We start from the raw sequence: 68882 nt of genomic DNA on the forward strand, positions 1-68882 counted from the left end.
ATGGAAACCCACACCGTGAACCAGTTTCTGTGTTGATGTTAACGTCAGAGGTTTGAAACTCAGCAGTTATTGAATCAGCAGAAAGGTGCGTCTCAGTGACCTTGTGCTATAACTTAACATGGTCTGCCACTTCCTGCCCGAGCTGCTGTGGTTCCTGAGCGTATTCACTTCGCAATAATACAACTTACCGTTGATTGTGGAATAGCTAGGAGGAATAAGTTCCCACGCTCGACCTCAGGGGGGCATTTAGAATGACCTATGCTTTTACAGATGTTTCTAAAAACAGGCTGCATGGCTGCACCTGTGGGAATAGGATTGAAAACACCTGAATCCAAAAATTAAGAGGTTAAACACCTCGGTATGAACACAGCAAACATCTCTCTGTAGTTATTTTGTCATTTTTAATACTAAGAAAACATCTCTGCCTCAGTATTAACATCAATATCAAACTTTCAAATAGAACATATATCGCTGTAGCTAAAGATAAAGTGGTCTGTATATCCAATAAAAGCACATTTGAACTTGATAGCTGAAGGTGTTTCATTTTCTCTCCCGCAGAGGAGCATTCACAGCAAATCCAGACCCGGCTTCCTCTGCTGGTGGGCTCAGTCATGGGTGGGGCCGCGTTTCTCCTTGTCGTGGCAGCCATTGTGGTTGTGGTGGTGTTTCGCAGGTTGGTTGTGGTATAAATGCCGTAACAGATGAATGCATGTATGTTTTAATCTGGTATTACAGTTTTTGACTGCTTTTACATGGCAGTAAGAGGAGGGAGAGTCCATACAGTGACCGACTCCAGAGGTACATCAGTAACAGAGGTGAGTGACATATAATAAAATGAATTATTTATTTTGGGATTCATTGTTTTTTTATAGGAAAAAAATAAAGATGCTCTATGTGTTTATTATTAAATGAATAATACAAAGAAATGCTATCTGTGTGTAAAGTAAAGCTCATCAGCTTTGCATTATAAAAGATCATTTTTACCTTGTTTTTGGGATTACATGTCTAAAGTAAAGGACTAAAAGTTCTGAATCAGTTTTTCAAAAGTAGATTTCTTGTTCCCAGGTGGAGTTAAGTATTACGTTGACCCATCCACTTATGAGGACCCTAGCGAGGCCGTCAAAGAATTTGCCCGTGAGATCGACCCAACTCACCTCAAGATCGAGGAGGTGATTGGTGCAGGTACGTTTCATGGTCTCCTTTCTTTTAAGTCTTGCTGTTGTTACGTGCTGGCAGCAGCACAGTGTAATCTCCTCCGTGTTTATTCCATTACAGCCCAATTTGGCGAGGTTTCTCGTGGTCGTTACCATCCGCTGGGTCGCAGGGAAGTGCTGGTAGCAGTGAAGACTCTGCGCTGGGGGGCATCAGACAGAGAGAAGGGGATGTTCCTCAGTGAAGCAGGAGTCCTGGGACAGTTTGACCACCCCAATGTCCTGAAACTAGAGGGTGTTATCACCCATACCCCTCCAGAGAGGATCATCACTGAGTTCATGGAGAACGGGCCCCTGGATGCCTTCCTCAGGGTGAGAAAAACAACGCACTGTCAGGAATTCCTGCACATGCTACACCACACTGGAGACTTTTTTTTCTCCATCATGTCTCTTAATTTCTTCAGGAGAACGAAGGTCAGTTCAGTGTCCTCCAGCTTGTCGGGATGCTCAGGGGAGTTGGAGCAGGGATGCGTTACCTCTCTGAGAGAAACTTTGTTCACCGAGACCTGGCGGCCAGGAACGTGTTGGTCAACTCCAACCTGGTCTGTAAAGTATCTGATTTTGGCCTCTCCAGGCTTATGAGGGGCTTGGACCACAACATACCAACTTACACTGCCTCACTGGTAGGTTAGAAGGGAAGGAGCGCCTTTTAGCTTGGTTTCCATCATCACTGAGTGGCTGTATATGTTTTTGCTCTGTTTTCATCTATCAGGGCAGTAAGATTCCTGTGAGATGGACGGCACCTGAAGCATTTCAGCATCGCAAGTTCAGCTCAGCTAGTGATGTCTGGAGCTTTGGAATACTGATGTGGGAAGTTATGTCCTATGGAGAGCGTCCGTACTGGGACATGAGCAATCAAGAGGTGAGTATGAAGAAAAATGTTTCCTGAATTGTTAAAGAAGCAAATGTGCAAAACCCTTGCTATAGTGCACTTATCTTTATTATGGTGTAACAATATACAGTTAACTAGAATTACTGCTTTGCTGTTGTGTTCTTCCACTAATTTGTCAGGTGGCAATTTACATCTGAGTTTTTTCAAAGTCTTATAATACATAATTTAATAAAGTGTTCAAGAAATTACATATCAACAAAAGCAATTCAGTATTGGACTAAAGGGTGCCCTCTGCTCATGTTTTAAATATTAGACAGAAAAGTGTATTTAACATTATGATGTCAAAGTGAAGCTGACCTTTAACCTTTGGGATTTTTTTTCATATTTTGCATATAAGTTCTTAAGATACATCAGAAAACGTGACATCAAAGTGATCTTGAACTTCATCTTCGAGTACAAACGGATATTTGCACCATAAATATTTCTTCCAGCTGTTCCTGAGCTACAGCATTCATATCATTCATAAGAATGAGGTGCTCATGAAGTCAATAAATGGGATCACAGTGATCTAATGAAGTCCTTCTTTAGCCCAAATTAACGTTTCGCCAAGCTCATGGATTAGGCATTATTATCTGCCTTTCTCAGCCAATGTGAAGTTTTTAACAAAAAATCTCCTAAATTTTGCATTCAGTGCATCATGTAGCAATAAAGTACCAATAAAATCAAATCACTACCGACGCTGACAGATGCAGAAAATACTGTATCTGCAAAATAAAGATGAATTTGTGCTGTGTAAATCATATTTTAAATGCTTAAGCTGTTAAAACAGCCTTCATTATGTACAATATTTCAGTAATCTAGAGGAATAAATGTATTATTACACAAATGTGGCCCTCCAGTACTTAAATGTACTTCCCTCCCCCTCCTCCTGTTACACAACAGGCATATTTAAATGGTGACAAAATGCCAAACTGATGAAATTTGCATAATTTTCTCTTAGTCATTCTTGAAAGCTCTGAGAGATCTGTGACCTTTCATGGAGGCTAATTGCACAAGACTCCATCTGCCCTACTTCTGTCTGATGCCTTCCTCTTTGTGTCTGCAGGTGATGAAGGCAGTAGCAGATCAGTACCGTCTCCCGGCCCCCCACAACTGCCCCCCTGCCCTCCACTCTCTAATGCTTCAGTGCTGGCAGGCTGAGCGGGCAGACCGACCAGGTTTCGACTCAGTCCTGTCTTCTCTGGATCGACTCATCAGGCACCCCGCGTCCCTCAAAGCTGAGCCAACTCGGTGAGACGCCAGCTCCTGGCAAACGCACCTGCAAAGCATATCCGAGGCAGCAGGTGATGCACAATCTGCTGCAGTTATGGATTCTCGTGCTCTCATTTTTGACATTTACAGAAGCTGCTCCCAGCCGCTGCTCAGCCCCACTCCCACAGACTTATCGTCAGTGGTGACAGTCAGTGATTGGCTGAAAGCGCTGAGGATGGAGAGGTATCAGGATGAGTTTGATCGAGCGCACCTGGACACATTAGACAGCGTCAGCAAGCTTACGATGGAGTGAGTATGCATGGATAGTTACAAACGTAAAAATACAGAAAAATATATCAAACATTTTTAAAGCTGGCTTCTTGACTTAAGATTTAATTAGATCAGTCATTAATTTCATTTTAGCTATGTCATGAGTATTATCAAGCACACCAGCCACCTGGTATCCACTGAATCCTCAAGTCGAGTTGTCGCATAGTGGTAAAGAGCCCAGTGGGCCGACGCACTTTTAGACTGTGCCAGAAGCACTGGCAGCCTTTTTGTTCATTTTCATTACTGTATTGCCCTATCAAATCTCTTTATGCAACTGGACCCTCCCCAATCTTTGCTGTGTTCTTACACACCTTATTGAACAGAGTTTAGTGTGAAAGAAGAGCTGAAAAGGTGGCGCTGAAAGCTAAGAGAGACGAAGAAAGAGAAGCTAGAAATAGATACAGGAAATGTCAAATTGAGCAACATGTTAGCTGTCAGGGCAATTGCTGCTGCGCCGTCAACAGTAGTAATGTACCAGCAACAAGCAGTAATGAGCCTTCATAGACACAGGAGGCAGCTGTAGCACTAGCTGTGGAGACGCTGTGCAGGCGGAGGGACACCAGTCCCAAAAACAGAGTGAGAGACAGACAGAGGGAAATGAAATTAGAATAATAAGAAAATAGAAGAAGGGAGAGAGAGAGAGAGACGCGATAGACCGACTGCAACAAAAGTGCCAAGGCCGATTTTTTTTTGTGCATTTCAGTGCACAAAAACATTTCAGTGCAGCCCTGCATACTGGTGCTTGGTCAGGACCTGTAGGTGTCTCATTGCAACTCACTGAGCACTCCTTTAGTGTTATGAAACAGACACCATAAGATAAAGGTGCTCTGATGGTGCAACTGATGAGGGACACATAGCCGAGAGGATTTTGCAGTTTTTGTAGGTATCTGATAACCAAAACAAGTCACCATAAGATAAGGAAAGGAGAAACTTCTGCAACCTGCAGATTTAATTCTTTAAACAATCTTAGAATAGAATAGGGACAGAATGGTGGGCCAGTAGTTAGCACGAGGGTCCAAGAAGGTCCAAGAGGAACGAATGCATGAAGAACCCATGCTTGAGCTCCGATTTCAACCATCATCATAAAACTTTGTAGATTACACCTGTGTGCTTCGCACAGGTTTTTTGTTGATCTCAAAAGTTTTTCTTCCATCCATCCATCCATCCATCCATCTTCATCCGCTTTATCCGAGGCCGGGTCGCAGGGGCAGCAGCCTAAGCAAAAAGGATGGATGGATGGACTTTGGCAACAGTAGGATGGGAAAATCGATGCTGAATCATCCTGGTAAGGAAATTCCAGAAAGTTGTGTTTTCAGTGGGAGAAAATGCAACGTCCAGGTGAACTGACTCAACTTTCTGGGATAATCCAAACTGTTAGAAAATTTCCTTGGTAATTTTATGTTGCTCTTACACATTGATTTTGTCAAGATTTGAATATTGTTGTCTGAACTCTCTTTCAGAGACGTCCAGGATCTCGGCGTGAACCTGCTGGGACACCAGAGGAAGATCGTCAGTGCAGCCCAGCAGCTCAGGGCTCACCTGACACAGGGGCAGGTGGAGGTCTGAAACCTACCAGCAATAAACCCTGTGCTGTGGATTTATGGGCTTCACATTCCTTTGCTTGTTGCGTCCAGTTTCGGCAACATTTTATTTGGATGGTGCACATTTTAACCGTAACAAAAAAGAGAGCGAGATAATCAGCTAACAGTGCCACTCTGTCTATTCTGATATACCTGACACTGCAACCAGAAGCAGTGAGAAAAGACTTTCTCAGCCAGTCATTCGAGACGACTAACAGAAGAGAGATACACTACAGGAGCTGCGGCCCAACTCAAAGTGAGGCTAGAAAGTTGCTGACAAGGAGGACTTTAAAGATTCCTCTATGTTTTTCCACTAGATTTCACTTTATTGTTGTCTGCCTTCTCGTCTCCTCCCCCCTCTGCAGTCCAATCTCTCCCTTCCTCCTCCTCTACTCACCTTGCCTGAAATGCTTCTGTTTCCTCTGTGCTCAATAAAACCGCAAAAGTATTTTTTGTTAAAGTATCCAGGGAGATCTCTCCTCACAAAGAATTGCGTGAAGACAATCAAAGCCTTTTTCTATTTTTTTTTTGAGTTATTTGTAAAGTTGTATCACTTCCTCTCCACTTTAAATGCCAAATGCTAAACAAACAGTGTTACCTAGCAGCTAATGAATCACCTAATGAGGTGTTACCGTTAGCTGTCAGAAAAATGTATAGGTTGTTCAGTGTTACAGCAAATACTATGAACCACCAGTCCAAAGTCGGTACTGCAGATCCTTAAAGTTATATAGCAATCACTGCCATAATATTGGGAAAATCAAACCTAAACACGAAAGGCTTTTAATAAATGTAAGCCATGTTTTGTTTTGTTTTTTTTAATCCGCCTTTAGAAGACATATCCAAGGTCTGAGAGCTGCCCTGTTTGTGCAACTCACTGTAGAGCCTCTCAGTGACAGCAGAGCTCACTTACTCTAAAACACTTAACAAACTTCACCTCAGCTGCAAACACGAGCTTCTGCCTGCGCTGGACACAGAAGCTAACAGCACCCACCTTTACAGTATGTCTGCATTTCACACTTCACCTCTTTTGTTTGATTGCTAGAGTAACGACACTGAGTCATTGGAGCATTGTGAATGTGTGAAATGAGCAAGATGGACAAAATCTGATCTGATTTACACTTGAAGGAAGGAAGCAAAATGCTTTGTAGGTAGCTGCCCGTATGTCTGTGTGCTGTATATGAAACTCTGTTATTGCGTACATGCTGTACATGATGTGTGTGAGTGAGTGTGTCTGTGTGTGCATGTGTGTGTGTGCGCGCGCGTGTGAGACAAGTGTGTCAGGCTACACACATTTATAGGTGTTTACTTGTATGAATGTTCACCACTGTTCCGTAATTGTGCAAATTTGTAAAATAAATATGATTTTATTTAAAGAAGGAGTCTCCTGCATTTTCTTTCTCATCTGTTCTGCTCTTATATAAAATAATAATTATCTGGAAACAGTTGTGATATTAAATATGATTTGCAAAAAGAAAATAATGAATATAGTCATTTTCAGGAGGCAAATGAATGCTTCAGTTCAGAAGACGCAAGCATGACACCACCCACACATGCAAACACCACAAAGCATATGTTTTGAATCCTGAGACTAAACCATTGTTAATATACACTTTGGCAAGTCGTAAGTTTACATATGCTCATCATGGGCATTAATGTCATGTAATTTAGTCATCGTGATCTTTAATAAACCCTGGGTCAAAAGGATACATATAGGTTCAAATATATACATACATTTACTTAAATCTAATACTCATTGGAAGATCCGAGGAACTCTGTGAAGATCTAAGGAGAGCTGTGAAAGTTTAGAGTTATTTCTAAACAACCGCAGATTACAAGATCGTCAAAAACAACCTATACGTTAGTACAAATTATTCAGCTGTGTCAACAATTTGCCAAGGTCTGGAAGGAGACATAAAGTGTCACCCTCAGATGAAAGGAAATTAGTTGGTATGCTCAGGATTAACCCACGAGCCACTGAGCCTCAAGCATGCCATGAACCAGGGACAGCTGGAACACCGGTGTCACAGTGGACAGCGATGCCGTGAACGCAGAGGGTGCCGACTAAGAAAGAAACCTGTTTCTAAAATCAGCACCTTAAAAATTGACTGAAACTTGCAGCTGGAGAAAGGTTTTATGGTCAGACAAGACAAAGATTGAGCTGGCCGCAATGACAAGAGCCATGTTTGGAGAAGAAACAGTGAAGCATCGTGCTCTGGGACTGTTTTGCTTAACAATAGTAATTCTTGTTTAATTTTGACTGATGTGAATTTGACATGATGGCAGTAATAAAGAATGAGCAACACAAATTGCCCATATAACCAAGAAGAAAGAATATATGATAGATTTTTCTTGTTTAACATCATGTTTGGTGCAAAAGATGTGAGACAGAGGAAGAAAATCAGGTTGCAGCCACGGGGAAGGATAATGAAAGAAAGGTGCAAATTACTCATGAGTTCATGGATTGGCACCTTTAAGTTTTTCTTAGATATGTTACATTATGACATTTATTTTCAAACTTTACTTTTTTAAATATAAAACTAATACTGTATTATACATTATGGTTGTGGTAGCTTTATTTACCTTCTCAAAGGAGCCAAACAGTACATACAGCATGACAGCAGTCTGCATGGTTTTTGACCAAGAATAGTTTATAGAAACAAGTTATCTATCTGTCATGGTCAAACAATAGTGTCGGAAGATTGTGTAACAAAAGATAAACACAAGTGGCATGTCACGGTCATGGACAAAGCAACAGAATGACTAACATGGTCACAGATTTACATATTTATGGTCACATTTCGCTTGGAAAAATATGTAAACATTTCCCCTGGTTTGAACAAGGCTCACCTTGTTCCGCTAATATCACCTTCACAGTGTCCAAAAGTGAACTTCTCGAACTCCTCGCACTTCACGTTCCACACATCAGCAGGTTTGTGTGAAATCAGAGTTAGAGATCTGCTGGGATCAGCAGTAATCCAAGAACAGAAACAGGTCTCCCACATGTCCCAGTGGTGCTGATATCAGAGCAGATCTGGACTGATATAAAGACTACACAAACCTCCATTTCATGGCTGCCAGAGTAATCTGGCTGGCGCCTTGCTGTATTTTACTGTATATATATTTTTCATACTGCAGAGCATTGCATCCCAATGTCAAACTGCGGGATAATTATAACAATATTTACACCAACAAAACTTTACTTTAGGAATTATCATCCATAGACAGCTTTAAGATCTTTTCAACTTCATGCATTTTCTATTCTTTTACATTGCAGAGTAAAATTACACATCTATGTGGTAACTATTAACAGCTGTTATTTTGCAGACTAGGATTTTACGTTAAAAATTTTACAATGGTACAAAATTAAGTCTTTACTGAAACTGTTCTTAAATTAAAGCACAAAAGCAACATCCGCGAAAGATACACAACAAAACCATTTACAGACCTTCCAATGAATTCAGATTTTTTTTTCCCTTTTCAATTGCAAATAATTTGAACTATTGACTTTAGGATCTATCACCCTAATGAAACTGCTGTTCTTAGAGTTTCTCGTGGCATTTTAGTGAAGAGAGATGCAGATGAAAACGTTGTTCAGCTACATTTGACACAATTGATCATGGTATTTCGATTGACAGGTTAGCAACATGGCTGGGCATCTCTGGATCAGACTTAAAATGTTTTTAATTCTTATTTCCAGACAGAACTTACTCAGTTGCTGCTGACAGCTTGGCGTCCTCATTTGCAACTTTGTGCTATGGTGTGTCCCAAGGTTCTGTTTTGGGACCTGTTCTGTTTGCACTGTATTTGCTATCTCCAAAAAGTTGATTCTGTTCATCTGGACGTAGCGTTTTGTGGGAGAAACGTTTCGTCACTCATCCAAGTGACTTCTTCAGTCTCAGCTGACTGCAGGTTTCCCCAAATCTTATAAACAGTACATTTGGATAATGACTGAAACCAGCCCACTGAGGAACTATGGGCTGGGAGGTCAGTTCCTTAATCTTAATTATGCAAATTCTCATGACCACTGATCAACAACCACTGACCAAAACCCACTGATCAATGGCCATGAGTACCATTCACAGAGAGTTGGGGAATGGCTGCAATCACAGCATTGTAAGATGGTGACAGATGTACCCTTAGGCCCCCTCCTCAGATGGTCTTTCCCTTTTCAAGTAAATGGTCTCCTTGACTCCGCGCTCAAACCAGCGTTCCTCCCTGTCCAGGATGTGTACATCCTCATCATTGAAAGAGTGTCCACTGGCCTGTAGGTGTAAAAAGACTGCCTATTTATGCTGACGAGGTAGCTCCTCTGTGTTGTGCCATCCGCTTCGCCAGAGGTTGTTTGGTTTCCCCGATGTATAAATCCTGGCAATCCTTCTGGCACTTAACAGCTTACACTATGTTGCTCTGTTTGTGTCGGGGGACCCGATCCTTGGGGTGGACCAATTTTTGGCGCAGCGTGTTTTGGGGTTTAAAAGCCACAGAGACCCAGTGTTTAGAAAAAAGGGGATCACATGGATCACATGGGATCACTACAGGCTTTCGCTTGGGCAGCGGTTGTAACCTGCAGTCAGCTGAGACTGAAGAAGTTACTTGAATGAGTGACGAAACGTTTCTCCCACAAAATGCTACGTCCAGATGAACAGAATCAACTTTTTGGAGATTTACTTTCCTGGGTGATTGAGAATGCATCAATATGTATTTGCTATCACTTCAACACCTTTGAATGTGTCTCATATCATTGTTATGCAGATGATATCCAACTGTACATTTCTTTCACTCCAAAGAATGTTGTAAAAATATCCATCCTTTAAGACTGTATTGATGCCATACAGAACTGGATGGCTGCTAATTATTTTCAGTTAACACAGAGAAAAGTTTTTGTTTGTGCTACTGACAGCTTTGTTTGCACTCTGATTATTAGTCTTGGGTCTTCATCATTGTTTCAATCAAATGTCAAAAATGTATGTGTCAGGTTTGATCAGGCTCTTAGTTTTAATACACATATCAATAGCCTTGTTTGATCCTGCATTTTATCTGTGAAATGCTGCCCGCCTCAGTCGAACGGTGTCCAAGTCAGAATTAGAAATGATAATTCATGCTTTTGTTTCCTCAAAGTTGTAATTCACTGTACGTTGGCCTCAGGAAGTCCTTTTTGGATCACTTACAAATCACTCACTGCAAAGTGCAGCTACTTATTAGGCTCGCTAGTGATCTCACTTGACACCTATTTTGCTGTCTTTGCATTATGTATCTTTGTGATTATTTCCAGAGCTATGCATGGTTGAATGCCTACTTACTTAGTGAACTGCAGTCATATAAAACATGCAGGTCATTGAGATTTTTGGACCAAAACCTGTTGGTGGTTCATCTTTTTGGACTGAACATTAAAAGAGACTGTCTGTTTGAGGTTGTGGCTTCTTAACTATGGTATGCACCACCACTACAGTTCAGATTTCGTTTCTGTGAGCTGCAATGAAACGGTTAAAAAGTAGCTCAAGACTTACTTGTACAGGCTTGCTTTTAAATTATGAATATTATTGTTGTGTTTTAATGTCTATATTTTTATTTGATTATTGTTGTGAATAACTTTGTGATCCTTGTCTACAATGGTTCTACATAAATACATTTTACTTATTTACTTGGTGCTATGTTAAATTTAACTCATATAAACTATCTTCCACTGACATTAAGTTAAACACAAAGGCTCAAATAAACACTGTGCATGTCAGACTGTTGATGAAGATGAAGAATGTTAAAAAGGTGCAATTGGTTTAAGATTTAAATAAAAATATGCTTTAAACAAGAAATTAAATATTAATTCACATATATGAGTTTTATTATTTTTTGCTCACACTTTATGTGTTAACTTTACACATCTGGTTTTTAAGGGGTAAAAAAATCGCATTGACGTCTCAAAACGTGTGTATAAAATATGACACATTTGGCATTACAGGGTCAAAGAAAGATTCAAAATATTTTTTAACACTGAAAAATCTGATGATGAACTACAGAGTATTATGAGAATGACTCATGTGACCTGGAATTTTCCAGATGGCAGAGGGCGATGGTTTTACATAATCCAATTTAATCATGATTTAAAATACATATTACAATACATCTTACTTGCAATATCATTTAATGCAGTCTATTAGGAATAATTAAAGTTTGGATATTAAGAAGCATGTGGGGGGAAGTTTTTTTTTATTTTATTTCATTCTTACAGTTTTTCAAAGAGTTTTTCAAATTACTTTGATTAATGGCCCATGTGTGGAAAGTTGTAGGTTCAAATCTCTGGCCAGTCGGGGGACTTTTGTAGAGTCGCTCTAGAGACGTCCTGTCTGTGACTCTGTGGGTGTCCCTGTGTCCAAAGACATGCATGTCAGGTTATCAGTGAGATTGTTGGCTGACCTGTCTAGGGTGTACCCAGCCACTAGCCTCTAACTCACCTGTGATCCTAAGAGACGGAGTGTGTTTATCCTGCAGGCCGCAGAGGTGTACATTTGTTGTAATATCTCACAAGTGCTTCCTCTACAATTCACTTTGTTAATCATGTTGTTCTTTATGTTGTATCATTTTCTATTTTAATGCTTTGATTAATGCTTTTTAAAAATAAAAATGTTTTGGGGTATGCAAGTTAAATATGTTGGAAGGGTCAAAAAAGGTTTTGCGCTGGTCTATTTTTCTTTTTATCATTCTAGGATTTTTTTATTTTTTTTTTATAGATATACAGGATTATGTAATCCTTACACATTTATAGACTCACAGCTATAAGGAATCAGTCTCAGTTAATTTCTTCCTCTTGATCCTTGTTGTCCTGACAGATTTGACCAAGTTCACAAAAACTACAAAAGATATTTCCTGAAGATTTCTTTCATTTTAATTGCATTTCTATCACTAAACAGTTTGTGGGATTTTAGTTAGTTTAACTTTCGTTTTGGTTTGGCTCTTAAATAACGGTCATCAAGTACTATTAAGTCACTCTGGACTCAGGAGTCAGCTGTCATAAGATTTCTGTAATAATTGTTTTCTGTGGTGTCTCACCTCAAATTAACTCAGTGTTGTTACACATGTCCAGAAACAGTGAACACCAAAGCCACAAAATCATGTTTTTTTTACAGTGTTATTGTTTTCTTATAAAGACCTTAGCAGTTTTGAAACTACTGGTCTTTATGACACTGCTTAAAGATGGTGCTCTCTGTCTGGTAAACAGCTATTATCTCCACAATACTAAATGATGGCCACATCGGCAGCCATTATCAGGGCCTCCTATAGTCTTCCTAAACCCTGTTTATCCAGTGGTTAACCAGCTTTTTAGTCATGACCTAAAAATGGTGCAGAAAAATATGTGTCCACTACAGCCGAGGTGACCAGAAATTTAAATGTTCGCTGATTCAATAGTTTGTAAATAAATCAGATCTGTGTAAATGAAATTTGTGGCTTTTTATCAGCTGAATGTGTCAACTCTGAAACTAATTGCAGTTTCACAAAACAACACGCGCCATTAGCTTTGTTTTCCACATTCAGAGAAAAGTGACATTCTCTCATTGAACATGATGCTGCTGCCAGCCTCTAGATGATCATTATAGTCTTTGTAGTGCAGTAATTACTGCATCTGGGATCATTCCTGTTGACACATGAATGGTGCTCAACATGTTATATCACTGTGAATGAAGCTAGATGTTTAGTGTTTGTGTGTCCAAGAAGCAGCATGGTGGAAAATCCTTTATAATCTCCATATTTTCCAAATAATTCCAGTTTCACTCTGAGGATTTTGCTCATTCATTAAAAAAAAGATCCGAACTAAAACGCAATGCCATAAAGCGAGGTATAGAACAGCATGCTTGCAATTTCCAAACAGGTTTTCTTAACAGTTCACTACAAGTGGTGTGTTGACTGTCATGATCTTGCTGAATTTTCATAGTGGCCATGCAGGTTTCGGTGGTAGTCAGAGGAATGCTGAGAGGCCTGGTGATTGCATAGATATCCGCGAACTGGGGACTGGACCATTGTCACTTTGCTTTTAAGGAGATCAAGCCAATAATTTTAGATCAGCATGACAAAGGAATTCCTTGTCAACAGGGAGTTGAAGCACAGCTTTCTCTGTGGCACTTCTGACCAGTGAAAGTCTCCTTGCTCATTACTGCATCACTGTCTTATTCTTACCTGTCAGCTTTCCACGCATCCTCCTTCTCCACCCATTTGCTCTCATATCTCCTCCCTCTTGGCTGGGACATATATATATATTGGTGATGCCACAGGGATTTCATCTCTCCTCGGGGACATTTTTAAAGGTGGTGTGTCCACTTTTGAGTGTTTCTCTCAGTGTCACCAGAGATTGAGGAGCAGCAGTTTCATTGCTTAAGGGTGAGGTAAGACTGAAAAGATTTACTTTAATTTATTAATAGAAAAAACTACCAAAATCAACAATTTTTTTTTCCACCTGTGGATTTAGACTCCATAGCATTTATTTTTCAACCACTCTACTTTTGTCTTTCTTGAATTTCTTAAAAAACATTCCTAACTTTTCGTTTCACAATTCTAGTCAAACCTCAGGTGCCAATGTCACCGTCTTTAGCCAGATCTGCTCCGAGCGAGCTCAACCATTGGTGGAGCCAGCTGAAGTTTCGCCTTCAGAACAAAAAAGGATGGAATGAAATGCTGGATGAGACATTTCTGCTCTACACAAAAGGGTAAACTCCTGCTGACGCCACTTTCCAGTACATTCAGTTTTGTTTAAAGTTTTACCATAAATCTGATTTCTTGTTTCTGTCCTTCTGTCCCTCAGTGTGAATGACATTCCTCTCTTCTATGCGGCTAAAAACAACAGTGCTGGTTGCATCAAGAAACTGCTAGGTTGTGCATCCACGAATATCTTTGAGAGAGGTACGACTGAACAAGGAGTTTAAACCTTACATTGCTGCCTTTTTGGTGTGTTTTCCGTGATTTTAGAATGTGTATCTTCTTGTTCAGGCTCCCTGGGAGAGACGGCCCTTCACGTTGCTGTTATGAACGATAACCTGGATGCTGCTGTGGCTCTGATGGATGGAGCTCCTGACCTCATTAACGAGCCCATGACCTCTGAACTTTTCCAAGGTTGACATGCAGAAATTCATAACTGCAAAACACCAATGCACATCATGCAGACTGAGTTCTGTGTGTAACTATATAGATGTCAAGTTGGCAGCTTTTTGGTCTGCAATTCAAATAATTCAGCTTATTAGCAAAATCTGTGAGATTTTTGATACAGTGGATACAAGGGCATGTAAAAGCCTAACACAACAATTTAAGCAGGTTTTTAAAAAATCTAAGGACCTTAGAAAGTAAGCGAACTGAAGAAACTTAAAGAAACTTAAAGAAGTCTTAGTCACTTTCTTTCTAAGCTCCCTAATATTTTAAAAAATATTTTAATTAGTCAAATCATATCACTGAGGGTTGTTTTTTTTAACTTCATTATTTTATTCATCTAACAATAAATCAATAAAGGGCAACAAATTCCAATTATGAGGCCTCATCTGCTGCTTTTGGAGAGCAAACCCTGTCAGGGTTACAGTGGTGGATAAAGCAAAAGCATTAAGTGTAGGTTTTACCAAAGCTGGTGAAACGAAAACCAGTGTGTTGGCAGTGAACTGATGTACACTTTCTCTCTGTGCTCCGCCTCAGGGATTACTCCTCTCCACATTGCTGTGGTGAATCAGAACATCGACCTGGTTCGTCATCTGATTAGTCGCGGTGGTGACGTGTCCACACCTAGAGTCACTGGTCTGTATTTCAGGAAGAGGATAGGAGGACTTATGTACTGTGGTAAGCCAGCATGAGTGAACTTACGTAAAGAAATGTTTCAACCATTAATTACAAGGCCAGTGGCAGGACAATAAAACCCCAAACTGGTCCCAACATATGTGATAAAAAACAAGGCAGAGAGAGATTTTGTGCAAAATAACAAAACGCGTGGCTTTTCATCAGGCGAGCACATCCTGTCTTTTGCTGCTTGTGCTGGGAATATGGATATCATCTCCATGGTAATCGATGCAGGCGCCAGCACCAGGATCCAGGATTACAAAGGTATGAGCCCTTGAGTGAGAGAAGATCAAGTATTATTTTACACTGCTAGGAAATTTGACTGTGTGACTGCTTAAGCCACAAAATATTCTGCATCCCATGTGTTATTAGGGTCTTATTTTTAATTTGATTTATCACAGCATTGTCTAAAATTCTCACCACTAAAGGACAAAATCAACCCTGATGGGTTTGCCACTAATTGCAGCTTTCTGGCACTGGTCTTGTAATTTAAACTCAAAGAACCTCAAGAATTACTGTCAGGCTCAAACTAGCAATTTTCTTATCTAACCAACAGCTGAAAATGCAAAAAGAAAAATTGACATCAGCCTGAAAAGGTAAAAGTTTCAGGCTTCTTTTTTGTCAAAGCTAAATTATATTGAGGAGACTGTTCATATCAAAGACACTACTGAGGTATTATACAATACAATACAATACAATAAAACGTTATTTGTATAGCACATTTAAAACCAGAGGTTGCCAAAGTGCTTCACATAATCCAATAAAACAGTAGTAAAGTACAAAGGCGGATAAGCTAGCAGGTGGGCGGCATTGTTTAAACAAGCATACAAGTACACAAGTACGCAGATAAGGAAGCAAGACTTAACGATAAAAACAATAAAACAATGTAAGTAAAAGAGTAAAAGAGAGGAAAGGGGAGGGCAAGAAAGTACAATTAAAAGGCATGCTCTAGGAGGCCGGGAAGGCTAAGCTAAAAAGGTTTGTTTTCAATCTAGACTTGAAGGTCTGGATCGAGTGAGACGTGTGAATAGTATGAGGGAGGTTATTCCAGAAGTTAGGTGCGGTCACCTCTGGTTTGCAGCCGTGACCTAGGTTGCACCAAAAGTAAGACGATCTCAGTGTTCTCCTGGGAGTATTCACGTTAAGGAGATCAATAAGGTAGCTAGGTGCAATATTATTTATGATTTTACAAGTAAGCAGTAGGACTTTGAAATCAATGTGATGTTTAATTGGAAGCCAGTGGAGGCCAGTGAGAATTGGGGTGATAGACTCAAGCCTACGAGTACCAGTTAGAAGGCGAGCCGTGGCGTTATGGACGACTTGCAATCTATGAAGAAGGGCAGAATGAATCCCAGTGTATAGGGAGTCTAACCTGGATGTGACAAAGGCATGGATAAGCTTTTCTAGATCCTCACATGGTAAATATGGCTTGGCCTTAGAAATTAAACGAAGTTGATAGAAACAAGATTTAATAACAGAGGACACATGCTTGTCAAGTTTAAAGGAGCCGTCCTGGTAAACACCCAAATTACTTGCAGAATCGGAAAGATAATCAGCGAAGGGCCTGAGGACACCAGTTAGATGGGCTCTAGGGGTGTGACTGTCAAAGATTACAATTTCTGTTTTCTTGTCATTAAGGATAAGGGAATTGCTCAGCAGCCAGTCTTTACCCACATAGCAAAATTGGTATGACCCGGATCTGGCCCACACAATGTGCTTACACATGGCCCACATACCGCAAAGAACGACGGCCCTTTGGTGGCCCAGATCAGGTTTGCCAGATGTGGCCCACACATGGGCCAGCACAAGGCCAGTTGCAGACACACTGGTGGTCCTGTGCTGGTCCATGTGTGGACTGCGTCTAGCAAGCCTGATCTGGGCCACCGAAGGGCCGTCGTTCTTTGCGGTATGTGAGCCATGTGTAAGTTGTGTGCAACCACGGGCCAGTTGTAGACACAGTGCTGGCCCTGTGCTGCCCCAGAACAGTTTTAGCTCTGGCCCCAGATGTCAGCCTAATGTGTACCTTTATCAAGGCATGTAATAACAACATGTGCCGGAACATAATAGTAAATAACATGAGAAAACTCTGTTCAGACAGTGAATGGACTGATTCTTATATGGCGCTTTTCTAGTCTCCCGGATTACTCAAAGTGCTCTATACAACATGCCACATTCAGGTTAACCCAGCTGTGCATATCTGAATATGAGCGTCTTATTAACAATTAATAGCTTTCTCCTGTTTTCTTGTGCCTCCTGCGTACACACTCTCCACACAGGCAACACAGTGCTTCACATTTTGGTCTTGCAGCCCAACAAGAACATTGCCTGCCAGGTCATTGACTTGATTATGGCACGCGATGCAGAGCTGGACCAGCAAGTGCCCCTTGATATGGTTCCCAACTCCCGAGGCCTTACACCTTTTAAGCTGGCTGCAAAAGAGGGAAACACAGTGGTGAGTAGAACCTTGGAAGATTCACATGGTGACCCAAACATGAAAGGTGGAACAGATTGTTCCTAATCTCATCCTAACCCCCTGTCTCTTAAAGATATTCCAGCACCTAGTTAACAAAAGGCGTGTAGTCCAGTGGAGTCTGGGCCCTTTGACCTCTCACCTGTATGACCTGTCCGAGATCGACTCGTGGGCCGATAGCATGTCAGTGCTGGAGGTCATTGTGGCCAGCCAGCAGAAAGAGGTACAGAAGAATATGTAGGTAGCATTCAGGAGAAAATGCTAATTGTTATCAGGAAGTTAGTTCTGACTCTGAGATTTTTTATATCTCTTCTATTTTTGCTCTCCAGGCAAGGAAGATCCTGGAGGTCACTCCTGTGAGGCAGCTGGTTAGTCTGAAGTGGAACCTGTATGGGAAACATTACTTCAGGTAAGATTTTGTTAGTTTTGTTAAATCTGAACTAAAATACTTGAATTGTACACATGTCTATTGCTGTTTAACACACTGGGTTTCTTCCTCCCTTTTTGTTGTCAGGTTTCTGCTGTTTCTGTATCTCTTGTACATCGGGACTTTCACAATGTGCTGTATGTTTCGCCCCCTAAAGAACGCTCCAGAGAACTACACAACGTCAGATGCAGACAAAACTGTCTGGGTTCAGAAGACGCTCAAGGTGGGCCAGAACTATGAATTATCATAGACATTAGAAAACCTTAAACAGATCTCAACATTTTACTCACTATACTGTTTGAATGAGACACCTAAAGTGAAATTTTTATGTTCAATGTTCTGACTGTTTTTGAACTATCCCAAAAATATAATTAGATTTTTATTACAGCACATTTATTTTAAAGAGTCATATTTCAGATTAACCTTTTGGAAATAAAATATGAACATTTATAAAACTGACTGCCTAGAAGTAACATTAAACCAGCTCTCACGTGTTAGTACTAATTATTATGATCCAAATAGTCGATCGAATCTGCATAATGAGTACTTTGATTTCGTTTTCTACCCTTTTCTCTTTGTTTAATTTTTTCAGTTTGTACTTCTATTACATGAGTTTTATGGAGTTGATGTTTTGGGTGTAGATGTTTAGGTCAGTCCCCACTAAAAATTCAGATTCCTCTAATTGAATCCATTATTACCCCCTAGTTTCCCAGTCCCCACCTGCACTGGGGCCTGCTACACATTTTAGGAAGGCAACACTTTCATAGCGTGTCACTTCTACTTTGGCAGTTAGTACTTCCTGAACTACTGCACCACCAGAGGTTTTTTGCCCCAAATTACTTCAGCCATAACTTACGTAAAAATTCAAATACATAAGATCCACTAAATGCATGTGTAAATGCCAAACTTTACACCTACATAAGTTACACTGTCAGACAATAATGAGATTTTAATATTTATAACAGCATCATTTCCTCTTTGTCCACCTCAGGAGAGTTATACAACACATGGGGATAATGTGCGGCTCGCAGGAGAGATTATCAGCGTCATTGGAGCTTTTGTCATCCTTGTGCTGGAGGTGGACATTTAAAATATGCTTTTTGTTTAAAAATATTCAACAGTACATTACTGTGAACTGTTCTGACCTCATGCATCCCCTGTGCTCCTAACAGATCCCAGATATTCTGAGAGTTGGAGCAAAGCGCTACTTTGGCCAGACGGCACTGGGAGGCCCTTTCCATGTTATCCTGTAAGCAAGCACACACACCCTCTGAGAACCCAAGCAAAGCATAATGTTTGGGAACACTGCCTAACCTTGCTGCCGCTCTTGTTTTTGACCAGTATCAGCTATGCCTGCTTGGTGGTGCTGCTGTGCGTGTTCAGAGCCTGTGAGGTGCAGAGGGAGGCCGAGGTGATGGCGGTGTGTTTGGTCCTCGGCTGGTGTAATGTCATGTTCTTCGCCCGTGGCTTTGAAATGCTTGGCCCTTACGTCATCACGATACAGAAGGTGCGGATGGGTTTCTACACGAGCTCCATGAGTAACAAAAACATGACTTTGCTCTGCTCACACACCTGCTCACACATGTTTTCATTTGTTGTTTTGGTTTTTGAGGTTTTACATTTTCAGACTGAGCTCGCTTGTGTCTCGTTTCCCCCTAGATTATATTTGGAGACCTGACAAAGTTTATGTGGCTGATTTCCATTGTGCTCTTTGCCTTTTCCACCTGTGAGTATATTGTTAGCAATAAAAATAAACACAAATTTTACAAAACATTCTTTAAAGGAGACCTTCCTGCTCTCTTACAAACATTTTTTTCTTCTCAGCCCTCTGGATAGTCTACATGACTCAGGAGGTAGATTCCCTTCCTGCGTATCGCTCATATCCCATCAGCCTCTTCTCCCAATTTGAGCTCAGCGTTGGCCTCATCGATCTGCCTGTGGACCACACCATCCCTATACCTGCGATTGTCCATGTGTTGCACTGCACCTCCTCTCTGGTTTCCCACATCCTTCTGCTAAATCTGCTCACCGCCATGATGAGTGACACACAATGGAGGGTGGGCCAGGAGAGAGATGAGCTCTGGAGGACTCAGGTAACAGGGTTATTACACACACATGTGTAATCACCTCTTCAGCGTGCGTTAAGCATTGCTGTGTCATGTTTACAGCTGTAATGTTGTTATTCAGGTGGTGGCCACGACGCTCATGCTGGAGAGGAGGCTTCCTCGCTGTCTCTGGCCTCGACTTGGGGTCTGTGGGCTGAACTATGGCCTGAAAGAGTGCTGGTATCTCAGGTAAGATGCAACCTTGTGTCAGGAACAGACGAAAACCCACAGAAATCACCTAACACAGCAGAAAGGGATGTTGTCTTTAAAAATAAAGTCAAACAGGAAGTTTGTACAGAAACGACAGCCACAGCTCATGTCACGCTATAAAATGCTCAATTCTTTTTTTTTTATTGTAGTTCTTATATTACTTTCACACCTCCTAAGGCTACACTGCATGTTTTTCTTAGACGATTCTTTTCATTTTTGCGTCCGTCTCATCAAGGTTAAAGAGGAAAAACATTCAGCCTGGCTAACAAAAGCTGCCTTTCAGTACAAATCAATTCAGTCTATTTCTCAACACATCAAATATTCCTTTGGTTGTGTTTTTTCTTATTTTATCTCAACTGGTGAATGCTCATATGAAAGAAAACATGAAACAAAAGCCAAAAGCTTGAACTTCGAAGTGCTGTATCTCAGTTTTATAAGTTCTTTCTACTCTTGACATACAACTTTGAATGCAAGCACTTGTTTGAGCACAAGCTCCTGTTTGTGAGGGCCAACCAATCAGAAGACAGGTAGTTTAAAGTGAATTGGACAAATATGAGTTGCTCCAAGCCAGTATAAGACTAATAAGGATCATTTTGAACTGCAAGTTATGGAAAGCTAGTGTAGACAGGGAAAATGTGCATAATACACCCTTTTAAGTGTAATAGTAGGTTATATATGTATAAGTAGGGGGAAAAATATAGTATTAGTAATACGATAAGAATGGTGCTTCTCACTGCAGGCACAGCATTACTCATGGGTGAAGTCCATCAAAGGCTTTCATTTAGGGTCAGTGGGCAAAACTGTTTTCCTTCTGTACGTGAATAAGCTTTTTGTTTTGTAGGTGGGGCCCAAAAAAAAAACGGAAACTAAAAAGAAGAGTGTAACATAATTAATTTTGAAACATGCGTGACTTTCTTTATTCGTCTTCTTTGCAGGGTTGAGGAAAGAAATGACTCCATGATGCAAAAGATGCGGCGTTACGTAAACGTCTTCTCCAAAGAGGATGAAAAGGAAACGGAGGGAGATGAAAATTCTGACTTCAAGGGAACCTTGAAGCTGAGACTTAAAAACAAAGGAGGATGGTGGGAGCTGGTTCGACACAGCGCTTTAGGTTTGGAGATGGAACAGGATGAGCCAGAGGAGGAACAGAGCATTAAATATGTTTAGAGAGAGACGCCATCTAACCCAGAAGTTCCTTCCTATCATCAACTTTGAGTCATATCCATATTAAATAGATGTAAAGAATTGCTGAATTTCAGTGACCTTGGGGTGAAAGAACCACACTATCTTGACTTTTCAATATAGTAAACAGTGCAATTATTTCCGCAGTATTATACCATAGAACAGACTGTGATTTTTATAGAAATATGAAAGATGTCTAGCAGGAATATATGCTAAAAAACAACAACATAGAGATTCATCTTATCATGTAGGTAATGAGTAATTTTATATGAGAATAAAACTTTCTTAAAACAGTTTCACTGTCACTTCATTTGTAAAGCAGACAGCAGATAATAAAATCATACAAAACAAAGGAGCAAGGCACTTACAAAGCTTTACAATCAAATATTAGAGCAGAAATTATTCCACACTAAGCTGCAAGAAAATCTACTGTAAATAAACTGCTAAGTGTCAGACTTAGCAACTGTTATCTAAAAAGCTTGTTTATATTTCTTTGCTGAATACTGGAAAGAGATGTCTTGGCATGTTATTGTTGAATTTGATGCTTGCTGGCGGAACAGATTTGCTCGCGGTTCTTTTACAAGAGCTGCAGCTGACAGATGAAGTAAGTGGCGACGTTGCAGGGAGCTCTAATCCAGTTTCTGGCAGATGGGCCTGTGCTGTCTATGATCCCACAATTCCCAGTTCTTGGATCTTCTGCCCAATAGCTGCAAAACAAAAGAAAGAGTCATTAACTATTATTCTGCAATCTATATCTGGATTTTTTTTCTTTGTTTGAACAAAGTGTCCACTTTATTAGGTACACTTGTAATTCAATTTGACAGCTGTACAATAAATGTTTTATTTTATAAGCTTATTAACACATGTATATTTACACATAATTTGTTATTATGATGGATCTGTGACCAAAAATTACCAAACACCAATATGCACAGTGCAATAGTGGCAACCCTGATCTAAACCACAAACAACTATGTCTAAACTACCCTATTAGTCAATTGTCTGTTTTAATAACTATTTATAGAATCATTTATAGAATAAAGACCTCTCTTGCAGCTTTGTGCTGTCAACCCAGGTCCATTCAGTGCCTTTTTTAATGGTGCCGATCCAGTATTGGAGATTCCCTTTCTGTGTCAGAAAGTCCTAAAAGAAAAAACACCATTGATGCGTAACTATTAGCAATTATTACCACTTCATAAACTGCTTGCTTGTAATATATAAGCATATAGTTAATAACTCAAGGAAGGAAGAGAGCGGCATAAAAGTTATCAGATTCACCTGAACTTCTTTGCTTGTAATAACAGCCAGAGATCCCCCTCTGGAGGTGCAGTTCTGCTCGCTCTGGTGCCACTTCAGTCTAAAAGTCGACAGGAAAAAGCACGATCGGCCAAAGGTCATCCACCCATCACCACACAGCCGGCAGCCATGATCTGGAAGCAGAGAGAACAGGAAAAGCTTATTTAAAAAACAGGTTAATGAAAAAGTAAAAAGCTGTTAATCAGACCTGAAGCTTCCCACACTCTTTTTTTCCTTTGCATATTCAAGGGTTTTGCTTGTGATTTAATTTTCATCATATTTTCATCTTTATGCATGTATTTTTTCAGTTGCACAGAAATCTAAAAGAGTCTCAATTTTTCCTGTTTTATAAACACAAAAAAAAAGAAGCCAAAGAAGAACACGAACTTGAGTCGAGACTTGTTTAAAAACTAATTTGAATCATTCTGAAAGCAGAACTATAGCTAAAAACAAGGTGATTGAGAAAGAATCCCCCCACTTTTTGTGCCTGCTCACGTTTAATGTGAATAGCTGGGAACTGGGCCTGGCAGTTCTCGAAGGAGCATCCTGGAGCAAACGCAGGTACTGCTTCTTTAGCTGTTGCACTTTCCTCTACCACCGGGCAGACTGTGGGTCCAGTTTGCACTAGAAATCAGAGCACAATGGGAGGAGATTTGAGAGAAGGAATAATGCCCTGAGGCTGCAGCAAAGCAATAAGCAATAGTTTTACTCCTTTGTTATGCACTGTTATGAGAAATAGAATTTTAAAAATCCATAGCTGAAAACAACTGTGCACCATTTTGATCCTGCTCTGCCAGGACCTTCAGTCTTACGTAATCTGCTTTGGTGTTATAAACATGGTGGTGCCAGGAAGGGTTTGTTATCACAGCGCTGACATGAATTCAGATCCATGGCTGCAGCTACTCACGTTTCAGGCTGAGGATAATGACAACCACCAGAAGGACGATGCACATTAAGGTGAGGAATAAGCACACTCCACGGTACAGACGCACATTTCCTCCAGTCGGTTCTTTGCCTGAGGAAGACGACATCAGATAAATGTTAATGAGCACAACAAAGACCGCCATGAAGCCTGCAAAAGCTGCAGCTTCCTACCTTTCTTCCCCTCCAGTTCAACCGATAATTTGGGTTGCAAGTTTTCATCAGCCTCATCTTTCTTATCCTCACCGTAACTGCGGCAGAATTTAATATACATGGAGAAAAACGTCCTGGTATTTGAGAGAAAGCTTGTTTGCCCTGTTGTGCTCCGTCTTCTCTGCTGACTCAAGACTGGCTGCAACACTGCAGTTATAGGACGCCCCCTTTGTCTCATCACCATAGCAACTTGACCTTCATAGATTCCTAAGTTATTCATGGAGCACAGTGCCTGGCTTGTCCTTGAATGACCCAAACTTTAAACTCTCTTCCTGTCTCTCTCATTTTAAACATTAGTCTGTGTGTGTGACAAAGTTCCGAGAAAAACACAGACACAGCAGACTTTCTCCTTCAAAACAGCAGATAACTAATTTCAGATCAGTATTTATGTCTAATGCTTTGGAGATACGGAGGATGCACACGTCACTGATGCAGATGTAAAACATTAGTCTGTAAATATCATGTTATAGTACAAGGTTTTGCAAAGAAAGAGGACGTGGGTGACGACTTAATGAAGCACAAGAGAGCAAGACTTGTTTGTTTGTACCTCAGCAATGTAATAAAAATATCTTCCATTAATCTAATTAACAACATATTCTTGTAAACAAAACCATTATTTGATTTCACCAAATTGCAAAAAAGAACATGACTCATGCTGTGATAGCTTTAATTGGCTTTGTTGCCTTTTTGCGGGTTAGTGATCATAAAAAAGTTAGACACATTGCTGTGCCATGTTGTCATGCCGTCTTATGTACTTATTTATTTATTTATGCAGCTGTTGTTGTTGTCTTAACGACTAAACTGACTCACTACAACAATAAAGAACGATTGAAGTTCAACACAAAGGCCAAACTACAACAGGTTGTGAGTAATGTGGTTAGAGGGAAGTTTAGTTAAAATTGTTCTTTGTAAAGACACACAACAGACAGACTTCCTGTCAGACCGTTTTGCCTTCAGGCTGTGGGCGAATTTTTATTCGCACTGGGTTACATTAACAGCACAGCAACCTCAAACTACATGTGGTCTTATCATAATGGTTGCACGCAAATTGGATTAAAATGATGTAACAGATGAAGGAAAAACTCAAGAACTAAGCTTAATTAACCAACCTAAATTATAGCAGTAGCATTTCATAACAAAGCCCAGATCTTACAGAGTAATTTTACACAATTACGTAAGTAATTCTTCTGGACTTAGGATGTAATTTGATTAACTAAACATACTTACTTTTAGTGATACTTAGCATTTACAGTTGACATACGTGAAATTTCATTACTATAGGTATTCTGGACAGTTTCCAGTATATACCTACAAAGAGAAGAGTAAAGAGAAACTATTATTTTATTTTATTTAATATAATATAGTAATATAATATATATTTATAATGTAGTAAGGGAGGTTCCGACCCTTTACGATACAGCCAGTACCTTTGATACTAACGTGTAGATAGAAGGTAATTATTAGTAAAATATTCTATATCACATTTTACTCTATAAGAGACATGAAAATTAATGCTAAACAAATCATTAATAAAGAAAACATTTTGGTAATTAATTGATTATATGATAACATAAATGATTATACAATTAAAAAACTAAACAAGAAGAGGGCACAATAAGTTTTTCTCTAAAGTATCCCAAAGTACACACTAAAAACATTTTTTTTCACCCTTCTTCTCTCCATTAAAACAGAAAATCCTGAATCCCATGTTCTGCTGAGCCTGCTTAAAAGCATTTTTAGATACTAAAAATTGCACAATTTCCATGTGATTTAGACGAATTAAACCGAAAGCGCATGACAATAACACCATAAGTTGCGAAATCATGAAGCGCCACCAATATATCTAGTTCTATTTTCCTGTATATTACTCTTTAATGGTGAGATTATTGATTATGTTAAGTAACAGTTTTATTAGCAGTGGCAGCTGTATTAATACTGCTTTTAATTATAAGACAGCAATATTTCAGAGTACCTTATATTTCAGGTAAACTTACATTGTTACTCCGCAGTGATTTTCATTTTTCTACTTTTTAACACAAATTCTTTTTTATATATATTGCAATATCTCCAGACATTAGTAAAAACACATTTTCTTGATGCATATCATTAGCATTATAAATGCATGGGAAAAACTGAGGGAGCTTTTTATGCCGAAACAATTTACTTAGGACAAAATGGTCAATAAATTCATTTGTTTTGAAAAGCAACAAATAATGTATCACGTCAAAGATCATTGTCTTAATAAAGACAAGAAATCTGCCTCTACATTGTAAGTTTTAGTGTAAAACAAGAAAACATCAACAATAAATCACTAAAAATAAAAAAGACGGTCACAGCCCTAAATACTGCAAACTGAAACATTTAATACCGTATATCAAATATTCAGTACTATATTTATTTGATAATCCTACAAAAACATTAAAAAATAGTATTATACAGACTACAGTAAATTCTACAAAGATTTAAACATGCGCAATTTCACTGCAATGGTTACTATTATACACATTTTACTGTAACTGGTGATGCGGTTTGAAGATTACCAAAAAAAACCCACTTCTGCTTTTTTTTTTCTTTTCTCTTTGGCTGAATCGTTTTTTGTGAGAAACCAAAATATTTACTGCTTTAATTTATCTCCCAGATGGTAGATTATAAAGACAAAAAACACATTTATTATTATTCTGTATAATAATGATACTAAATCCTGTGTTTTACCTTAAGCACGTACTGAAAAAAGAAAGAACGAGCCCAAACTGGGCAACCAACCAGCTGAAGACACAAATATTTTGTGTAAAACTGTACCCAGTATTTGTTTTCGTGAACCAGCCGCAGAGAAAGCTTCTGAATAGACATCCTCAGATGAAATTTGCAGTTTGGCGTAGTGGTCTTGTTCTGCTTCCTCTAAAGATAAAAATACAGATGGACACATTTTAGCAAGAGAAATGAACCAACTGTGGTCGGCTTTCAAATAATCTGGATTTTCTAAAGTAAACTTTTTTAAAAATCTCAAAACTTTTAGGATTTTCTTTTTATTAAACAAGTTTTGAATCTTTTGCACAGTTTACTTACTTTACATAACATTTGCATGACTTGTATACATAATTTTCATTTAGACTTTGGTACAATGTAAACAGCTTCTTTTTTTTTTTACCTTCTTTTTTCACCTCCAGCATCGGTTCGCTCGGTCCTTCATCCCCTTCTTTGCCTTTTTCTGTCTCTTTGGGGATCTCTTGCATCTCCATGGCTCCCCTCTTCTTGTTTTCTCACAGTTTCGATTTTGCTGGAGCTTTTCAGACCTGCCTAGTCAACTGACAATGAGCTTATGTAACTTGTCATGCAGTTGCACAGACACTAAGTGACTTAGACTTGAACTTGGACTTAGACCTTTTATTGTCATTGTACAGTTGCTTGCACAATGGAATTACGTAACAAGACCACAGGGTTTAAAAGTAAAAGACAATATAGAAGAAGAAAAATATATATAGGAACACTATGTACACTAGAATATAACAAATAATAAAAAAGGGTGGATGGAAACTGCACATCTGCCAAAATATTGCACAAAAAAGACATTTTACATTAAATGGAGAGACATCTAGAGCTGGTAATGGAGTCCAGGATGGAGAGTGGACACCTTCTCTGCCGTTTTGATGACCAATAAGGAGAGAGGGTCTGGATGACCCTCTCTCCTTATTGAGTGCAACCAACGTACCACACAGGGATGGCGTGCACCAGCACACTCTCGATTGTGGCACGATAGAAGGACACTAGGAGGTCAGTCTGCAGCCTGTTGCATCTCAGAACCCTCAATAAATGGAGGAGCTGCTGAGCTTTCTTCATTCAGGCTGATGTATTTGTAGTCCAGGACAGGTCCTCAGAAATGTGGGTACCGAGGAACTTGAAGGAGGACAACCTCTCCATGTAGTCACCTTTTATGGAGAGGGGACAGGTGGTTTTCCTGTGTTTAGGGTAAGGTTATTGTGGTCACACCATTCTGTCAGACCCTGGACCTCTGTCTGTGTTGTCAACGTTGGTGATGATTCTCATCAGGGTGGTGTCATCTGCAAATTTGATCATGATGTTGCGGGGTTGCGGGGGGTGCAGTCACTGGTGTAGATGGTGTATGGGAGAGGACTCAGCACACATCCCTATGGTGAGCCAGTGCTGAGTGACAGGGAGGACGATCTGATGACAGATTGTGATAAAGTTTTTTAACCATGCACATGTAGCGGGGGGAGGAGTCTAAGTTTACCAGCTTGGCTATAAGGATGTCTGGGGATGATGGTATTGAAAGCCGAGCTGAAATCAATGAAGAGACTTCCTTACTGAAGTCCCAAGATTCTAAGCAGAGTTTAGGGCAGTGGAAACAGCATCCTCTGTGGACCTGCGAGGGCCAAAGCTGAGTGGGCGGCAGTCCTTTATGTGCTTTAGGACCAGCTTCTCAAAACACTTTGCAACCACTGGTGTCAGTGTGATGGGTCTGTAGTCATTGAGGCCACTGATGATGGTGGACTTGGGGACTGGTACTATTGTCGCTGATTTCAGGCAGTGAGGGACAGTGGCATGTAACAGGGAGAGGCTGAATAGTCTGGTGAACACAGGAGCCAGCTGGTCAGCGCAGACTTTGAAGACGCTCCCAGGTATTCCGTCAGGGCCAGCGGCTTTTCTCTGATTAACTGCTTTGAACACATTGTAAACCTGGTGTTCTTGGGGAGTAAATGTGTGTGGGCTGTGCTCAAAGGCGGCTATGGGCAGGGTGGTGTGAATGGTAGGGGTGTTTACAGTTCTCTCAAAGCAGGCTAAGAAGTGGTTAAGTTCCTCTGCTAATGAGATGTCTATTTTATCTGTATTTGCCACATTGCCTTTGTAGTTTGTGGTGTGTTTCAGGCACTCCCATATCTTCTTAGAGTTGTTATCTGAGAAGTGATCCAATAGTTTATTTGAATAGTCAAGTTTTGCTGCTCTGATGCCTTTTTTAAGGTCTGCTCTTTCTCTGCTCTACATATCCTGGTCCCCAGATTGGTATGCAGAGTTGCATGCCTTTAATGATGCCTGGACCTTACTTGTCATCCAGGGTTTATGGCTGTGGTCTACCCGTACCCGCTTTTACATGGTGACAGTGTCCATGCAGTGCTTGATGTAACCTAGCACTGCAGCAGTGTGAGTCTCTAGGTCGACATGTTCGAAGACACTCCACTCTGTGAAGGCAAAACAGTCCTGCAGCTGAGCCAGAGCTTCCTAAAAAAGGTGTTGATAGTTTGGTTGGTGCCCTTTGTCCTTTTCCTGAGTGGTGTGTATGCCAGGACAACGAGCAGAGAGAGGTGGTCAGACATGCTCAGGTGGGGGAGGGGAACAGATCGGTAGGCTTGGTTAATAATTGAGTAAACATGGTCCAAAGTTTTGTTCCTCTCGTAGGGCATTTCACATGTTGAACAAATTTAGGCAGCACAGTTCTTAAGCATGCTTGTTGATCCCCTGCAAATGTGTACTCCCTCTGGATCACGTCCGTTGCTGTTCGGAGATTATGTCATGCAGGTGTGCAAGGGCTGAGCTAGCATTAGCGTCTGGTGGTATGTAGACTGCTGTTATTAATGATATATTATATATATATATAATATATATATATATTTATATATAATATACTAATATTAATAATAAATTATCTGATTATAATATATAATAATATTATATAATGATAATAATTTGAATTTAATAATAATATACTTTATTGATCCGCGTGGGGAAATTCCTCTCTGCATTTAACCCATTCACTCAGTGAAGCAGTGGGCCGCCAATGGGCGCCGGGGAGCAAGTGTGTAGGGACGGTACCTTGCTCAGGGGTACTTCACGTTAGCCGTTCAGTGGCAAACAAATAAGAAAAGAACACACACAATGGATGGCTTTTTTTTTTCCACAAAAGTTTATGATAATTTACAAAAACAAAAGTACTATTTGCATTAAATACAGGTAAGTGAGGAAAAAAAGAGCTCTCTCAACATAATTGCAATAAGTTCCACTTCTTACAAAGAATTCGTGCTTTCAAACCTTCCTGTGTTTTTGTTTACTGAGTAAGGAAATCAACATGACTTACCCATCCTTCTCCCCTTAAAATACTGTTGAAAGTTAAAACCATGCCAGCACCACATTGTTTTATACAAAGCTTTTCTTCCACCATGCACGGTAGTTACTTATCAAAGCTACTATTATAGAGAATAAAAGGTGGATGTGAAGCATTTCGAAACAGCCCCAATTCTTTCTTCAGCCCATATCACTCTTCTCATTTGCTCTCTTGCTTGCTTGAGTCTTTCGTTCGTCCTCATGCACCGTACACGCTCTCATTACTGTAGGTCATGTAGAGAAACAGGTCCTCTTCATGGTGCTCCTGAACACATTAAAATAGCAGGGAATAATCCACAAATGAGCATGAAAAGTTTGCGAACTTGGAGACACACAACAACAATGAAAAACAGAAGTTTAATTTGGATGTGAAATAAAACAAGTCAGCAATTTATCTAACTTCCTTCTCTGACGAAGTGTAAAAAGAATGGGAAAAAAATGTGTCTTCATTTACACGTTACCTTTAGAGCTAATCAAACCCTCAACTGTATCAAGATGTTCACTTCTCTTTTCTATATATTCTGATTTTGGCATCACTTTTCGGATGATAAAATATCACTTAGCTCATCCTTACTTCTGTTTACTTTCTGTTAGGCGCGTATTAATAGGATTAGAAAAAGCGAAGTAACACTGCTGCCTAAGCAGATCTGCCAAAAGAGTTTCAGAATGTGAAGACAAATTTAGTACCGGTATGTTATGCCCAGAGCAGCAACTTTTTAAAGCTTTTTCCTACTTTTTAAGCCACTTAACATGGACCTTCAAATTATTCAAGCATTAAAAAGGCACCGAACTCAAGGGATGAACCAGTGTTGTGTCTATACATACCAGACAAATTAGCAGAGAACCAATTTTAATTTCTTTAGTTGGATCTATTAAAAACATTCCGGGTTTGTGCCTGTTTCAATACATTTCTGCACCTATTTTCCATTTTCCTAGAAAAATATAAAGAAATGAGGGGCTACTCAAGACTATTCCACAGTGTTTTTTGCATTTTTTTTGTTTTGGAAAAGGAAAGCAATCTCTAAATGTGGATAACTGTTGTTGTGAGTCTGTGCGTGCGTGCACTGAAATGTTTACCTCATATACTGCAGAAAGAGGGGAGCTGGATGGGGGAAGAGAGTTGTTGACAAAGAAGAAGAGCGCCTCCTCTGGTCTCAAAGACACACGCTGACGGATTAGGAAGCACAACTGGCCGACTAAAAAAAGGGGAAGGAGATAAAGGAGTGGATGGTCAGCGTATAGCAGACACAGGAGTTTCACTTCATGTAAGATGAGAAAGGAGGAAAAAACTGATCATGACAAGTCACAGATCAGTCTGTGACTCAACCAGTTACCGTAAAACAAAACTTCTGTAAAGTTAAGAGAACTACCAATATATTAAAGAGACCAATAAAGGAGAACTGGAGAGCTCTCTGTAATTTTATCGAGTTATTATCAAACAGACCTATGATTCCCAAAGTGTGGCTGGTGCCCCCTGTTTGACAGGGAAGGTACTGCGGGAGGGTTGCAGTAATAGCAGAATTTCGTTTGAAATTATGAGTATGTACAGTTACATATATATGTAAATAGTATTTTTTATTCACTTTTGATTTACATAAAAATGCATTAAAACTGGTAATGGGAGGTGGTTAGTTTTGTTTTAATCAAAGTGAATGGCCTCCTGCTGTGCTGCTCCTCCACTGACACTTGAAAATCTCTAAATATGTTTAAAAAGATGCCCGCAAAAGCTTTTAACTTATTAGGGACATCCTGTCTGGTCCAAAAGCTTTGGAAAGTACATCATAGGAGATACGGTTGGCTTGTGTGGATAGAGCAGATATTTGCTGTTTAGTCCTGTGTTGACTGATCACCAAAACCAGAAGAGCAAAGTTGACACTGGCTTAAAGTAATTTGAAAACAGCTTTGACATTGCATAGTTTGTCAGGCCCTGTTAAAATATAACACGTCCTGCTTACAAATACTCTTCAATCATTCACTTTTTAATTTTTCCTTTGGTTTCAAAATATCTGTAATGTCGTTTCACCTGTTAAATCGGAGGGTACTAAGTATTTCTTCTTGTCCAGTTCAGGAGCTCGTGACCTCGGGGACCTCTCAACAATGATCTGCAAAAACACACCCCGAAACAAAAAGCAATCATTAACAAACAAAGGCACAGAGAACAAGTACCTGAATATAAACAAGAAAAAAATCATTTATCATTTATATATATATATATATATAAAACAGCAGTCTACATACCACCAATTAAAATGAGTCTTAAAGAATAATAATGTTGTTGTCATTTTTTTTTATTACAAACCTATGAAGTAGATCTATTACACTTTTATTTGCTTTCTGTCACATATATACTGTTACAATGGTGGGTGCTCACATTAAACATGGCCAAAGTTCCAAATATTGAGGTCAGCAGATGTCCAAATAATCCCTGAGAGGCAAAAGTGCCACTTTAAAGTGCCAGCCAATCAGATGAAAGTTGTCTTAAAGGGAGAGTAGCTACAACAGTTGATTTAGAGAGATGATGAACTGAGGTCCAGTAGAAGACCGAAGATAGAGCCCAAGAATTTAAAAAAAAAAAAATGCTTAAAATGACCATAGAAAGTCCACCTTAAATTAGCTGTGCATAATTTTCAAGAGTAAATTGCTAAACTTGTTAAGGCACTTTGTTGTCCGTGTATAAATTTATAAAAATTAATCAAGTCTACTGGGAAAAAGTCACTGTTGTTGTACTCACCGGTATCTTGTCGGGATGCTTGGCCCGAACTCTCTCTCCCTCTGCTCTCCTCACTTCTAGTGGTACTGAGCGCTGGTACTGACTGCCCATCTGAAACCATACACAGGGAAACATGAAGTTTCTCACAATAGCTATATTTATGCAGTAGACAAAGGAGAAAGCACACTGGTGGACTGACTTCAGTGCCCAGTGCATTCAGTTAACAAGTGATGATGACAGCTGGAAGAGTGCATCATTGTTTAATATCAATCCATCTTTAGGTCAAGAGTTTTGCAAAGGTCGTATTAGGAGTTGTGGACATTGTGGACATTGTGTACATTGCACATTTTTGTAAGCAGGGTTAGAGTTTTCCATTAAAATAAAAACAACACAAAATTGTACCTTAAATCTATCTGTCAACAGCACAATACCCATTGCCGTTTTTGGAACGGGAAATGTATTTTTATTTTTGTCAAACTTTGCAGACCTCACAGTCAGCTCTGCAAAGTTATGATGGGCTAATTTTTTTTTTTGATTAGATTTATTTTTAGGAAACAAAACAATGTTTACATGTTCATTAGCTCTACTAAAACAGGGCACGACCATGACAATTAGACTTAAAACGCATTTTAGGTTCAGTCAGGTTGCTCCTGATGGACAAAAATAATGTATGACATTTCCTTGACTGATTTTTATCAGTGTAGAGATTGTGCAGATTGTACAGATGTACCGTTGTGATCATGGTTACACCCGTTTGTGGGTTCACGTAGGTTGGGGTCATTATGAAGTTAGGCCACGTCATTTCTCACAACAGCACCGGACTAAGCTCGCTTCCCGTATGTTAAGCAAACATAAAACAACCAAACCCTTAAAATCATTCAAGTCCAAGTGCCTCCAAGTCTAGCATGTAAAGGCCGATCGTAATTACAGTGAGAGAAATCCGATACGATGCTATGTAATGCTAGTAACGGCAGCTAACGTATCAAGACTGACTGCTCACATACCTTTAAAACAAGTTTTAGTCAAAACAGGTCAGAAAAAAAGATATACTCCAGTGGTGCTCTGGGCTGTCAAATTTCCCCCCCAAAAATAACCAGAATTCTTTTTAAATGCTAATAAAAAACGCACGATCGCGCACGAAACGGCTATCGCTGTCAAAGATGTCGACCGCTCTACTTATTCTGCTCAACGAAAACAACAACAAACACTTTAAACCCCGCCCTCTGTAAACTTAGCCAATCGGGGACGAGCAAGTAGATTGACAGCGGAAAGCACGGAATCTATTGGGTGGATTTCTCGATCCGTGACCATTTGTCACCGCCTCATATTCCTTGAGTGACGGCAGACATAACCAATATGTGGCTGTATGTGAGATTGCATTTGAGCCATGCCCCACACCCATGGTCGCACACAGTCTGGCTACGTGCACAGCGTGATTTTTTTTCTTTATCTGAACTGTTCATTTTGTTCTAGAAACAGCTCCTGCAGACGCATGCCAGCAGTTTAATGCAAGTGAACTCTTACTGTGTACGTGCAAAATTACCGCCGGTGGTGAAGTTTTTGTTTACAAAAAACAACATTGATTGAAAGAACTCCAAGCGTGCACAATGTTCAAATACGTGTTGTACATTGTTTTGTTATGTTTTATGCTGCTGTATGTACATCTTGGATATGTCCTGTAGATTTTGCATTATATGAGTCCACTCTCCTGCATGCAGGGCCCAATTTCAAAAACATACAATGCACAAAAAATACACCACATAAAGATTAAGATTGCAAGATCGATTACTTAATGCAGTGTATCAGGTATGGAAACTTTGTTTGCTGGATTGTGAATTTTTTATAATAGCTCTAGACAGTTGCATTTCCCAATACGAATCCACAGAATGAAGCTTCAGGCAGTTCAGTTTAGGCATGTTTATAAACCATGCAATTATTCTCATAATTACAACTAGGGAGGTGAGGTTAACATTTTCTGCTGCTCGCCTTCTCTATTTATGTTTTCCGTGTGGCACATTCTGCCTTTTTAAGTGTATTAAAGTTGAAACGTTAACATTTTTGTTTTGTTAAAACTCACGCAACTCAATGTCTGGCTTTAGCTAGTTGTGTAAATTGCTATCATAAGTTATACATTGTTACTGATAATGCAAACTAAAGAAATTTTAAATGTTTATTGACTGCTGTGAAGGGAATGAATGGCTCTACTCACGTTTAACCATAAAGTAAACACAATTCAACATTAACCCAGCGTGAAAACTTTACCTTGGGCGACATATATATTTTAAGAAGCTTATCACTCCTGGGAAAATAAAAGAAAGCTGCATTTTATGCAAGCTTTTATAATAAGGTGACAGACACAACTGCTCTTGTCTAAGTCTCTTATGGTGAATCAGCCCATAAAAGCAAGGAGTTTTGTGTCATTCAACTGGAACATCATCATCTGTAGGCAGCTCTCATACCAGACAAGTAACCAGTTGCTGTAAATCTCCACTGTCTGCAAAAAGCAAAAATACAAGATAAATGAGATAACGGAATGAAAACCGTGATAAGACTGAAAAGATGACGACACAAAACTGTCTAACAGGATGAAGCAACTGGTAATGAGAGATTTCCTTGTGATGCAGATCCAGTGCTTCTGATATTCTGTGGGAGGCATTCTGCAGAGATTTGGGCCACCCTTGCATCTAATCTGCATTCAAAGTCCACCCTTAAACGAGACCAGAGACTCAATACTTTAGCAGATGATTTCATTACTCGAGTAATTCAGAAGAGAAGAAAATGAAAGAAAAAGAGATTTATCAACAAGACGTCGAAGATATTCAGACTACTTTCTATTTAACTTTAATCTTGGTATTTTTTGTGAAAAGAGAGCATTGCTGTACCCAGGGGTGCCTCCAAGTGGGGGACCGGGGGGGAGAACAATTTGCTTTTCTTTCTCTCTTTTTTGTCGTATTTTTCAAGTAACCTATATTTGACAACAGCATAATAAAACTTGTAATTCCGCTTTTAGCGTGCCACCCGAATCCTTTTAGTGGCCCCCATATGGCCACACCTTTGGAAAAATCTGAAGGAGCCCCTTTCTTTACCTTCTCAAGAAGTTTTAGTTTTAATTGTTGCCTCTGCAATGCTGCGTGTTGTTTTCTTGATAATATTCTGGTCCGAAACAGCATGCACATGTTCAGGTCAGATAACAGAAAACAGGAAAGATGAAATATGCAAAGGTTAATCGTGATAACAGTGTATGAAATAAGAATCAGCACAATTTTAAAATATACATTCCTCTACCAATTTTTTTTCTTAATTTTCTTCTTTTAGCAGCAAACAATTTTACATCAATTTTCTATATTGTTCTATAAGCATTAATATACAATCCTAAAATATGACACCTACTACCTACCACCAAGACATTTTCCTGTGAAGTCATATGACCCGTGACATGTCCCTCTTAGATTGACCAGATGCTGCCAAAACCACTCCTTGTCCATGAATGGACCGGGGAAACCCTGGGATGACTTAGCATGCTGATGTGTGGCTGTTTATCCCAATTTAGGTGAAGTGAATCAGAGAATGGAAAGATATCTTAGATAGTTTGAACTTGTTTCGTAGTATAGGGCCCAGTTTAACTGGGGATCCTCTTTTGTGTTTACATACTTCCTGTGTTCCAGTTATTTCTGTACACAGATTCATCATTTCCCACTAACAGCAACAAATTACGTCATAAAATTTATGAGATTAAAGACATTGCAGGAAAAAGCAAATTCCATGAAAAGCTTGTGCCAAATCCATGTCAACATCACCTTCAGACAATAATGTGAGACAGGATGACAGGGGCGTACCACTGTGCCTCTGTGCCAACAATCACAGGTGGATGTTAACCCTGTGACACCATTGATTCCTTGATTGATAATTGAGTTTGCCTGCTGTTCACTCTGTGAGCTGTATATCACTTATGACCTATTTTAATAAGTGAGCATCACAGCTTGACACATACAGTCATTATTCTGTTCACAATAAGCAACTTTCCTTCATTTTTTATCAGCTCAGACAATTGTTAGATTTGTTGAGTTTTGTTGAGCTTTGTAATTCAGGAAATAGCAAAGATCTAATCAGTAGCCGATTTCCTTACTCTGTGGGTGCGTCACCATAAAATGTGCAGTGGAAAGTTTAGCCCTGCACTAAAGGACGCTAACTGAAGGTTAAAAATGCAGAATTCATTGGATGCGTTCTCATCTACACTTGTAGCACACCCATTTGGCACGTGACTGCACGGATAAAAAGCGCTCATTAATAAGGAAGCTTTTTTGTTTTTTGCTTTTTTAACTATCCAAAAGCCATAAAACTTTATTTACTAGAGAGATATGTCGAAATTTTGAGATACTGCCTCGAAAAATGTCTACTTAGTGCTAGCTGGTTATTTATTTGTTTAGTAAGGGGGGAGCAAGCTTCGTTGGTGCTCCTGATACTCCTGTGAATGCATATCTTGGGCATGATTTTGTTTTTTAAACACTAACCCTCCTGTTGTTTGTGAGATATTTCAGATATTTCTGTAATGATTTACAGTAAGGAGAATGTAAGTCTGATCAGGTTCCCTGCACACACATGTGCACACACACACCTTGCTAACTGACATAGATTAGATTTTTTTTAAATTTATTGGTTTTTTTTTCCATAGGTCAGTTGGCTTAATGAATTTCATTTGTCACAGTAATTTAAATTCTAAGCTGAGATCACTTTGTTTAATGCGGGACTCTAGGAGTCTATTCCTGGGAGCACAGCACACACAATTGCGTAATATTTGTTGTCGGAGGACAAATATTCAGATTCCTAGTATTCCTATTGGAGTCCTAATTTTAGTTTACAATTTCCTGTCGTGGAGAGAAAGAGAGGTGCAGCCACTTGCTATGTCTCCAAAACATCATCAACAGTTAACATGTTAAAACTGGTCAGCAATTTAAGCACATAAAGTGAAGTAATTCAAGGCTCCACCATTATGCCTGCACTGGTGCAGGGCAAACGTTTACAGGCAAGTCTAGATAGAGTAGATTTTTGTTGAAACTTGTCTGCAGTTTAAAAAAAATATGTGGTTCAACTGGAAATTGGGCTATACTCTTGTTTATGCTTGAGCTGTTGGCTTTAACCTCTCTATAGAGAAGACTGAATCTTTAGTGGACATAACGGTGTCTCAATAGCTTCCCTGTCGGCCACATTCCCAAAATTGTCTTTGTTTAGGTGCAGCACCATAAACTAGTCTTAACCCACAAATAACAGCAGCATTAGCTTGAGTTTTCTCCCATTATTGGGAACCAACAAGAACACTGCAGCACCATCCTCCAAAACACGACATGAGACAAGCTTTAAATGACCAAGTCAGAGAATGTGAACTCTGACTGTTCAGTGTTGTTGTAAATGTAATAGTGACCTATATGTCATGAGAAGGTTTACTGAATTTAGATTTTTATGACTATGTAGTTGAATTGTGAGACAGTGCCACTTCATCAAAGTTGACTTGTTTCAAAATCAAACATATTTAAGCAGCAACTGTTGCATTAAAGTTTGTTTGAAGACATTAACATGTTCGTAGTCTTTGCTGGTAGTGCTTTGACCCTCACTCCAAATTTGTGGACCTCTACGTGTCACACAAACACACTTGGGTTTGTGTCTTTCCTCAAAAAAGCTGTTTTTTTCCCCTGATGTTTTGTGTTCGAGAGGAATAATAAATTGGAATCAGCTGACAAAGGCTTACATTGAGTCTAAACACTACATTATACTTTACACGAACATGGTGAAAAATGTTAGAATATTAAGTTTTTAACTATGAAAAAAAGAGAACCACTTCCTTTGTGTTTTATTCAATGTCAGCTGTGCTTTTGATCACAGATCACCTCTGACTAACTGATATGTTTTTTTTCTTGCATTTTTATTCAGGCCTTCACATTTTTTGCAGTAGGAAAATTCTTTCAGTTTGTGGCTGCAACGTATGGTAACTGGTAAAGCACATAAGCATAATTCAGGTGTTAACTGGATTTGTGTTAGAGTAAGGATGAAGTCACTCAATGTAGCAACTACATTTTCTATTAAAAGTAGGACAACATTTAGAACGTGCAGTTTCTATTGACATTCATTTATGAATCTGTGGTATGTTGAGCTCCCTCTCCACTGTGATATTGCTCAATGTAGCTCACCCAGTCTATCAGCTATAATCATTTGAATGTGACAGAATTATTGCAATACGGATCTCAGAGTTTAAGTCAACAGGAAAATTATTGGTCTACAACAAAGACATGAGTGATAGATTGAGTATTGTTTCCTTAATTTGTAAACCCGGGTGTGCCTGCTTGTAATAATTTATGAATGTAGTGTTAAAACCATTTACTTATGTAATTACAAGGCCCAACCTGAAGTACTGTGGCCCACCTAAAAATCAGAATCCTGGCATTGTGTCCGTCTGCTGATGTAGTTCAGCTTAAAATTTAAAAGTTCAGCTTGAAATCAGCCTCAATTCATTGTCAAGTCACACACAATGTTCAAATATGTTTTTATTTCATAAGTCTGCGTTTACTGAAATGTGTCCCATGTAACCTATGAACCTCGTTGTACGTCTTGGAATTGTCTGGCAGATTTCTTATGATACATCTCATGATTTCTCTCCTGCACGCAGGGGCCCATTTTTCAAAAACCGTATATTACAACAACAAAAAATAATACAGATTCCAAAAATAATATTTCTTGGGAAAAAGTCATTTCCATAAGAAAATATTTTTTTAAAACACAAATCTACTGATGTACACACAATATTTGCAGTGTACTGTGCATAGCAGATAAAAACCATAATACCCACACCCCCTTTCTGGCAGTCTTCAGCTGTTCACTTTGCTGCTTCATGCAGTAAAGTGAATACATTGTTTCAACACATGAAACAAACGAGAGCCACTGCTACACAGAGATGCAATCTTATAGCATTTTGAGCTGCTGCATTGTCCTCTAGAAATGTCACTGAATGTCCATCATCTTTAATCCAGCAGTTCCTGAATCAGATAACTGAGTTTGATCCTTTATAGTGTCCACTCTCGGGTCAGGCTGTGGCTGTGGCCGCTGTCAGTTTGAGAGCATCTGACAGGTTATGACTCTTGACTCTGGAGCTGGCTATGGTTTCCAGATGGGATTTGGGCACCCATCCACGTTGCCGATCAGAGAGCTTCGTCCCTTCTACCCAGTCTGGAAAAAAGGATAGAATCCAACATAAGTGATTTCTTCAAATACTTGTAGGCATTTCTAGTTGGGAATGACAATGAAAGTAATGAGATGATCTTACTATCACTGCTTTCCTGGTGCACCAGAATGACATCAGCTTTTTCTAAGGACAACTCATCTGGCTGTTGAGCAAAAAAAGCTCGGATACATTGCATCTGTTCGAAATCTGCAAGAGGAAAAATGGAAAGGATAAAAGTTAAAGGAAGGTCCTAAACAGAACATCTCTCTGAAGTTAACACACTATTGTCTTAAAGTTTTCCACTGTTTACATATTTAGGTTATTTGCAGGAGACTGTGGGATGCTGTCTCCAGTACTGAATGGACTGATGTGTGTTTAGACAAATCATCATGCTACAGTTGTATGAATCAAAATTTTGGGCCAAATTTAATGTTTTCCTTTGCAGTAGTCCATCCAACTATGCATGGGCTGACATTGGGCAATAGGTAGTTACACCCTCAGCATTAGTTAGTCACCAATTAACCCAACAAGCGTGCTTTTGGATTATGGGAGGAAAGCAGAGCACCCAGAAAAAATGCATTAGAAGCAGGAACGTCACATTACAGACAACAGACAAGAGTCTTTTCTCCCTTTAGGACTGAGGTCACTTGCCCATACAAGATTGTCTACAATGTTGCATCTAAAGGCCTCTGTTTTGAATGCTAGACTCTCCAAATCTCAGCACTGCTGTGAAAGAAAAATCTGATTTTAAAAACAATTTCTGTTCCTATTTTTGGTAAACATCAAATGCTTTGCTTTAGCCGGATGTTTAATTTACTGTCATGTACAAATTCATATTGTTATTGATGATATAAACCGGAGAAGAATCTTTAACACACTGTCGGGTTTATTGACTGCTATAAAGGGAATTCAAGGGTTTCACTCACATTTAACCATGAACTAAACAAATTGCAACATCTAACCCAAGGTGAAAACTTTACCTTGTGCACTAGAAAAATCTACTTCAGTATGGGGCCTGGAGAGGGCGGATATCCAACGAAGCTTATCACTCCTGGAAAAATACAAATAAGATGCATCTTATACAAATTTTTATTATGCGGTAAACACTGCAGACACTACTGCTACTATCCAATCTCTTACGGTGCATCAGTCCTGAGGAGCAGGGATTTTTGTGCCATATACAACCGGAACAGATTCTTCTGTAGGGAGTGAAGTTTGACACGACAGTTCTCAACACGCAGCTCTGATACTGGACAGTGATCAATTACCGTAAATCTTCCCCCTCTGCAAACAGCAAAAAAAAAAAAATAAAAAAAATAAATCACAGAAGAAATGAGACAGCGGAAGGAAATACTGATTACTGAAGAGGTGACGACATAAGACAGTAGATATGAGGGTAACAGGATGAACCAAATGATAATGAGAGAGATGCTTAATGCCTGGCGATGGGTTACTGTGCATTCACAAAACAGCATGATTGTTCTTACTCCTTTGGTAGTGAAAGCAGCAAGTAGTCATTGAAGAGGTGCAAGTAAGCATTTTTCTCAGTCTCCTTAAGAGAGAAATCCATCAGCTGAGTGACAGGACCTTCTCGAACCATCCTCCGAGACTGGCTAATCAAAGGAAGAGTCTGCAATAGAAAAAATACACAAAGAAAAAAAAAAGGAAGATAAAGCAGATATTAACTGTTAATGCCAAACTATTTAAATGGGGAAAAATTAACTCCAGAGAGTTGGTAGTTTTGATTGTTGAGAAGCATACTGGACACATTTTGGACAGTCGTTAATTACCCACCTTGCACTCAAAGTCCACCTTAGCACTGAGAGAAACCAGAGACTCGATGCTTTTCATTTGAGAGATGCTGTCATTACCTTGTTGAATAATCTAGAAGAGCGACAAATAAAACACTGATTTCACAACAAGTAGTCTTGAGATATTCCGCTTATTTTTAGTAACTGTAATTTTGCTATTATTTGTAAATATTCAGTGAATTTTAAAAAAAGTGTGTCGCTGTACCTTCTCCAGTTGTTTTAGAGCTTTGATGGCCTGCGTTGCCTCCGCCGTGCCGCGTGTTGTTCTCTTGACAATATTCTGGACAGAAACAGCATGAATGTGTTCAGGTGACAAAATAGCAAAAAGGACCAAACGTCAACTAAAACTGCTGCAGAGAGCTTTCATACACACCTGGACCAGCAACTTAAGTCTTGTAATCCTTTGGAAGGGAAGCACAAGGAAGGAGCGAAGAGGAAGTCTCTGACAAACAGCACTCTTTTCTATTTTCTCCACGATCATTTTAAACCTTGGATTCTCATTCCTGGAAGGAAAAGAGAAATTTTAACCATAACTAGACAGCGAAAATTTCAGAAGAAATTTTAAGTGTGCCTATGCCGGACTTTGTGTCCGACTTTAACCCGGAGAGGCGCGATTGCAGATGCTGCTCGGGTGGGTCCACCTCCCCTGCAGCGACACTGCAGACCACACAAACACGTAAAATAAATATTTATCCAGATATTTTGCAAATATTTATTTTTCATTTTTTGCAGCATAGTGCTTTTTCCCCAAATATTTTTTAAATTCAGGTCAAGGCGCAAATCAAAGTAAACTGTATTTTGATCTCTCCTATATGCAGCGCAGCATACAGAGAGACAAGAGGACGAGGCTGCAAGTACATCACAATTTTGCATTCACTATTCTGTTTTTTGTTATTTTTACACAGCGTTCTGATTGATTGACAATGGTCTACAGCCTATCTTTTGCATTATTATACAAACTTTGGTTGTGAGATTCAGATAATTATTTATTAAAAGCTAGATATTTTAAATGAGAATAAGAAAGAAAAGTATTTCTTTGTGCCCCCCTTTCCTTTTTAATGCCCTATCTGGCCCCCCTAGCAAAAACTTTGCCAGATCCGCCCCTGCACAGTTACCAGCTGTCAGCTGTAGAAAAGGATTCTGGTGTTATTTGTCTCTCAGAAACAGTTCATAACTTCCCTTCAACTCATTCATGTCACCTAAAAGGTAAACCTGTTTCTCCATCACCTGTTCAGCTCTGATGATTCAGTAAGGACATCTCCTGGTTTCATCTTCATGTTTCCCCTCTCACTAGGATATCCAAACCGACATAATGACCAGCAGCTTTACAGCTGTGGCTCCAACAAACATCAGCTGGTACTAGAAATCAATATTCAATACATTCTAACACCCGGTGATCCGGCTTAAACGTTCTGCTATTGAGCGCAACCTCCGCTGGTTTCCTCTTTCTGGCGCAAAGTGGGCGATAAACAAACACGAGAGAAAAGCCGATCAGCTGATCATTGATCAGTTTCATGATTGAAGTTACAACAGGCGAGAGAGGGATAGAATGACAGCACAAGAGGCAGCTGTGCAGCGTAATGACAGAATAAATCCAGCTTTGCGTCTTCCCCCCCCCCATTCTAGCTGAAGTACGGGCCAAACTGTGTTCCTTTTCAGCTCAATACGAAACACATAATATTTTCTCTGAATGTGGGATGATTCCGTTTGTACGGGATGGTTAGCAACTCTACTAACTAACCTTATGAATAAAATAAAGTTCAACATCAGTAACATAGCAGGCACACAGCTGTATAGAAACTCTGTCATGCTAGCTAGCACGCAGTGCGAGTTATTGTAACTGATTGTAAAATGTCAGCACAACGAAACTAAACTACACCTAAACTTGGTTTATATCAGACCCAGATAGACTCCAGGTCATAACTTCTTACCTGAAGTTAAGTTCACCTGACACTCGGACCGGCGGCCCTCGGGTCTCTGCTTGTTCTTTGTTTCATAAAACGGCTGGTCTCTGCTGGAGCTCCGCGTTAGCCACCACCAAAAAACTGAGTTATTTTTTCACATCGACCAGCATCTGGACAATTTACCACCTTCCACTGTTATATCGTTATTAAAATGAATACATAAATCATCGGCCCATAAAAACGAAAAATAAGTCCATCTATGACACAGAGTCAACGAGAAAGACCGGTGTTTGTGTGTGTGTGTGTGTGTGTTTGTGTGTGTGTGTGTGGCTAGTTAGCTAGCTAGCTGTCTAGCTCTTTGCAAAACGTCAGAGCACTTTTGCTAATATGGGTTGTCTTGATAAAACAAACAGATATTTGAAGTTTACATCTGGCAGATCCACCACCTTTCACTGAATAAATAAATCAAAAACAAAAAATAAGTCCAGCTGTGACCCAGACTCATCACGAAAGGGTGAAACGAGAGAGTGAGCCGCCCTTGCTGTCATCCAGGCCGGGCTGTCGCTTGTCAGCCAAGCCGCAGTAGCTAGCCAGGGAGTTAGCGGTCAGGCGGCACCAACGACATCTGAACACTGTTGCTAATATGGGATGTATTGATAAAACGAGCAGATATTTGAAGTTTACACAGCAACATTCTCGCCTGAAAATGTCTTAAAAGTTTATTTTGTGACCTAGAAACAGTAATAAGAGCAATATAAAAACAAAGTAGTGGCCGCCATTGTTTGACTCGGCAGAGGCGTACTATGAATTGTGGGATATGGAGTTTTCCACCAAGCATACACCCTTTCCATTACCTTAACTAATGAATAGTTCGCGCAATCTAAAAAATTCCAATGGTTCCTGAAAGCAGCGGCGCGCATACCGTCAGTACGGTAATCCAAATAAGGGTAGACAGGCCGTACCACTCTAGGCATACCACTAGAGAGAGCCAACACACCACAAATGAAGTTTGAAATTCGTTTCAATGGGACCAAAAGATGGAGCCAACACACCACAAATGAATAAATAAAAATAAAATAAAATAAATAGATACAAGATTTTAGAACCAAACAGAGGAAACACAGCATGATTCAGTGGCTTACATGAGTCTCTGATAAGTTGCATCCTGATAGGACTGGTTGGTGAGGTAGGGCACATAGGCTTTTCTGAAGAGCGGACACTGCCGATAAATGATGTCGCAGACGGTGAAGTGCATGACATCTGATTCCACCCGCTCCTCCAGTTTTGACAGAAAACTAAAAATCACAAAGCAGCATTTTTTTTTTTTTTTAAACCAACGACTTCAAACTTTGTGCCTGCAAAGCACAACTGGGCACAGGAATATCGATGCATGCCAAAACTATTACTATATATTAGTACACCTTTATTATGATGAGTAACTACAATCATGTAACTGATAAGAAGAGGTTTTTGAGTAAATGCATATTTTAATAATGAATTTGATCCAGACAGCTTTAATCTTAAATCTAATAAAAAGCAGTAAATGACAGGCTTTAGTCTCATAGCTGTATCTAAATGTAAAGACAACTATTTCAAGTAAATGCAAATGTATAGCAGAGTTATAGTTCTGACCTGTGGCTAATGGCACGAACATCAACCAGCCTTGAGAAGAGCCAGTTCTTGTCCTGAGTGGTCAGCTGCGCCCCCAGCTGTTTAGACTTGACAAAGTGGTCAACGACAATTTCCAAACTCCGGCAATAGGAAGCTTCTGAGGTAATAACTTCAAACCTCACCTTGAAACCAAATTCAAAAGTGCGAACGTTAAGCATGTGTCAACTGCCCAAAAACTGCAACTAATAACCACACTGCTGTCAGTCTGCTAGAGGCTGGGAAATTTCCAAGGAGCACAATTTCACAACAAGTCTTTGGGAGTTTACAAGGATAAATGCACATGTTTATGCAACTGAATATTCTCGCAAGAGATGCACATCTGCCAGTAAAACGTAGAAAACCCGGAGGGTTAGTGTGGAATGTTACAAGGAATAATTTAGACAATTTGAGTGGGCATAAGTGTGATGCAATGATAATGAAACGCTGATTCACGTAAGTCACGTGACTTCCTATAAACAGTTTTTAAAAAGCTGACAACGTAAAATGCAATCTGAGCACTTGAATGAAACATTGAGCAAAAGGAGCCGAATCACTACAATCTTAAGAAAAACTCAAAAGAAACAATGAGTAAGTCTAGAAATGTTAAAAACGGCATTTAAGTATCTGGAGGAGTCTGAATTTCCACTACGCAAAAATTTTTGTCAGTTTTTTCCCAGAAATGCAAATACAGACTGTTACACTGATCCTTAACATTTACGCATAAATATAAAATTTACAATTAAATCAAGCTCAGAAGCTTAAGAGGAAGTCTGTAAGGAAAGTCACAGATAACTGTCATGCAAACAGCTGCTATTAAGACAGCCCATCTATGAAAAAATGACTAATAATATTACTGCTATTGATCATCTGATGGAAAGTTACTTGCATAATACTCCTGCTCCAGTGAAGTCTAAAGGAAAATACATGATTTGTGATGATTTTTATGCAATCAAATGCCGACCCTTTCATATGTGGATTAAGTCAGTTACCTCTTGTAGCCGCCTCTGGTCCTCTGTGAGCTCATCTAGCTCAGCACTGTTCCTGACCCCCGGCAGATCTCGCCACAGCGAGGACGACTGTGAGATTGACAGACGTGGAGAAGAAGCTCTACGTTCACCCCTGGGGCATTCAGGGAGATGCAAGCTTTGGATAGAGACAGAGCCTGTGTGGGAGAAGGACTGGGCATGTGGTTGTGGGGGAATGGGAGGAAGAGCTCTGCGGGCAGGAGGAGGTGAGGGAAGAGGAGACGAAGTTTGGTCCTCACTCACAGAGAGGAATTCAGAGCGAGCCTGACGTAGGATCTCAGAGTTCTGGGCTGCCTCACTGTATTGCTGATAGAGTTGTGCAGCATCTGGGTGAGAGGCAGGAAGAGAGACGAATAAATAAAGAGTGCACGAGAGAAAAATAAGGTAGACATTTTTTTTTTAAATTAAAAGGAGCAAAGGAAAACAGGCCAGACAGGAACAGCACTACCCATAAGGAGCTGTTTGCATTTGTCTTTGCATTCCAACAAGTAGGTGTGTGGAGGCAAAGTTGTAGAAGCAGCTGTGTTTCCTCTCAACATGTTAGAAAATATGAACGCTTGCAGAAACACGCCTGTGACTTTCAAATACACCGGTATATACAGTGCAGCCAAAGACACATTACTGCCCTATTTCTCCCAATATCCATTTCATAATATCATTAGGCAAAAGGACCACTGCCATTTTAGGTCTTTTAAGTCATCATTTATAAACGTGACAAGGCACTAGTATACAGCACTCGAAGTTTATGGCCTTTATAGTTATAAGCCAATGAATCACACACATTCGAGGGAAATACTCAAGTTGCATCACACTTTTCCCGACTGTAATTAGAGCAGAGTACAACCTGTCACTTTGTTATCGACATATTGTTGCCTTCTTCCAATGAATCATCGTAAGAACTGAGTTGATGTGCTCGGCTTGTATGTAAAGTATATATAATGGGCTACTTTAAAAAGGTAAAGAAGCAAAACAGACAGGTAGAGCAGAGATACTCACTGTAGAACCTTGAATTACTTTTCTGTCTTTCGATTGTGCCCAAAAGATTCCTACAGCGACAGGAAGGAAATTAAATATAAGAAATGTGACATGACCTATTTGCATTAATGAGTAAATTATAGCCATTTCTCTTTTATTAATTTACATTACGAGTGACCTTTCACTGAAATATGTACAGTACTTAACAAATTTATTAGACCACCACAGCCGCCCTAACAGCATTTGCCCAAATCCTTTTTTAATGCTTCTGTAATATCCAAACCTTTTAATCAAAATTATATTTTTAATACTAAAACGAATTATTGTGGCTTTCCACCAATGTTCAAATTTACTGTTTTACACAAAAGCAGGAAAAAAAAAACAGCACAGTAAAGCATATTATTATTCTTTGAGATGCCAAATTAGTAATTTAATTACATTCATTAACAGAAAAATGATTATATATGCTTGATTACTTAATTGATATGAATTAATTGATAGCTATTCTGAATTTTCAGAGAACTGCAGAGTGCCAGTTCAAATTTGTTATTTGCCCTAATAAATAACAATATACCCTTTTTAGTTTTAAACACAAGCTGCCTAATAAATTTGTTAAGCACTCCCAAACTCAAACAACACAGTTAAGACAAGTCAAGACAAGACTGTTCTTAATAACAGGTACATCAAATGTTGAGAAAAAAAAAAAAAAAAAAAAAAAAAAAAAAAGAGCGCATATATATGTGCATCTATACACACACACACACACAGTATATGTGACAGTTATTCTCACCTCAGCCCCATTTCGCTCAAGCTTTTGCTCCGATCATCCTCATCATCTGCAATATAAAAGTATCCATTTGTTGACACATTGTACAGCAACATAGTTGCATTTAAATAGGCAATGATTTAAATAAATAAGCTGGTTAATTTAGTAAGCTTGATAAATAACTGAAGAGATTAGTGTGTCCAAAGCTTATTTCTTGTGTCTTTCTTGTGGCTCAACTGTGACTTTTTAACTCCTGCTCTGGGTTTTCCCGGGGCAGGAGTTTGTCCATCTCCACCTACTCTTATCTCCTCCCACTACCTGTATACTCAACACTGACGCAGTTTCCAATGAAGGTAGCGTTTTGTGCTCAGATCGGGGTAATGATAATGTTCACTGAAGTCTGCCTATGATCTGAGGTCCCCGTGACTGATTCAAAATAAATTAAATTAAATTAAAAAAAATTATTAAAAAAAAAAAAAAAAAAAGGAGCAAAAATAAAAGTAAAGGCTTCAAGTAAGTGGAAATGACAAGATGACTATTAAGTAAAATTCATTTAAAAAAAATAAATAAACCAACACAGCCGTGAAGCATCATTTGGTGCATGAGTAAATCCTGAGACGTTTAAATCTAGTTTCCTCTGAGGTCAGTCTATCTTGAAATGTCATTGATTAAATGATTAAAATTTCATGCGTTGCCATTTGATTTGAAAGAGGAAAGACGTTTTTTTTGTTTAAAAAAAAAAATGAGTAAAAAGGAGGGAGGTGAGGTAACTATGCAGCTTTCCTGGAAACATTAGGACTGAACTGAGAAGACAGCCACAATGTTTCCATCCTCAACCTTCTTTCTTTACCTGTTGCATAAAATACTCTGGTTCTGCGATCCCTTCCAACACCTTCATCTTCTTCCACGTCTACATTTCTTCTTTGAGTTGTTTTATGGACTCCCTTTCTTCGAGACGGCACTTTGGAACCCAGTTTCTGAGAACTGTAGGAGCTCTCCAGATTCCCTACTTGCCCTTCTGCCTCTACGCAATTCACCTCAGTCAGTTCTGGTACTATCACGTCCACTGCATTAACCCTATCTTCAGGCTCCCTTCCTTGTCTTTCTTCTTCACTTTCATCCCTTCCATAGTCCACCCCCTGGCTCTCACCCTCACTAGAGGGGCACAGGAGCTCAGACTCGCAGTCATGATAAAGAATAGGGCAGCTGTTAGGCTTGTAAAGGGTGTTGTTCGCACTTAAATACATCTCCGCTTCCTTCTCTCTGAGTTTTTCTTTTTCGCTTTCTTTCAAATTAACCTCATCGTCTTCAGTTTCACTGACTGTCACCTTTATGTCTGACTTTCCTAACTGAACTTCACCAGAAGGCTCTAAAGTTGTTTTGTCCATGCTGCAATCTTCCTTCCTTTCTGATTCTAGCGCCGTGTCAGCATGAGTGTGTGTATGCGTTACAACATGCATAGCCGTGAACTGGTCAGCATGCATGTGGGCTTGGCTCTGTCCCATACCTCTCGCATCGAACAGCTCTTCCAGCTCTGGCTCTAAGTCATCTTCTTCCATACTCAGCTTAATCGCAGGTACCTCCCTTGTTTCTTCTGCAACTTCCTCTTGTGGCTTGGCATTGCTGGTCTCAGTCTGGTTGGCAGCTGGTTGATCTTCCTGGGCCTCTGTGCTTGGTTCTTCCTCTGAATGTCCCAGGATCTCACGGACCACATTTTTAGCCCATTTAAGGTGGGGGGCTTGGGAATGCCGCTTGGGCTCCTCAGACACGCTCCATGTCCCACTCAGTCTGATCCGAATAGCTTCCACCTCCTCTGGACTCATTCCTGTAGTGTTTATCTGATCCAAGATGGGCTGCAGTTGATCTATCGCTGATTGAGAAATTGGAGTTTGCATCTCTTTTTTGTCTGTTGGCTCTTTAGTTTTCTCTCTCCATTCCTGGAGAAGTCTCTCAGTTTTTGAGTCCTTTCTTCCCATTTCAGAATATGACTGTTTCACTTTACGTCTCATTTCCTTTCTATATTTTAAATTATGAACCGCTGAAGGCGCTCTGGAGTGGATTTTGCTTTCAGTTGCTTCTTCTGTGGAGAGCCTCTCCTCCCTCTGAACTTTATGCTCACTTCCTGTGTCCCAGTTGTTTATCATTGGGTGCTCATCATTTCTACATGATCTCTGAAGCAAGTCTTTCTGAGGCTGCTGAGTGATGTCATCAACCAACTCATGGTGAGTTTCTAAATTTGTGTCGCTTCTTTCCACTCCTCCAATCTGATCAACCTGCAATGGTAAAATATTGCTGGGTTTTGATCGGGGAAGAGTTTGCCCAACCACACAGAAGACGTACTTTGGCTGCTTCTCCTCCCCCTGATCCTCCCCGTCAGCTGTTTCCACCTCCCCCACTGTCCGTCCTTCCTCCCTCTTCTGATCTCCCACAAACCCCTGGAAGCCAGCAGGTGCCTGGGTTCCACCTTCCTGGAATTCCTGACAGTCCCTAAACCCTTCTTCACTGTGCTCTCTTCCACTTGGCACGGTCACGAAGCCATCCTGTGTGGATGGCATTTCATTTCTCTCTTTCTTCCACCCTGCCTCACTTCCTCCTTCACTCTCAGAGGGTGGCCAGTTATTGCTCCCATTCTCATCCTCTCTGTCGTCTACGACGTTGTCTCCTTGTTCATCCCTTTGCCAGCTTTCCTCAACCCCTGCATCATTGTCAGACATATGTTCCTTCCCTCTCCTGATTTCCCCCACAGTCTCCTGATCTGCACCGACTCCCTCCTGTTCCCTCTGTGCGTCTTCCCTGTACTCACTTCTCCCCCCCTGCCTTCTTTCACAATCTGGTTCCTCTTTTACTGGTCGCCCATCTCTTCCTCTCTCCGTCTGGGAGTACATACTCATCTCTCCTTCTCCCCGTAGCTCTTTCCGCTCTGTGTGCCTGTTGCTGTCTACAAATTTGTCTGTGCTATTCTTGCCCCTCTGTGGCTCTAACCACATCCTTCTCTGCTCTGGCATATTGCCAGTCTTTTCTCCTTTATCGCTCTCTTGTCTCTCATTTCTTATTTGCCTTTGACTTTTATCAGCAGTTCTGTCTTGATCCCTCCATGTTTCTCTCTCTCTTTTCTTTTCAAAACTGCTGTCTCTCCTTGATTCCCGTTCTTCATACCTGTCCCTGTATATTCTGTGTCTATTCTCATTGTCAGGATCACTGCTCCACTCTCCACTGCTGTGAGCTCGTGCTGGCGGACCGGGAGCCCACTCCTTTGGTGATCGACTGCTCCTGCCTGTTGCATCAACTATTCTAGTACCAGCTTCTTTTCCCCTCTTTTTCCTGTCTCTCTCAGGCTCGTACTCTCTTCTGTCTCTTCTATCTTCCTTTAAGTCTCTCCCACCTTCCTTGTCCTGCCTGTCAGTTTCTTTCCTTCTTTCTTTGTCTCTGTTTCTGTCTCTATATCGCTGCATTTCTCGATCTCTGTCATTTGCCATTTTGCCTATGTAGTCCCCCTCACTTCTGCTGTATTGAAGTATCAGCTCCTCCCTCTCTCTGTCCCTCCCTCTTTCCCTCCTCGGCCTTCTCTCATCATCATCACCTTCACTCCTGATGTCTCTCCTTTTCTCTCTTTTTCTTGCATTCTCATTCTCCTTTCTGTCTGCATAGTTCTCTCTCTCCTTTCTTCTGTGCGGGGAACCCATTCTTACCATTCTTCTATCCCAAGATTCATCCACCTCTCTTCTGCCGTCTTGAAACCTAATATCAGACAACTCCTGATATCGTCCCCTCTGGCGTAACTTCTCATCTTCTATGTATCCTCTTCCAGTGGGTTTCCCCTCATCCTTTTCTCTGCGTCTACCCTCATATCTTTCCTTCTCAACCTGGAATGTCCTCTCTCTTTCTTGGCCCCAGACATCAGTCTCTGCTTTTTTGGGGGGCCTGTCATTCCACCTCCTTTCCCCTCTTTCTTCATCCATCTCAGTGCACAATCTTCTATCAGGACTTGTAAGACCTTTTTTCATTCTGGGAAATGTGTCACCTTTCTTTGCCGTGCGTTCTAGCTCTCGCTTAAACCAACCAGTCATTGCTGGTCTGGGACTTGAATCCAGGGGGATTTTTCCACCTGGCTGAAGCTTGTGGTCAGACCTGCTTGTTTTTGTTAAAGTGTCAAAGAGGGTCCAACTGGGCCTTTTGGTCCCCATAGTACCATTGTTATTGGAGAACCTAGAAAAGAGCAGTCAGTGTCAGTCTCGAAATTGCATTGCATTAAGATTCAAACCAATATGTCAGATAAATGACTACGATATTGACCAAATTAAGTAAAGTATAAAGCTTAATAAAAATTTGAATGAATATTAGTGACATATCAATCATCTGGAGAGCCACAGCCTCTAAAATGTTATAACTTGGACAATAATCTGTGTGTTTTCTGTCTGCATTTTTAACAAGTTTTGCACTTTCAACAAAAATCAGTGACAAGATCTTTTTTTTAACAACAGGAAATCAAGAAGCAAGTCAGTGGAAGAAAGGGACACCCTTTTACAGTATTTAAGAATGCATTAGAGACCTGCAAAGAACAGCATACCAAAAGCAGCCTTCGAGAAAGCAAGGCCCAGTGACACATAGGCACGGCATGTAGCATGCAAACCACATCTCGCAGCTTAACCAGATCTAAATCTGTCATCAAAGCAGAAGCAATTTACAGCGTGGTGTTTTTAATCCATCTAAAATAATAATAATAATAATAAACAACTCACCTGAATGTTGTATCCGGTGAAGATCTGGTCTCCTCCTCCTCCTCCTCCCCAGCTCAGCTCAGCTCAGCTCAGCTCAAAAATATGGGATTGCACAACACAGAAAATTCCCTCCTTGCGTTCATATTATCAGATTGACTCAAGAAAAAGCTCTCCTTTTTTAAAGAATAAATACATTCAGCTTAAATCTCCTCTGGCTTTTCCTCTGGTGAGAAGTTAATGTTTACGCCTAAAATGTCTTTGCTGCCTCTCCCCCACCTCCCGTCCTCGCTCAAATTCCCAAACAAGTCTCAACAGATTGACACTTATCTTTGCCCTCCTTTTTCTCCCAGTCTTGTCCTCGCAGTCGCTGAACAGGGAGACCTCTCATAAATCAAGCAAAACTCGAACCGAGTGCGTCCACGGCTTCACTCCTTCACTCCCGTGTTCCGCCGATGAGATCGCCTCTGTGGACCCCCCGAAAAAAAAAAAAAAAAGCAAAACAAATCACACAATACACAACTCTCTACGCACTCCTGCACCATTCCTGTCTCACACGAAGTACAGGAAACACACCTCCTTGGAGCGCCTCTCTTGGATCAGTGATTGGTTGATATGCGGTAGTCGGGTGTGTCTGCGCTACACACACACACGGACACACACAGCCAGGTAAGGGCGCTGAAGGAGAGTGGGGGAGGGGAGGAAGAAAGCAGGTTTGAAAATACTAACTTCTTTGGAGCAAAGCAAACAGAGGCCTAGTAAAAGTTGCCTGCGTTCCCTGGAGAGGCTGTACAGAGGGAGGCAGGGAGGCAGGGAGGGAGAAACACCAACTGTTCCTTATGATTTAAAAAGAGAGAGAGATGAAGCAATCACAGAGGGGGAAACTAAGGGAGGGGTGATATGTGAGTGATTTGTATAACAATGACAACTTTACTATGGTTATTAACTACTGAGAAAGCCTGACATGAAAGCTCTGAAATGCTGTGACTCACTCTCATTAGCATTGTTAAATAGAAACCCACATGATTACTGTCACACTGCCCTGTTTCACAACTTTGTTGCACTTTCAGCTGCGCTCAGATTTTATGCACTTGCTAACCGAATTTGCACAACACCACGTTTTTTAAAAACAAAAATACTGTCTGCTACACACACACACACACACACACCTGGCTAACTGCAACAGATCCAACTTCCAAGAAGTAACTACACCCCATGAGTCAACTTTACTGCATTTTACTTAAAGCTGAAAGGTGTTTCTTACACTTTGCCTTTCCCATTTACTTTATAACAAGGAAATCCGTTTACTTTAAAATCTGTCAGATGATTTTATATACATGGCCACACCTTGTTTAAATGACTTGTTCAGCACTCTGTCGTTTGAGAAGATTTTATCACTGTCAGATTTATGTCCAAAAGTAGATTCTGTTCATCTGGACGTAGCATTTTCAGTGGGAGAAACGTTTTGTCACTTATCCAAGTGACTTCTTCAGTCTCAGCTGATTGCAGCTTTCCCCAATCTTATAAACAGATTTGTGCACTACCTATTATATTAGGCATGCCTACTCAGCGTCTCACCAGTGAACTACAGGATTTCATTGCATTTAGGCATGTAGAAATGCTGACAACCTGAAGTTCAAACTGAGCATCAGAATGAGGAAGATGGGTGATTTAAATGACTTTGAATGTTGGATGGTTGTTAGGACCAGACAAGCTGGTCTGAATATTTCAGAAGCTGCTGGTCTACTGGGATTTTCGCACACCAACATCTTTAGAGTTTACAGAGAATGGTCTCAGAAAGAGAAAAAATCCACAGAGCGACACTTCTCTGGGTGAAAATATTGGTGTCAGAGGAGAATGGTCAGACAGCTAGGGACGACAGTAACTCAAATAACCACTTATAATGATAAAGAGATGGACTAAAATAGCTGAAGACCACACCGAGTGCCACTCCTGTCAGCTAAGAACGGGTAAATTCCCGTTGGGACAACATAAGCTTGGAGAAATGTTTCCTAGTCTGACGACTCTCAATTTCTACTGTGACATTCGACATGCTGTAAACAACATGAAGGCATGGATTCATCCTGCCTTCTATCAGTAGTTCAGGGTGGCTGATACAACAGAGAATGAACAAACCAAATAGTAAGACAGAGTTCTTTAAAGCAAAAAACCTGAATGGAAAGACTAGTCCATCCAGCTCATGGTCCATCACTATTCAAAGGTTGTTATAATGTGAGAAGTACAGAAAGCAAATTATAGGATTCCTTGTCGGGGATTGGCCGCATTGCACAAGCTAATGAGGATTAAAATCCACTGAAAACTCAAAGACCCTCAAAAACAGTCATATCCGAGATGCATTAATCTCTTGTCACTAAAATCTGACCAATAATCTAAGAGAAGTAGTGATTTTTATGAAAGTGGAAACGTATTCATAAAACAACTGATACGCTCTTGACCTTAATTTAGATGCAAGTCCATTAGGTGATATATTGTGTGAAAGGTTAACTAAAATCTTACCAATACTGCAGGAAGAGTAGCAACTGTGAAGGGCCGCCTCGCGAACATCTCAACAAGTGTTTCAACCAGATGAGCTAAAAGTGACATTTTAAAAAAGGATCTCGATAAATGCTCAATCATTCAGGCAAGGAAATCCCAGAAAGTTGATTCTGTTGATCTGAAAATGCTACATCCAGATGAACAGAGTCAACTTTCTGATATTTCTGAAAATGGTATAAAAAAGACAGTACGTACAATGTAAATGAAGTCAAAGAGCCTGATGTAGCTGAGCTAATCAGAGCATGCAGGAATGAAAGAGCTCTTATAGCATACTTACTGGTCTCAAGCGAGTGCAGCTTATTACCTTTTAGTGAAATCCAGCAGAATGCAACAGACACTGAGGGCCATAGATTCTCAAACACACAGTCAGAGATCAATCTAAAAATACTGAGGGAAGTGAAACAGTGATCAAGGTGTGTGTGTGTGTGTGTGTGTGTGTGTACATATATATATAGTAGTATGGGGGTTAATCTGCCTTTCAAAACACTGAGTAATGATCATATTTCAGTAACCTCAGTTATGCCATCTTGAAATGGAAATCTGTGTTGTTGGTCTACCAGTCATCCACAAGTAAACATTCTGACATGTGAAAGTGAAAGTACACTCTCTTTCAGCTCTAAGGTTTTACTTATCACAACATATTAAAAATTACCTATTCGTTAGCATGTTCTCAAATTCTCTAAATACAACTTGACATTAACAGCAACATATGACATTTCCCCCATCCTTATTTAACAAAATGCAAAAGCAGCTTGTGAGAAACTACACCCCATGATTCAGTCGCTTGTAGAAGCACCTTTGGTGTCAATAACTTAAAATAATTCTTTTCTGTATGACTTTATGAGTCTATCATTTAGTTGCACAGAAATTTTGCCACAACTTTACAACGGTGCTTCGGTTCATTGAGGTTTGCAGGCATTTCTTTATGCACAGCTCTATTTAGGTCAGACAGATCTATTGACTGGACCATTGCAACACCTTGATTCATTTCTTTTTCAGAACTGGGATCATTGCCCTGTTGTATGACGCAGTTCTGGCCAAGATTAAGCTTTTGAACAGCTGCCCTTGTACTTGGCTCAAGAATGCTTTGGTATACAAAGGAGTTCCTCGTCGACTCAGTGACTGCAAGGTGCTCAGGTTCTATGGCTGCAAAATAAACCCAAATCATCATCGCTCAACCACTGAGGTTGACAGGTGGTGTGAGGTTTTATGATTGTTTTTTTTTACCAGAGTGGCCTCAAACTTCTAGTACACTGTTGCATAGGTTTTTGGGTTTGTTCAGTGTTACAATGCAGCCATGTTCAGTACTGGGAAATCGACAGGAGGAACGTGCCGAACAGGCCAATGACAACATCTGTAGACTGTGCTAATCTGACATGTAGTTACTTTTCTTGGGAGGTGCACCTATAGTCACAATCCCTGGGTAATTAAAACAATGAGATACCAGATACAAGTTTTCTGATGAATTTTCTTGATGTTCAATCCTTTTATTGATCTCTTTTTCAAACAGAGCTGAAAGAATGTCTAAAACATCAGAATCAAGGCATCTGGGATAAATGTCTTGAGCTAGGTCCTTAAAAACTTTTGGGGTAAATATCTGACATATTCCTGTCTCTGAATATGAATTCTCAGGAATGTAGCTCAGGCTAACACAGAATGATGGCTTGCTTGAACTATAAATATTTGGATGTCTGATTTCCAGCAGCAGATGTCTATAGTAACCAAAATTTTGCAGGCGAGGAACTGATATTTTCATCCAACTTCATTGCAATATTCATCAGGTATGATACCATGTGCCAAGCCCATAACACCCTTTTTAGATAGACAAAGTTGTTTTAATTCCATTTATGCATGCTCACTCCCCAGAAAGTAGTTTTGTTTTCCAATCAAGAAGGTGAAATGTGTATTTTTGAAAAGATAGCTGGCACTTGTATACATCAGCACCAGTGAAGCAATCTTTCTTCTACTTGTCCAAATAGGTGTGACACACATATTTTACAGTCTTACAGTAATTCTCTCAATAGGTTTTATTTTCTCTTTCATTTTGCCTTTCTGTTTCAGCTCATTTCAGTTTATTTCTAGAGCAGATTTGCTTTTAAGTCTAATTTTTATTGTTCGGAAATGTTTTCTTAATTTTGATTCATTTCAGTGTTTTAGTCTTTTTAATGATCATGATAGGGAAGTAATACCATACAAATTAAAATACTTATTGTCGGCAGCTGACTGGCAATCGTGTAGAGTCTGAGTCACAGTGAAAACCTTCACCACCTGACTAAATACTGAAACTGAAATTATTTTTTATACTTAGTCAAATTTTTTTTAGCTCATTTTAAATTAAAGCAATGTTGATTTTAATGTAATTTTTACTACATTTAGCAAATTTGAAAAACATGTATTTATATAAATTCATCTTATTAGATTGTCAGGTAAATGCAGCACAAGACAGTATTGTGTATTATGACTTATTATTATTAATAATAAGTAATTTTCTTTAATTATGAGTTCTTTACCAAAATATGTTTTTTGGATCTAAATCATGGAAATAACTCCAAACAATGTCACATGTGACATTGTTTGAACAAACAAGAATTTCCACTATGTAGTTATAAAGATAATATTTGTTATTTATATCAGTGATCAATTAAATTTACAGGTTTTAGTTAGATACATTTGTTTGAATAATAGTTGTTTAATTCTGTTTGGCAGCGCACACAAAACTCCACATTATACCATCAAGCGCATTTATTCATTTGCTTACTTTATTTTATTTATTTTAGTTTTATTTTATGTATTAGTTATGCATTTATTTTATTGTATTTATATGTATTATGTATTTATTATTCATTTTTTGTTTATCTTGTTTATTTACTTACGTATTTATTTTATTTATTATTGTATGTATTAATTTTTTTTGCCTGACATAGAAATACCATGAATGGTGACGCTGTGACTTAGTAAACCTTTCTGTGACGCTTGCTCCCCTGTCAGCTGACGCGGGTGTGCGTGGCCTCAGCCGCCTTTCATTGGCTGAGTTTCATTTGGACTGTCACATGCGCGTGTTGCTCTGTTTGGTTTCACTTCCGCACTCCTTCACCGCTATCTTTAGCCTGTTAGCCTCTTGGGCACAGTTGAAGGGAAAGCGTGTTATCTCTTCAGGGCCGAATTAAAAGGGCGGAAAACGTTGATTAAAAATAATAATGTAAAACAGACTCCGCGCAGATGAAGTTTGTTTTATGCGCATATCTAAAGAGTCGGCTAGTTGCTAATTGAGTCAACCAGGAAGCGACGTTAGCGTGAGGAAGCTCAGAGCAACTGTTTAAACTGTCAGCTTGTATGATAAACTGTTAGATTTCTCACAAAGAAGATTTCCCCGCTGATTCGCAGTGACGGGAGTCATGAAGGTAGGTGTGCAATCCAGCCAAAGCAGCATCTTTGTCAGAGAAATTATAAACGGACTGTTTTCTCATCAGTAAAACTTATTGCCTCGTGCAAATAGAAGCAGACATTTTGGATGCATACTTTCTTTTCAGGAAAGACTTGCAAACATCGCCTTTCACAACTGAATTTCCTATATCGTTATTGTCTTTTAGTTTAGTGCTATGTTTTATGTCATTAAAATTTCCCCCCCATTTTAAATGAATAGGAAAGTGGGCGTCTCTTTACTCCCCTCTCTTTGTTCAGGAAGCATGTGAAAGGTGCTTCATATTCAAAGTTTAACCACTGAAGCTTTGAGTATTCCCTTGTTTTACCTATTTTTATGAACTGTGGTGTTAAAAACCGCAAACGGTTTGTGGAATAATGCATTAAATGTAAGTACCTGATAACTGAGGTATTTTGTGTTAATGCAAAAACCTGCAACCTGTAACAAGGTGTCAAAAGCATGAGAACTGCCACATATTCATTTTAATGTACACATTAAACTAACATAACAGGTTCATTGTGTTTTGAAGTGTCAGACGATTATCAAAAAAAGTGCTGCTAAATATTTAGATTTTTTTCTAGATAGCAGTCTTAAAACCCAAAGGAATTCAGCTGAATATAACAGATGATGAATATTCAAATTAAAGGAGTAAATATTTGTTTTTAAATTTTTTAAATATATTTCTTTTTCTAGTTTTCTGTCATATGACTATGACATTACCCAATAACTGTTTCAGCTCTTAAAGGGATAGCTACCACACTGCAGTTGTTTCTGCTTCTTATTTGGTTGCTCCCATTAGAGGTCACCACGGCACATCTGCTTTCAGCTTAAGCTACCTTTATCTTCTGTCACATGCATGTCCTCCTTCACGACATGCATGAATCTACCCTGTGATTTTCCTCTTTTCTCCTGGCTGGCAGCTCCATATGAATCTAAAATCCCTCCTCTGCACATCACAACCTTGTCTCTCAAACTATCTTTCTAGACCGCTCTACGTCCGCCGTCCCTCGGATGTACTCATTTCTAATCCTGTCCCTTCTGATCACTCTGACTGAAGATCTTAGCATCTTCAGCTCTGCTACCTCCTGTGTGCCTGCTATTTTAGACCCACTGTCTCCTTTACCATCTCACTATAATCATGTAAGCCTTCCCGTTCAATCTTGCTGCTATCCTTCAGTTACAAATTACCCCTGATGCTCATCTCCACTGCCTTTGTATGGTTGACCGCAAGTATTTCAATAATGCCACCGTTTATATTACTGTAATGTAAATGGTATGAAACAGTCTTGCATTAGACAGTTTGTATGGTCTCACAATAAACGTAATCCTACTAACATGAAACAAATAGCAAGCAATCACAATTGAGAATTGCCCGTTTTGATTGTTTTTTCTTTATCATCTAACATCTGTTCCAGGTGTTCAGTAGCTGCAGAGGAATCTCGTTCCTCATGTGGATCATGGCATTTCATCTGGTCCTCTCTGTGAGTGGGGTGTATAGTGTGAAGAGCACCAAAGACTGCAAACTGTTATCTCACAGTCCATTACAGCAGAAAGTTCTGGAGCGACTAGAGCCGCTCGTAGGAAAGAAGTAAGGAATGAGTCACTTGTGTACCAGCGTATTCAGTGCTTGTTAGGAGATGAGATGTTTTTGGAATCCCTGTTGTGTTTAATAATATAATTTTATGTTAAAGGAAGAATCTATATGGGCCATGTTTATTTAATTTTTTTCTGGGATTTGTTCTTTTTTGACAGCTTTACAGCTGAGGACAAGGCTTCGAACGAGAGCTACACATATGTGTTCCAGTTATGTGGGGATGCAGGGGGTGCTCCCAATGCTGGGGTTATTCAAGTGGACAAGAAATTACAGAAGACAACAGTGATTGGCAAATACACGCATACACAGGCCATTGGAGGAAGTAAGACTATGCAAAATCCGAAAAACATTCTCTTATTAGTTCAGACATGACCGTAAGGGTATGTGCGTGAATCTTAACTGTATTGGAAACTGATAAATAATTCATAATTGCATCATAGCCTGAGGCCAACTCTGAGGAGTATAAATCTAAATCTTATCAAACGTGTCCTTTCAGGTGACTGGGTGATGCTGATCTACACAAATGGTGAAAAATACGATGCACACTGCAATAAGGAAGAAAGGAAAGCCATCATTATGATCTCTTGCGACAGGAATGTAAAAGTGGTAAATGAAATGTGTAAAGCTTCTAGCCGAGCAGATTTGAGTTTGAGGAAAAAAACAGAAACAAAAAGCAGTCAGCTGCAGCCGTGGCGGCATGTTGCATCAGGTCTGTGAAAATGAAATTTGATCCATGAGGACGCTCTGAATAATGTTTCCTTGAAGCTCAAGGCTTTCCAGACACCTGAAACCAAGCAAGGATATTTACAGTAGAGTGACGAAGACGTTTAATACAGTGGAACACAGAATGAGCCTATTTGTATTAAACAGTAGAGTTATTGAAATAAAAACATGTTATACACATGTTGCATGTTTAGAAAGTTGCACAAAGACACTTTGTATACACCTGTGTTTCACTCTCTCTCCCAGGGTAAGCTGGAGGTGGGTCTGGAGGAGAGGGAAAAGGAGGAAAACTGTTTCTATCTGTTTGAGTTGGACACCAGTTCAGTGTGTCCTGTAATTGAGTCCAAGCTCAGCACTGGCTCCATTATCAGCACTGGCTCCATTATTCTCATCATGTATGTAAAGTCATCTGTTAATTTAATGAATGTGAGAGCTTGTGATATTACAGATGATCAATAATCATAACCTCTCACATTTCAGTGGTTTCTCTCTTCTGGCTGTTTACCTTGTTGGAGGTTTCCTCTACCAGCGGGTGATCGTTGGAGCTAAAGGGGTGGAGCAATTCCCCAATTATGCTTTTTGGGTGGAGTTTGGAAACCTGGCAGCGGTAAGCTAAATCTAATTGATGAACACCGTCAGTGAAAGGTCAGAGTCTGATGAAATAAAAATAAATAAATAAGGACAATTGTTTTTGTTCTTTTCTTCGCTGTGCTTACAGGATGGATGTGACTTTGTGTGCCGGTCGCGCAAGCGAGAGGAATCGCCAGCTTACAGGGGAGAGGCTACAGACAATTTACAGGAAGAGCCAGAGGAGAGAGATGACCAGTTGCTGCCTATGTGACCTTAGTATGTTGGGACTAAAATCTTCACCGTGTGATGCAGTTTAATCGGTTACAGCTTATCAGGCTGCTTGTAGACACAAGTCTGTTTTCTTGTGGGGGGGTTGTGAGTGAATTACGTCAGTACTTGCTAATTCTGTGTTTATTCCAGACTTGTGCCTAGGGCAAAAAAATCTTTCATCTCCCTGTCACACAGGAGGGCATGTTACTCATAGGGCTGATGATCATGTCCACACTTTTTACACCGTACGTTTCAAACAGTTGTTTGATGTCAGACAAATGAGTGATTCCTTCAAGAAAGCTATTTCACAATAAAGACTCTTCTGTGAAAATCTGGCAGAAAAGGGAGAATTTGAAGAATCATATTTCTATCTTGTGTCAGCTAAATGCCACATTGTGTACAGTTCTTTTCTGCTAAACGAATGCTTTATTTTTTTTCTCAGATGTTGTTGGTTTGTCACGAGCAGAGGGGTGTACTGAAAAGCAAATTCAATATAATTGGTGGGGTTGTGTTAGCTGGCTTGATAAAAGCCTAGAAGCCCCGATAAGAGATAAGGGTTACAATGGTGGTTATCAGTTTTCTTCATTAACTCAGGCTTTCTGCTTCATGCTCTGTGCAGTTTTAGATGCGTCATTTAACTCTTTGACTTTACAAAATCGATCATTTGAGCTCCGTCTAATCAGGTGATACAGATCTATAAATAACATGCAACACTGCAGCTGCAAAGGAAACGAGAGTAATGCTGCCGAAAATCTTTAATCTTGTGAAGTCACGATCATTACACGCACACTTATCAGTAAATTAAATAGTTTACTTCATAATATATTTATTTCACCTCTGCTGTTGATTTCTAATGTGACAAATTACAGCTCTTAAACTTTAACACACTCCCACAGCCTAAAGAAAGCATCACTTCAGTTTGTCGTCACTTGTAAGATAAATTACTTTTATTCATTCAGAATTCTTGGTGTAACAGTTCTAAACTTTGTTCCAGTAGGTGGAATTCTAGCAGATTAGGACCAAAAATAAAGACATTTATAAAAGAAAAATTGAATATTCCAGTTAGAATCTGCAGTGCTGTTTTAGAAGTGTCTCAACAGGTTTTATATTCTGGATAAATGACATTCCTACAGCAGAGAATCTGTATTGCAGCTAAAGCTTACTGTAAATAAGAGAATCAGTGAAAATGTGGCTCTTCAGTTCAATTACAAACCGAAAGGCTGCGCAGGACCAGGCTACGTGTATGACAGTAGTTAAGATGCTAAAAAGAGAGTGAATGAAAGCCCAACATACCTCGCTAACCCATTAATCTGGCTTCATAGTACACCCCTCTGTGTTTATTTGGGTTGAGCTTGCTTAATGTTCACAGGCATACAAATAAATGTGTGTGCAGTTTAAACAGTTATTGTTTAGGTTAAAAAGTCAGGTTTGTAACAAGTGAATGTAAATGTTTAAGTACAGGGACTGTACTTACAGCCTTACCACACATTTAGAAATCAGTGCAAACAAACCAAAGTTGAACTGAATTTGATTTTTAGCTGGGCGTCGTCCTTTCTCACATGTTGCAGAGAAGCTCAGCGCTAAGATCCCAGTCAGAAGGTCGGCTGCTTGACTGAAATCTGAGCTCCACGGTTTAATTTTTGTCAGAGGTCAGTGGTGCTGACGCAATACCAACGAAATTTGTGGTGAGGAGCAAAGCATCCAACTAAAAGTCAAAATTAAATTCACTTAATGTATCTTTTGTCATTTAAATGTTGCCTGTAGTGATGAGAATTTGAAGGCAATTATATCTGAATTCTGCTATTTATACTTATTCAGAAATTGTCTTCTGTGCTTTTTCATGAAATAATCAAATATAAAGGAATATTTACATTTTAATAATCACAAAACAGTTTAATAATGAACATTATAGTGCTTAAACGCTGACCTGCTTCTTGATGTGGTGAAATTGACCCAAAGCGCAGAAACAGTGCTACATGTACCCACCTTACTACTATAGACTCATGTTCAGGCTGCAGTAGGAGATACATATGGCAGCAATGAGGATACTTCATTTTCAGTACTCTAGTTGTAAAAATGTTACACTTTTAAACTTGGGATTTATAATATTTTTACATAAACCTAAACATCAGTGCTGCTAAGGACTGAACCAGGCTTTTTTTTTTTTTTTGAACAGGACATGAATGTTATTTTTCTATTAATTATCATTGAGTTATGCTACTTGTATTCACTGTGAGCACTGATATTTGGTCTTTTTCGCTTTTGTGTTAACACTGAATTTTCTTTGCTTAGTTCACTGGTCTGAGGTTTCATATGATTAATGTTATGTTTGGCTAAAAGTTGACACAAGTCACAAATCTTTTTTTTTTTTCTGATTCTATTAAAAAGAAATGATAAAACTAGTTTATGCTGTGATAACTCCATAAACCTATGTGCACTCATCTTTTAGGATTTGATGGAATAAATTAGGTTATATTAGAAATAATGGATTATATAAACAAATGCATTCATAAACTAGAATAGTCATAAACCTTGTATTAAATTAGGTTAATTAAGCGCTTATAGTGATAAACTGTTGTTAACTAACATGGAGAAAGAGGCTCAGACATGACCAATGTTTATTCTTGAGCACACATCTTTTAGCAGCTTTCTTGTAATTTTTAAGTAGCCTTCAGGAATAGTCCTCCAGGCTTCTTGAAGACATTCAAAACTCTTCTTTAGGTGTTGGGTAATTTTTGCTCCGTTGTCAAAATGATCCCGCACTCCTTCAGTAAAATTGAGGTCCAGGCTATGGGGAGGTATGTTTTCACTGTACTGACAGTGTTTCTGGGAACATTGTGAAGATTTAGGCTAGGCGTCTTTTTATGCTTGAATCACTAAAAGGTTAGTGTATGACTCCTAGAAAATATAAAGAAATGAAGAGTGTCTTTTGCAGAATACTGTAGTTATCAAAAGTACTTCTATTCATTACAAAGGTTAGCTCGCTGTAAGTTTTTAAAAAACATATAAAAACTAATTGCATAAATCCCAGTTTGTTTGCCAAAGTACACAAATAGATTTCGATGCAGTTTACACACTGAAACAGTAGGTGGCTCCGTCCGTCTGTTAACAATGGTTTACAGTCTTCCAGAATATCCAAAAAAGAAGAAGAAGGAGGGGAAAAGAACTGCTTTGTGAGGGGCGGGGTTTTGTTGGAGGCAAAAAACCTAGAAATCCCTGTCGTTGTTGGCAGCTACAACCAATATCCGAAAAAGAACTCAATTTAACTGTGAAAAGGACGGAAAGCCAAGAAGAGGTAGACACAAACGGACACCGAAAGGCATTAAGCTCTGACATGTAGCAGCAGTAATGGTCAGCTAGCTGCTTGCTTTCTATCTGCAGAAAACAGATAGCATTGCTAATTAGTTAGCCTCTGTTTATGTTTTTTAGTTAGGTGTTTGCGTCAAACAAACGACTCATCTACTTTCATTTTTCTATATATGCATTCGGAGTTTTGCTGCACACGGGAATGCATTTTTTTAACTATGGTATACTGTACTAGTGTCGAGAGATCGTTAAACCTGTGTAATCCTTTGTAGTTAGCCATCGCTGGATAGCTAGCTTCCTTTGCTATTTTCAACTTTTCCTCCATGTTGGTCTTTCTTTCCTACCCATCTATCATCTTGACAACAGGCCTGCTGTAGAAAATACCACAATGCTCCTGCTTGCCACGATAGTAAAAACTCGTGATATGCCCACAAGAGCGAATAATCTGCTGCACTTTAAAAACATAAACAATCAATTGGAAACTTTGAGGGTGCAGTCCAACAAAGGACGTTTAATAATCCGCCTTTGTTTATATTTAGTGACTAATCATTTCATTTGTCGTCTATTAATTATTTTTTTCTTTATTTTTCTCTGTACCCACAGTGAGAAATAGCAAATACACCATATAGATCGTTTATAGTTAAAACTGTTGACACAGCTACTTCTGATGATTGGCCTTTTCGTTTTGAGCAGTAAACATGGATGCAGGTGAAGACCAAAATACAGGCACCAACAATGGAAATTCTCAGACAAGTGGCAATTCTCATGCACCACAGATAGCCCGCATGTCTCTGTATGAGAGACAGGCTGTACAGGTGAGTGATTGTGTCCAAATGTTAACAAAATGAATGCTTTACATGTCACAATAACAGTACCATTTAAATTAAAAAATGAAAAACAAACTTTTGAATTGGTATTAGCCAAATAAGTATGTATGTGTTTTTTTTAGGCTCTGCAAGCTCTGCAAAGACAGCCTAATGCTGCTCAGTACTTCCAGCAGCTCATGCTGCAGCAGCAGATCGCAAATAGTGCTCAGTTCCACAACTTAGCTGCTGTGCAACAGGTATGACAAGAATATGCACAACATGCACAACAACAAGAAAAAGACTAAAATAAAAACAAACAGACATGTCCCAATCAAACCTTTTCATGTCTCTTTAAAACAGGCCACACTTGCTGCTAGTCGCCAGTCCAATACTCCAAGTAACAGCATCTCCCAAGTGCCCACCACTGTAAGTTTTTGTAAATTATTATTTAATTATATCTTACAGATAATTAGAAAGATTTGAATCTTCTTTCAGCTGCACCCTTTAGGGGTTGCCACAACGGATCATTTATGTTCATCACAGTTTATCCCTTGCTTCCTCTTTTGTAACACCAACAATCTGCATGTCCTCCTTCACTACATCCATGAGCCTTCTCTCTGATTTTCCTCTATTCTTCTTACTTACCAGCTCTATATTCAGTATTCTTTGTCCAATATATCCACTATCAATCCTCTGTACATGTTCAAAACACCTCAGCCTTGGCTCTCTTAAAGTTTGAGTTAAAATATAAATATGTGTGTGCCTTCCAGGTCAATCTAAGCACCACCTCTGCGGGAGGGACTATGTCCAGTCCTCGTCCTCATGGTCCGGCCACCTCTGCAACCAAAACTGCTATCAACCAGTCAGTGCTGCTGGGTGGAAACTCAGCAGGACCGGGACAGATGTATCTTAGAGTGGGTTAAAACTGATTATCCACAAAATCTATTAAATGCATATACTTTGAATTAATTTATGTAACATATTGTTATGATATAGTAAGAATGGTTGGAAACCTTTGTGTAAAATTCACACTGACAGACAATCCAGAGAAAATGCAGGGAAATCATTAAATCTTTCTTGCAGTCATTAAGAGAAATAAAGGTTGACCATCTCTGCTGTTTCCCACATAGGTCAACCGTTCTCAGCTCATCTTCATGCCTGGTGGCCCAGCAACTGCTACTGTTGCAGCAGTTGCTCAAACTCAGCCCCAGCAGCAGCAGCAACAGCACGAAGTTGCTTCTACCGGTGCTAGCACCCAGTCTGACAATGATCAGGTTTGTGTGCTTTTACCAAACGCTCTAGCCATGTAATCTTGAAGAAATGGTTGTGAAGGAAGAACTATTTAAATTTGATCACACCCTGCTCCTTTCTTCATCTCTCAGGTGCAGAACCTTGCCTTACACTGTGCTTCCACAACCAAAGCAGTTGCTGTTAAATCTGAGCTTCCAGAAAGGAAAGATGCTTCTGGCTTTTCTCTTGGTCAGCAGCAGCAACAGCAACAGAGTTTCCCACAGACAGTTCAGCAGCAACAAGTGCAACCACAACAGCAACAACAAATTGCCAAGAGCAGCTTTACACAACAGTCTGCCACAAATCCACTGACTGTAAAGACTGGAAATCAGGCTGCCATGACTGTAACTCCTGCTTCTTCTGTAGCTTCTTCATCCACTTCCTCTCCAGGACTCCCTCTCTCCCAACTCCTCCTGACCCCCTCTGCTGCACCGGTGATCCTAGTACCCACGTCAAATGTTCCTACCTCCACCCAGGGCTACCCTATTGGCTCAGTGGCACCAAAAGCAAATGTTAACACTCAAACTCTGGTGGTGCAACCCCTGCAACAGTCTAGCACTAATGTAGACAAAGGTCCTGTTCCAATACAGCCCAAGACAGTTCAGGGACACCGTTTACCGTTGCAGCTGCCCCCTCGACACCCACCGCCCATTCTCCCAGCTCCACCTAGCAATAATCAGTCCACTGCTGCAGGTCACAACCCTCCTCACATCCCTGTCCAGCTTGTGGGAGCCAGGCAGGGCGTAGCAGGAAATATGCAAGCTGTGGCCCTGGCACAGGCACGAAATAGCACAGCCCAGGAAAGTCCATCTGGTGGGAATGTTGGCACGGCCTCCAGCAACAGTACTATGGTAAGATCAAAGGATTTACTGCTTGGGTTAGGTGTAGGGAGAGACGTCTTTGTACAAGGGATTGTAACAAGGCTTTTTCCCCCCCACATGCTGTTAGACAAAAGCTCCTCTTGGCTCTCTCAAGAGGAAATATGACTGTGATGGCCTGAATGAGATGACAGAATCTTCAGACTCAGCACCCATGAAAGACTCGGCTCCTCCTTTATCTCCTGCACCTACAAAGGACTCAGGTACGTCAGCTTGTCTTCTCCAATTCATGCATAAAACGTTTGTAGAACGTCTTCAAAATTCTCACTGTAAGCTCATTATTTTTTCTTTTTCATGATTCACCAGCTCCTCCTTCAGAAGCTGCCTTCTCATCTCCTCCCACGCTTTCTTTGCCTCTCCCATTGTCAAGAGTAGGGCACGGGGACAAAGACAGAGCACCTGTTCCCCAGGCTGTCGTCAAACCACAAGTTCTCACTCATGTTATTGAGGGCTTTGTGATTCAGGAGGGAGCTGAGCCCTTCCCTGTAAGTGTGATAATACATGCACAGTCAGATAATGAATGTTAAGGTTACCATGAGAAAGAAAAAAGTGTCTTACTAGCTTGATGTGACAGGTTGCTCGGCTTCCCAAAGACGGAGATTTTGCCCTGGTTGGCTGCACAGAAAATGGACCTCCATGTAAGTGGTGGTTTATTATTCATTAAGTATGGTAGCTTTAAGCTGTGTTTATGGTCAGTAGTGTAAAGTCTTTCTTTCCCTACTCAGTGTTGAAGTGTGAATACTGTGGGAACCTTGCTCC

General features: G+C 39.8%; 7 protein-coding genes across 12 annotated transcripts in view; 4 read left to right on the top strand and 3 right to left on the bottom strand.

The window, feature by feature from the left end:
• Positions 1 to 6577, top strand: part of ephb6 (eph receptor B6) — a 43812-nt gene extending 37235 nt beyond the window's left edge. Inside the window, exons 11-19 of one of the 2 annotated variants that reach the window (XR_006054543.1) lie at positions 559 to 673; positions 760 to 815; positions 1066 to 1182; positions 1276 to 1523; positions 1616 to 1834; positions 1924 to 2073; positions 3149 to 3333; positions 3445 to 4909; positions 5085 to 6577. Coding sequence is in view for 1 of the 2 variants with exons in the window: in XM_005925284.2 (XP_005925346.1) it covers positions 559 to 673; positions 760 to 815; positions 1066 to 1182; positions 1276 to 1523; positions 1616 to 1834; positions 1924 to 2073; positions 3149 to 3333; positions 3445 to 3603; positions 5085 to 5190 (1355 nt within the window). In the remaining variant the exon portion in view is untranslated. The remainder of the gene's footprint in view (positions 1 to 558; positions 674 to 759; positions 816 to 1065; positions 1183 to 1275; positions 1524 to 1615; positions 1835 to 1923; positions 2074 to 3148; positions 3334 to 3444; positions 4910 to 5084) is intronic. The other variant, XM_005925284.2, reaches the window with a different exon arrangement.
• Positions 6578 to 13457: 6880 nt separating this feature from the next.
• On the top strand, positions 13458 to 21532 carry trpv6 (transient receptor potential cation channel, subfamily V, member 6). 2 transcript variants are annotated; one of them, XM_005925279.3, is made up of 17 exons: positions 13458 to 13576; positions 13750 to 13897; positions 13993 to 14090; positions 14178 to 14300; positions 14868 to 15008; positions 15171 to 15269; positions 17282 to 17457; positions 17552 to 17698; positions 17805 to 17884; positions 17990 to 18125; positions 18894 to 18980; positions 19075 to 19151; positions 19244 to 19409; positions 19562 to 19628; positions 19727 to 19995; positions 20090 to 20196; positions 21153 to 21532. In XM_005925279.3, exons 2-17 carry the CDS (start codon positions 13767 to 13769, stop codon positions 21382 to 21384), a joined length of 2136 nt encoding a protein of 711 aa, XP_005925341.1. In that variant the 5' UTR covers positions 13458 to 13576; positions 13750 to 13766; the 3' UTR covers positions 21385 to 21532. The 2 variants fall into 2 exon arrangements, with proteins under 2 accessions (XP_005925341.1, XP_042078076.1); XM_042222142.1 differs by having other exon boundaries at positions 13468 to 13571.
• A 107-nt stretch (positions 21533 to 21639) lies between these two features.
• si:dkey-26c10.5 (uncharacterized protein LOC563797 homolog) lies at positions 21640 to 27172 on the bottom strand. 2 transcript variants are annotated; one of them, XM_005925281.3, is made up of 7 exons: positions 26978 to 27172; positions 26629 to 26727; positions 23603 to 23710; positions 23191 to 23319; positions 22678 to 22829; positions 22445 to 22542; positions 21640 to 22106 (listed from the first exon to the last, which is right to left on the bottom strand). In XM_005925281.3, the coding sequence occupies exons 1-7, from the start codon at positions 27066 to 27068 to the stop codon at positions 21977 to 21979; spliced, it is 807 nt and encodes a 268-aa protein (XP_005925343.1). In that variant the 5' UTR covers positions 27069 to 27172; the 3' UTR covers positions 21640 to 21976. The 2 variants fall into 2 exon arrangements, with proteins under 2 accessions (XP_005925343.1, XP_005925342.2); XM_005925280.3 differs by lacking the exons at positions 26629 to 26727; positions 26978 to 27172 and adding an exon at positions 23791 to 24003.
• A 2943-nt stretch (positions 27173 to 30115) lies between these two features.
• Positions 30116 to 33854, bottom strand: zgc:92606 (uncharacterized protein LOC100000242 homolog). The gene is made up of 5 exons (XM_005925278.3): positions 33658 to 33854; positions 32675 to 32764; positions 31967 to 32045; positions 31021 to 31139; positions 30116 to 30208 (listed from the first exon to the last, which is right to left on the bottom strand). The coding sequence occupies exons 2-5, from the start codon at positions 32762 to 32764 to the stop codon at positions 30143 to 30145; spliced, it is 354 nt and encodes a 117-aa protein (XP_005925340.1). The 5' UTR covers positions 33658 to 33854; the 3' UTR covers positions 30116 to 30142.
• Positions 33855 to 39171: 5317 nt separating this feature from the next.
• arhgef5 (Rho guanine nucleotide exchange factor (GEF) 5) lies at positions 39172 to 53184 on the bottom strand. Of its 3 annotated transcripts, XM_014334514.2 has the most exons (16): positions 52734 to 53177; positions 51684 to 52200; positions 48845 to 50267; positions 48019 to 48064; positions 47250 to 47299; positions 46218 to 46579; positions 45211 to 45371; positions 44721 to 44873; positions 42048 to 42177; positions 41880 to 41954; positions 41658 to 41747; positions 41351 to 41493; positions 41004 to 41147; positions 40844 to 40914; positions 39966 to 40070; positions 39172 to 39868 (listed from the first exon to the last, which is right to left on the bottom strand). In XM_014334514.2, the coding sequence occupies exons 2-16, from the start codon at positions 52176 to 52178 to the stop codon at positions 39726 to 39728; spliced, it is 3591 nt and encodes a 1196-aa protein (XP_014190000.1). In that variant the 5' UTR covers positions 52179 to 52200; positions 52734 to 53177; the 3' UTR covers positions 39172 to 39725. The 3 variants fall into 3 exon arrangements, with proteins under 3 accessions (XP_014190000.1, XP_014189999.1, XP_005925337.1); XM_014334513.2 differs by having other exon boundaries at positions 48845 to 52200; positions 52734 to 53184; XM_005925275.3 differs by having other exon boundaries at positions 49502 to 52200; positions 52734 to 53181.
• Positions 53185 to 58284: 5100 nt separating this feature from the next.
• On the top strand, positions 58285 to 63211 carry m6pr (mannose-6-phosphate receptor (cation dependent)). Its single transcript, XM_005925274.3, has 7 exons — positions 58285 to 58666; positions 60102 to 60274; positions 60439 to 60602; positions 60777 to 60886; positions 61250 to 61398; positions 61484 to 61610; positions 61722 to 63211. The coding sequence occupies exons 1-7, from the start codon at positions 58661 to 58663 to the stop codon at positions 61842 to 61844; spliced, it is 852 nt and encodes a 283-aa protein (XP_005925336.1). The 5' UTR covers positions 58285 to 58660; the 3' UTR covers positions 61845 to 63211.
• A 301-nt stretch (positions 63212 to 63512) lies between these two features.
• Positions 63513 to 68882, top strand: part of phc1 (polyhomeotic homolog 1) — an 8672-nt gene continuing 3302 nt past the window's right edge. Inside the window, exons 1-11 of the mRNA XM_005925272.3 lie at positions 63513 to 65138; positions 65843 to 65964; positions 66099 to 66212; positions 66316 to 66381; positions 66726 to 66869; positions 67086 to 67229; positions 67338 to 68096; positions 68194 to 68326; positions 68430 to 68608; positions 68698 to 68761; positions 68849 to 68882. The exon at positions 68849 to 68882 is cut by the window's right edge and continues 54 nt beyond it. Of these exons, the coding sequence (XP_005925334.1) occupies positions 65848 to 65964; positions 66099 to 66212; positions 66316 to 66381; positions 66726 to 66869; positions 67086 to 67229; positions 67338 to 68096; positions 68194 to 68326; positions 68430 to 68608; positions 68698 to 68761; positions 68849 to 68882 (1754 nt within the window). The 5' untranslated portion in view covers positions 63513 to 65138; positions 65843 to 65847. The remainder of the gene's footprint in view (positions 65139 to 65842; positions 65965 to 66098; positions 66213 to 66315; positions 66382 to 66725; positions 66870 to 67085; positions 67230 to 67337; positions 68097 to 68193; positions 68327 to 68429; positions 68609 to 68697; positions 68762 to 68848) is intronic.

This window comes from Haplochromis burtoni, unplaced genomic scaffold (assembly GCF_018398535.1).
Source record: "Haplochromis burtoni strain Fernald_Lab_line unplaced genomic scaffold, NCSU_Asbu1 Contig_80, whole genome shotgun sequence".
NCBI lineage: Eukaryota > Metazoa > Chordata > Actinopteri > Cichliformes > Cichlidae > Haplochromis > Haplochromis burtoni.

Bases quoted from the DNA above. Each gene is read 5' to 3' on its own strand.
- trpv6 (XM_005925279.3), top strand. From the start codon at position 13,767: ATGTCACCGTCTTTAGCCAGATCTGCTCCGAGCGAGCTCAACCATTGG. The intron at 14,091-14,177 runs GTACGACTGAAC...CTTCTTGTTCAG, and splicing joins CACGAATATCTTTGAGAGAG to GCTCCCTGGGAGAGACGGCC. The intron at 15,009-15,170 runs GTAAGCCAGCAT...GCTTTTCATCAG, and splicing joins AGGAGGACTTATGTACTGTG to GCGAGCACATCCTGTCTTTT.
- si:dkey-26c10.5 (XM_005925281.3), bottom strand. From the start codon at position 27,068: ATGGAGATGCAAGAGATCCCCAAAGAGACAGAAAAAGGCAAAGAAGGG. The intron at 26,728-26,977 runs GTAAAAAAAAAA...TTTTATCTTTAG, and splicing joins GCTGGAGGTGAAAAAAGAAG to AGGAAGCAGAACAAGACCAC. The intron at 22,543-22,677 runs GTGAATCTGATA...TTTTTCTTTTAG, and splicing joins TTACAAGCAAAGAAGTTCAG to GACTTTCTGACACAGAAAGG.
- zgc:92606 (XM_005925278.3), bottom strand. From the start codon at position 32,764: ATGGGCAGTCAGTACCAGCGCTCAGTACCACTAGAAGTGAGGAGAGCA. The intron at 32,046-32,674 runs GTGAGTACAACA...GTGTTTTTGCAG, and splicing joins AGCATCCCGACAAGATACCG to ATCATTGTTGAGAGGTCCCC. The intron at 30,209-31,020 runs GTAAACATTTCA...TAATGTGTTCAG, and splicing joins CTCTTTCTGCAGTATATGAG to GAGCACCATGAAGAGGACCT.
- arhgef5 (XM_014334513.2), bottom strand. From the start codon at position 52,178: ATGGGGACCAAAAGGCCCAGTTGGACCCTCTTTGACACTTTAACAAAA. The intron at 44,874-45,210 runs GTCAGAACTATA...TGTGATTTTTAG, and splicing joins GTTCGTGCCATTAGCCACAG to TTTTCTGTCAAAACTGGAGG. The intron at 41,748-41,879 runs GTACAGCGACAC...TCGCTCTTCTAG, and splicing joins CTCTAAAACAACTGGAGAAG to ATTATTCAACAAGGTAATGA.
- m6pr (XM_005925274.3), top strand. The intron at 60,603-60,776 runs GTAAGACTATGC...GTGTCCTTTCAG, and splicing joins TACACAGGCCATTGGAGGAA to GTGACTGGGTGATGCTGATC. The intron at 60,887-61,249 runs GTAAATGAAATG...TCTCTCTCCCAG, and splicing joins GCGACAGGAATGTAAAAGTG to GGTAAGCTGGAGGTGGGTCT.